A 72,089-nucleotide genomic window follows, 5' to 3' on the forward strand; every position below is an offset into this window, starting at 1 on the left:
CGCATGTAATACAAGCTCAAGTAGAATTGACAACTCGATAAACCGATAAGGAATCAACGGTACCTGAGAACGCCTAAGGGCGAGTTCTTCGGAGTCATCGGACTCGTTGCCCAAAAAGTCTAACCCGGCATCACTGTCCATGGCGGAGTCTCCATAGCCATAGCCGTCGCCATCGCTGTAGAAGTCCTCGTCGACCGACTCTATGTCGTTGGCGTCGTGCATATCATCATCTGACTCCATTGAATGCAGAAATCGAAACTCAAAACCCTAGCTCAGCTCAATCAAGCTCAATGGTCGGTTATAGCTTAACAAATCGGGGCAATGATTCAAGCGATCGATTGCTTCAATCACAAAAGGAATAAAAATTCGACAAAACAAGCAACTGCAGATAGATACACATTATGTATTATGTACATGAATAATCCAGCGTTGGGGTAAAGGAAAATGGTAGATGTAACGTCTTCAGAATAGTGGTGTCGTCTACAAGAGGAGTGAAAATTTGCGGGATTTAGGTTCGTGTTTGGAAACTCGAAAAATAGAAATCATTTTTTGAACTTTTAATTTGAGAGATGGTAAAAAATTGAAGTTAATAAAAAATGATTTCCGGTTAAAGAAAAAATAATTTGGTTTTCTGGAAAATCACTTTCCCATTTTTTGACGAAGTTATTTTTCGAATTCAACAGCTTCTTCTTTTTGATTTTTTCGTGACCTTCTTCCTTGGTTTTCTTTCGAGAATGCTTCCTCGACTTTCTTCTGTCATCCTCCGCTTTCTACCTTGACTGGTTTTCGCCGTAAACCAAAACAAACCAAACTGGTTTTCATCAAAAACCAATAGAAATCATATTGGTTTTCGCCAGAAACTAGTCTGGACGAAAACAAGTCTGGTTTCCGACGATGGAAACCAGTAGAAACCAATACTTTTTAAAAATATTTTGTTTGTTATTTGGAAAAAAAATAGATGGGCAAAACGAAGCTATTGTCAAATCTTTTTTAGTTAACAACAATTAAAATTTTAATTATACAATTCTGCTAAGAATATATTATTCTACTTATTTTCTAGAAAAATGAACCAAACATACAAAGACAATATTCTATGATGCAACCAAACATGAGAAATGAAAATATTTTGTGGAAAATGACTCATTTTTTCAGAAAATATTTTTCAATAGTCATGTTCTTGATTTCCAAATATGGTTTCCAAATGCACCCTAAATAGAGAAAGTGATGGGACTACATTATGATGATAAAGAGGAAATTTCAATTTTGGTCATATGACTATAGGGGTCTTGTTAATTTCAGTCCCTGACTTTTAAAAGTGTCAATTTAGTACCTTAACTATGCAATTTTTGTCAATTTTGGTCACTTCGGTCAAATTGCCGGCCAAATTTCGCCAAAAAATTTTAATTGTTAAAATAATGAGGGTATTCTGGTCATTTCACGTCTCTTTTCTTCTTCCCAGGTGAGTCCATCCCTTCCTATCCCGTTTCTAGCGAATGCAATGAACTAAAATGGTGCGGAAAGGAGGCTTGATGGTGTTAAAGATAGGGTTTACAGGGAGAAAGAACGCCGGAAACGGGAGAGAAAGGGATAGACTCGTCGGAGAAGAAGAAAAGAGGCTTGAAATGACCAAAATACCCTCATTATTTTAACTATTAAAAATTTTCAGCGAAATTTGGTCAGCAATTTTACCGGAGTGACCAAAATTGACAAAAATTACATAGTTAAGGTACTAAATTGGCACTTTTGAAAGTCAGGGGCTGAAATTAACAAGACTTCTATAGTCATATGACCAAAATTGAAATTTCCTTTGATGATAGAGAAAAGTGGTTGTTGAGTTAGTATTTCTTAAAATGAAGGGGCTTGTCTAGCTTAGACTAGACATTTGAAGGTAGTTCCTCCATAGCTCTGTCCATACATACTGGTCTCACTAGAGTTTGAACATGTGACATCCAATTTGGAAGAGTTATGTCGTTTGACAACAAGGTTTTTGGTTTAAAATCTAATTTAATAACATCTTTAATTATCATAAGAAGATGTTTTGGTACTTTTCAATCAATAAAATTTCTGAGAAAATATTTTCATTGAATGTATTTAATAAGTATAACGTTGTCGGGAAAAATTAATCTTAACTATAATAAAGCTATATGGTTTGGGAAATAATTAATGTTACAATTATTATGTTATTATAAATATAAATAAAAATAGAAAACATAAAAATATTTTAAATTGTTTAATATAATAATATTTTTGAGCTTCCATTGGTCAAGTATTTATTATTTTTATAGAACACAAAATTACAATTAAAATTAAAATTTTAATTTTGTATGGTTAATATAATCTCTAATTGCATTCAAAAAAAATATAATCTCTAATTATGTACATATTCAAATAAACTTATAAGAGAATTTACATAATTACCTTGATTTATTCTTAATTGTATTTCATCTATATTATATTTTTCACAATACGAATAATAACTAAGATTTTATTATTATGAGGAAGAGGGATACCCTACATATACACACTACTTGCCTCAATTGAGGTTCAAACCTATCACCTCCCACTTAGGGGAGCAACCAAGTACCAATAGACAACAAGCCACTTGATGAATAATAACTAAGATAATTACATTTAGAAAGCAAATTTCAAATTTTGTAGGAGTAAATTTAAACTCTAATTGAACACATTTTTTTATATAATTATATAATACATTCTTTACGCACATGTCATTCCATAAACCCACATGTCATTCTATAAGCCCAAGACCACTTTTTGTGGAGATAATTCAAATGAATTTTTTTTTTCTTTTAAAAGTCCTAAGTTTAGAAATCCAGAAAAACATTAAAGACCCATACGATATATACATTTATATATTTAAATTTTTATTTATGGCTCAAATGTTTTTTTTTTTTTTAATTCTGAAGTTCAATAATTGACCCACGGCCCCGCAGCATTTGTTTTCTTCATCCATTCTCCCTTCTGCCATTTCTTTGAAGCATTTGAGAAGATAGAAAAGTACACTCCACAATCTCTACATGTAGAATGTGGTTCCTTAATGTCTGGCTCCATTTTTTCTACCACTTTCCATGATCCTTCTCTTTTGTTTTATATTATTATATTAAACAATTTAAAATATTTTTATTTTTTCTATTTTTTAATTTATATTTTTAATAACATAATTTTTTCTCGTGCATCGCGCGGGTGAATTACTAGTTATTATATATAACATGACAAGAATTAAGTATGAAAATTATGTTGGTTGTATAAGTAATTTAGTATTTATTTTTATCTTAGATATATTTATACTTTTTTCATTTGGTGTGTGTGAAAATTATATTTGTGTATATATGTATGTATATATATATGTCGGTGTAAAAAAGTAATTTTGTATTTAGAATTATTATTGCATTTCTATTTCTTAACCTAACTAAACACTAGAATATGTCAAGTAACATGTAGTTCAATGGCACCCTACCTCTGGCTCTTTCAAATGGGATGCCACAAGTTTGAACCCTAGTGGGGCATAATACTCAAAAAAAAAAAAAAAAAAAAAAAAAAAAAAAAAAAAAAGAAAGAAAGAAGAAGAAGAAAAAGCGCTAGAATACAATTGTTGCAATCCATTTTCCATTCTTATTCTATTCATTGTCTATTCTATCCCCAATAGAATATGATTATTATTCCTTCTAAATTCATTCCATTAACCAAACGTGTTTCCACAGTTTTTTTTTTTTTTTTGAAAAATTTTCAAATTAGTAATCGAACTACACTCGAAAATGTAATTGGGTCATTCGACTAAAAAAAAGGCAATTGGGTTCTTGAACCATCCAAAATTATACAATTCGATCAAAATTTACATGTTCCTCCGGTTATCGTTGACATGACAATTATCATATTAAAAATTATTTTAAAATTTATTTTACTAATTTTAAATAAAATAAAATTAAAAAAAAAAAAAACAAAACAAAAACCCACCCCCTCCTCTCGTCTCCGAGATGGAGATTAAGAGATGTCTCATATGAGATCTCAAGAAAGGCCTTTGACAATGGCTTCTTCATCAATACCTCGTGTAATAACCCATTTATGCAAATGATATATGCGCACGCGGTCCTTCAGGTCTAGTGGAAGCTGTTGGTGTTGCATCCTCTCTTCTGCATCAGTCTTCTTCACCCTCCATTATTCTAGTCGATCTTTGAGTGGATGACTAGAGGTATGTCTGGTATAGTGAAAAAGAAAACAAGAAATGCTTCAACTCTTTTGTTCTTGGTAACAAGGTTGTGCTCTCTTGTTCTTGGTGACAAGGATTTTTATTTTTTCAATTGTGTGTTCATTGACTTTTTTTTATTCCAGCCTATCTTTCCTCTATTGACCTTTAATTTGGTTCCCCTTTCTCTATATTGTCTCATGGTGGTTTCAAGTTCCTTCACAAAACAACAAGTCGATCCTTCAACTCTAGCTACTTCATACTCCTCTCTTACCACTGCTGATGATGATGAGAAGGGTTTGGTTATTGACAATAAGGACACCCGATAACCATCTGAAGATTTTAAGTTTATACTAGTAAGAAAGCTTTTAATCGAAAAGTCCATTAAGGCTCCGTTTGGAAAGCAAGAAAATGACTTTTGGAAAATATTTTCTGAAAAATGGGTAATTTTCCAGAAAACATTATCTTTTCCTGTGTTTAGCTACAACACGAAAAACTGTCTTTGTGTGTTTGGTTCATTTTTTTTAGAAAATGAGAAGGAAAATTAAAAGAATTGAATACTTCAAAATTTTAATTGTTTGAAACTTTTGATAAAATTCTTTTGTGAATAACACTCTATTAATATATACATTTACATTTACATTTACACACACACACACATATATATATATATATGTGTGTGTGTGTGTGTGTATGTATATATATCTGTGTGTGTGTGTGTGTGTGTATATATATATATATATATATATATATATATATGTGTGTGTGTGTGTGTGTGTGTGTTATATATATATATATATATATATATATATATATATATATATATATATATATATATATATATATATAATATTAACATTTAAAAAAGTTAAAAAATGTAATTTTTTTTAAAATTTTTAAATACAACAAAAAAAATTAATATTATTTGTAGGTTTTACTTACTTTTTTGAACTTTGAATTAAAAAAAAAGCTCGCGGAGCAGCCCACATGACCCGCCATCTCGCATGGGGCGAGCTATGGTTGCATGAATCCTAACCAGAGAGTTCGGTAGGCCGACTCGCAAAAGCCCGCAAAAAATTAGGCCCGAAAAATTTTGCATGTGCGTATCTTGAAAAATAACTTTCCCCCAAAAAAAGGAAGTTATTTTCTCCCAAAACATACCTATTTTTCTTTGACTAAGACATTATTTTCCATTGACCTCATTTTTCCCCCTCTTGTCAAACACTGGAAACTCAAAAACAGAAATCATTTTCCGGGTTTACAAACACACCCTAAGTTCAATTTCTATTTTCTTCAAAGAAACTATGGCGGTAGTCTGACGTCCATGCAAAGGGATGATGGTGAGAGAAATTGACTCAAAACTTATTTTTATTCCAATTTTATCATGAGGTTACTTCCTATAAAAATTAAATTGGGCTTTCACGGCATGTTTGTGGTAGACAACATGGCAATTTATATCCTACACCACGGCGCGCGTTGCACTATGCGCCCAGATGCAAAACGACGTTTTAATTTTTTTTTAAAAAAAAAATTTCCCGCCCCAGTGAATGGCAGTAGTTTTTCCTTAAAAAAAAAAACCCGCTGTTCAAGAATGTACATAATGTTATACTAGAATACACATAATTGTATACCTGAATGTACATAATTATATAACAAAATATACATACTCTTTTTAAAAGATAATACACATAATCTAACATAATACATAATAAACATAAACTTTTAACATAATATATACACATCAACTATTAACATAATACACACAAATTTTCTGATTCGGATATACATAATTGTATAAAAAGAACGTACATAATTGTATAAAAAATGTACATAACTGTATGAACCAATACACATAACTGTACGAACAAATACACATAACTGTGTGAACAAATACACATAACTGTGTGAACAAATACACATAATCCCAGCAACTTCCTACCGCGCCTCCCAAAACGACGTCATTTTGGGAGGCGCGCGGCGCACAGTGTTATGTGCGCCGTGGTGTAGGGTATAACGATTGAGACAACATGGGCAATCGTTATACCCTATACCACGGCGCGCGTAGCACTGTGCGCCGCGCGCCTCTCAAAATGACATTGTCTTGGGAGGCGCGGTAGGAAGTTGCTGTGATTATGTGTATTTGTTCACACAATTGTGTGTATTTGTTCACACAATTGTGTGTATTTGTTCATACAGTTATGTACATTTTTTATACAATTATGTACATCCGAATCAGAAAATTTGTGTGTATTATGTTAAGAGTTGATGTGTATTATGTTAAAAATTTATGTTTATTATGTATTATGTTAGATTATGTGTATTATCTTTTAAAAAGAGTATGTACATTTTGTTATATAATTATGTACATTCATGTATACAATTATGTGTATTATAGTATAACATTATGTACATTTTTGTACAGCGGTTTTTTTTTTTAAAAAATTACTGCCATTCACTGGGGCGGGAAATTTCAAAAAAAAAAAAAAAAATTAAAACGACGTCGTTTTGCATCTGGGCGCACAGTGCAACGCGCGCCGTGGTGTAGGATATAAATTGCCCAACATGGGCCATAGTGGTAGGCTAGCTATTTTTTGCAAAATGGGGACCCAAGTGGAAATCAACAATCATGCAAATGCTTTTGTGTAATAACTCGAAATTTTTCCTCAAAATTCTTATTTTATCAAATTTCAAAATAAAAATTTGTTTTTACTCCCACGGTGATTTTGCCGAATATGTATATAAATAAAATGTTTTAAACTCTTATTCCAAAATGATTTACTACAAACTATTTATATAATTATTTATGATTTTAAAAGCCATATTTAAATAATATAATTATTTTCCAACACCTTGACCCAAAAGTCTATCTGAGACGAAATTGTCAAAAATCGTTTATATGTGTATCAAAACTCCTAAGTCCAAATGATTTTGTTTGAACCCAATGATATTTATGACCCAATTTCCTAACCCAAACTTTGGTCCAAATTACAAATTTTACATAATCCCCAAATCTGAGTTGTGTGACCTAAAACCCTAGCTATAAATTCAACACTTTCTTTATTAAATTGTAGCTAGAATGTATAAGAAATGAAGGACTAAAATTCATAACTTTTGGTATCATCAAAATTTAAATACAAAAATGTTGTTAACATAATTCAATTGTAGCTAATAGCAAATACATAAATGATTGGGCCTCTTATTCAGAATGTGAGAGTGATTAGGCTTCCCATTTCTAATATAATAAGGATGACAAATTTTTAAGTGGACCATCGTCCACACAGTGTTAGTGAGATCATAAACAAAAGTACATTATTTATATACAAAATATACCTTATAAAAATAATGTATTTTCAGTACTCAAATAATGTACTTTTCCTAAATACAAGGTACATTTTTAATATATTAAAAGTAAATTATTTGTGTGTTAAATTTACATTATTTGATAGTATACAAAATAATGTACTTTCAGTATTCAAATGGTGTATTTTATGTACACAAATGGAGCACCTATCCTCCTTCATCCTTATTTCAAAGTTGGCGAAGAGATTAGATTACATGTGTCATATCAAGTCAATAAAAACATTCCACTTCATCAATTTAGAAGGGTAACATGTCTATTACAGGTATCAATGATGTCAAATGTCTTTTTTTTTTTTTTTTTTTTTTTTTTTTTTTTTTTTTTTTAATGTTTTATGATTTATTACAGGTATCAATGATGTCAATTGAAGTTTTATGTATTTCAATATACAAATTGCATTGTTCTAATAAAAATTTTAAGAGCCTATTTCACCCTTATTCAGTTTTTTTAGAGTATTGTTTGATTGAGTGGATAGTATGTGTAAAAGCAAATTAAATTAATTATAATTACCTAGCCTTTGTAGCATAGTGGTAGTGCGTTCGCTTCGTAAGCGAAAGGTCGTGAGTTCAATCCTCACCAGAGGCTTTTTTTACCAAGATAGCGATTACACTATCTCATTATTATACTTGAATAAGGTATAAAAAATTAATTTCAAACTAATACAAATATGATAGCTACCTTTCTTTAAAATTTCACTCACATTTCATCGATTTGTATAATTTAATGTCCATGCTAAATTTTATATCTGAATTTAAAAGGGGGGGGGGGGGGGGGGGGTGGGGAGCAAGTAACCTTTCTTCAAATAAATAACTGTTTGCTCAGAGAATGTCTCAAGCAGTCATTTCGAATGGTCAACTAGGTTAACGGTTTGAACCTTAGACCTCTCGGATACAAATGATTTACTTTACCACTCGTCCCTTTTTACTATTCGAAAGGTTGGTCCTTCCTTATTTTGACCTTTGCAACCTTTTGGTTTTGATGTCTTCTACTCTTCGAATCTTCAGTCTTCTCCAGCGAAGGAGAAGGCCACCGCCATTGGTTGCCTTCTCCTTCGCTAGAGAAGCCAGCGATTTGGGTCGCCGGTTTCCCAGCGAAGGAGAAGGCAACCATTGCCTTCTCCTTCGCTGGAGAAGGGTGTCGCCGGCGACCAATTAAAAAAAAAAAACGCAAGTGGGGCTTGCGTTTTTTATTTGACCACTTCTGACATCAAACGCAAGTCCCAAACTCGTTTTTCATATTTTTGTCCACAAAAATGGACATTCACATTTTGGGAAATAAGTAATTCTATCTTCACATTTCAGTCTTTTTCGTGAAAGGATCAATGAGCGTTAGATCTCTCGGTTGAAGAGAGGACCTTCTTGAGAAGAGGGAAGCCCATCGATCTAGCACGTCCTGCCATTTCCATATCAGAGATCTCTTCTTTGCTCTAAGCTGAATCGTTCGCCGGCGCGAGAGAGAGAATCCGGAGACAAAAGGGAAGGGTTTGAGAACGAAGCCCAAAGAATGCTGCAGTTTACCCTATAGACCACCACTATTACTCTCGCTCTGTCTAAAATGAATTACTCCGTAATAAATAAATATATATACGTACCATTCCACAGTCGACGACTTTCTTGGGGCGGCGGCCTTACAGCGGCGACCTTGCGGCGTGGATTGGTAGCGGCGGCGGCGGGGTTGGAGACTGGTGGCGGAGGCGACAGCACTGGAGACCGGCGACGATGGAGCTTGCGAGAAGCGATGGAGGAAGCGACGTCGCTGGAGACGACCGGCGATGGAGGAGTGCGAGACGACGGGAGATGGAGAGCGGCGGCGGTGGCTATGGAGACAACGAACGACGGGAAGATTGGAGAGAGGCGGCGGCGGAAGACGAAGTGTATTGGTTTGAAGTGGGTGAAGACGACGGGAAGGGTTTTGATCTGAAAACAAAAAGTAATCGCGTCCAAAGTTTGAAACTTTGGACGCGTTTATCAAAGCCCGTATACATTGGGCGTCCAAAGTTACTTAACTTTGGACGCCCAGTGTTTTATTTTTTTTTTAAAAAAGAATTTAATTATATAGTGGCATTTTAATTATAAAAACGCCACCGCCTCCCACATTACGCGTCCAAAGTTTAAACAAACTTTGGACGCAAATTATTCAATTTTATTGATGTTTTTTGTACTAGTGTATCAACCACTTTCTACTACATAAAAAATTGTAGCTAATAGTGAATACATAAATGACTGGGCCTCTTATTTATAATGTGATAGGGATTGGGCTTCCCATTTCTAATGGAATAAGAATGGCAAATTTTTATGTGGACCATGATCCACATAGTGTTGTGTAGACCATAAAAAATTATATTTTTAATATATTAAAAGTACATTATTTGCATACAACATATAAATTATACGAAATAATGTACCTTCAGTACTCTAATATTGTACTTTCCCTAAATATAAGGTACATTTTTAATATACTAAAAGTACATTATTTGTGTATTGAATGTAGAGTTAATACCTTCAATGGTCCTCAGAGTATTAGGGTATTACCAGGTCTGATCCTCCGAGTTTAAAACGACAACGAGACATCCTCCGAGTTTTAAAAAATAACCACCCATGGTCCTCCGTTAGGATTGATGTCAAATGGGCGTTAAGTGTGAGGGCAAACCGGTCATTTCTCGTATGAGTTAATACCTCCAATGGTCCTCCGACTTTAAAATGACCACTAGACGTCCTACTAGTTTAAAAAAATTACCACCAGTGGTCCTCAGTTAGATTTGTTGTCAAAGGGGCGTTAAGTCTGAGAACAAAGTTGTCTTTTCACCTATATTTCTTCCTCCTTCATTCACAGCAATGGTATGTCTACAACATTCCCCCCCCCCCCCCCCCCCCCCCTCCACAGATGCTTCTTCAAATCCTCCACCATTGCCTTCACGTCCAATTTCCCGGTCACTGTCACTAGATCATTTTCTATATCTACTTTCAACACTTTTTCTTAATCAAGCATACCACATTCATGGAGTAAAAGGAAAAGTGGGGTACATGTATAGAAAAACTTTGTGCCCAAGAATCAGCATAGAGAACTACCCTGGAACATGAAATAATGGAGGAAAGGTCATCCAAATACTCCATCTTTGAGGAGAGAGAGAAGAGTTAATGGTATAATCCGCAGGTGGTTCACCAATCTTCAGGACTGCCCGTTTTCTAAAACCCACGGCTTTCGCCATTGATGGCAGAAAGAGGCCAAAGCTTCCTTCGTTGCCATTCTCGCCGAAGTAGAGTGGCCTCTTGAGGTAGAATTCTGTGGGTGGAGGGATCCGCAAAACTTGTGAGGAAGAAATATAGGTGAAATGATAGCTTTGCCCTCAGACTTAACACCCCTTTGACAGCAAACCGAACAGAGGACCACGGGTGGTAATTTTTTTAAACTAGTAGGACGTCTAGTGGTCATTTTAAAGTCGGGGGACCAAACCTGGTAATACTAGGGGTGACCACGGTTCCGGTTCAAACCGGAACCGTCACTGTGCTAACTGGAACCAAACCGGAACCGTCCGTACGGTTCCGGTTCCGGTTAAGGTTCCTATAATATTGGAACCGGAACCGTCGGTTCCGGTTCCAAACCGAAAAAATAAAAAAAAAATGCAAAATTATTAAATTTTGCATTTTTAAAATTATTAAAATTTTTTTAGTTTAAGTGAAATAAATTACTTAATTTTGCTATGAATAAATTAATATAAAGACCTTATGGGAGTAATGACCAGAGAGTATTGAAACTGATAAAGGTAATTCTTAGTCTATTAATGTTTAGAAAAATAAAGGAAACAAATGACAATGAAAAATTTATTGTCTTTTGTTTCCTTTGTTATCCTAATCATTAATGGCCTAAGAATTGCCTTTATTAGTTTCAATGCTCTCTGGTCGCTATTCTCATAAGGTCTTTGTATTAAAACATAGCAAAGTTAAACATTTTATTCCACTTAAACTTACAACTTACAACTGTCATCTTTAAAAAAAAAAAAAATTTACTCAAACTCAAGGCCTAACAATACTTAAAAACTTACAATTTACAAAAAAAAAAAAAAAAAAAAAAAAAAAAAAAAAATACCGGTTCCGGAACCGGAACCGGAACCTTAATATAAGGTTCCGGTTCCGGTTCCGGTTCGACCAAATACGGAACCGGAACCGGAACCGTGGTCATGTCTAGGTAATACCCTAATACTCGGAGGACCATTGGAGGTATTAACTCTTTCTTGTAGTAGAAATGACAGGTTTGCCCTCACACTTAACGTCCATTTGACACCAAACTTAACGGAGGACCACAGGAGATTATTTTTTTGAACTCGGAGGACGTCTCGTGGTCGTTTTAAACTCGGAGGACCACACCGGGTAATACCCTAATACTCGGAGGACTATTGGAAGTATTAACTCATTGAATGTACATTATTTGATAGTATATAAAATTATGTACTTTCAGTACTCAAATATTATACTATATGTACACAAATAAAGGACTTTTTATTTATGGTCTAATCGGTTTTGTGGACCATGGTCCATAGAATACTTTTATGAGGACTAAGGTCTACACACACTGTGTGGACCATAAAAAGTTCATATTTAATATACTAAAACTACATTCTTTGTGGACTGAATGTACATTATTTGTTAGTATAAAACATTATGTACTTTCAATACTCAAATAATGTATTTTATGTACACAAATAATATATATATTTTTTATTTGTAGTCGACACAGTTGAGTGGTTCATGGACCGCCGAATAGTGATCCAAGAATTAATTGAGTCTAGAGGATGATTGAAAATATGGTCAAGATTTGGGGCACCTAGGTTATAAGAAAAGAATATTAAGGGCGTGAATCAAATTGAGAAGCAAAGTTAAGAGGGTTGGAGTGCAAAGGCTGGAGGTATATATGGGTATAAACTATAAAGTATATAGAGGTAGAATTTTTTTGATAAAAGGCAGGGATGCTTAGTATTTAGGGTACATAAGGCATAGGGGCACAAAGTCAGGGGACCAAAGTGCAAAATATTTGGTGGAATTGTGGAAGGGACAACATGTACTACTGGGCGTCGCTAACTTTGAAGGGAAAGCATCGACAATCGACAGGGCACAATAAGTCCTTTGGGCATGAGAGGGAAAGGGGGGGCGAGCTATTGTGTGGGACATGTGTGTAGTTAGTACGCTTGGAGCATAAACCACACGTGTGTGGTTGAGTAGGCTAGAATGTAAAAGAAATGAAGGACTAATTAAAATTTCTAACTTTTGGTATCATCAAAATTTAAATATAAAAATGTTTCTAACATAATTCAATTGTAGCTAATAGCAAATACATAAATGATTGGGCTTCTTATTCAGAATGTAAGAGGGATTTGGCTTCCCATTTCTAATATAATAAGGACGTCAAATTTTTAAGCGGACCATCGTCCACACAGTGTTGGTGAAATCATAAAAAAAAAAGTACATTATTGGTATACAAAATATACCTTATAAAAATAATATATTTTCAATACTCAAATAATGTACTTTTCTTGAATACAAGGTACATTTTTAATATACTAAAAGTAAATTATTATTTGTGTGTTAAATGTACATTATTTGATAGTATACAAAATAATGTACTTTCAGTATTCAAATGGTGTAGTTTATGTACACAAATGGAGCACCTATCCTCCTTCATCCTTATTTCAAAGTTGGGGAACAGATTAGATTACATGTGTCATGTCAAGTCAATAAAAACATTCCACTTCATCAATTTTGAAGGGTAACATGTCTATTACAGGTATCAATGATGTCAATTGTCCTTTTTTTTCTTTTTAATGTTTTATGATTTATTAATTTGAAGTTTTATGTATTTAAATATACAAATTGCATTGTTCTAATACAAATTTTAAGAGCCTATTTTTCACCTTTATTCATTTTTTTTTAGAGTATTGTTTGATTGAGTGGATAGTATGTGCAAAGTAAATTAAATTAATTTTAATTACTTAGCCTCTGTAGCATAGTGGTAGTGCGTTCGCTTCGTAAGCGAAAGGTCGTGAGTTCAATCCTCTCCAGAGGCTTTTTCTTACCAAGATAGCGATTACATTATCTCATTATTATACTTGAATAAGGTATAAAAAAATTAATTTCAAACTAATACAAATATGATAGCTAACCTTTCTTTAAATAAATATCCTTTAAAATTTCACTCACATTTCATCGATTTGTATAATTTAATGTCCATGCTAAATTTTATATATGAATTTAAAAGAGGGGGGGGGGGGGGGAGGGGGGCAAGTAACCTTTCTTCAAATAAATATCCTTTAAAATTTCACTCACATTTCATCGATTTGTATAATTTAATGTCCATGCTAAATTTTATATATGATTTTTTTTAAAGGGGGGTGTGGGGAGGGGGGGGGGGGGGGGGGGGCAAGTAACCACTATGTTCTAAGTTTGACTCTTAGTGGGACCAGCCTATTGGTCTTTTTGGTTTGACCCAGTCAGCTATGACTCCTATGAACAATCTAGGTTGGTTTAGCTCTTTGTAATCCTTTGTAGGTTAAGATCACAAGGCAAGATTTACTCAATGCACGCCCTCAAATAGTGGCTGCGAGTTTCCTTCCGTACAAGAAACAAAAGAAAAAAAAAAACAAAAAATGCATGATTTTTACGAGATCATGATGTTAAAGGTACTGAAAAGAAATAAAAATATGGTGTTTGGTTGATAAAGCGCTCTGATCTAATATTCTAATTGTGGGTTAAAGTCATTTATGGTATATTATTAAGCACCACAAATTGATTATTTGTTATTTTGTTATTATTATTATTATTTTTTTTTTGGGTGTAACACCCCACTTTTCTAACTCTTAATTATAACTCTAAACAGTCAATAACATAAACTAAGCAGCGGAAAGCTAAAAGATAACTAGTGGGAGTGTCACCGCCACAACCACCACTCCGTGGTGATTGCACATGCTAAAGGGTTAAAACTAGAAATAACGTAAAAGTCGGGCATCCATCATAAAACTAAAAACATATGGGGGAAATACGTCACCCCAAATAGTCTACACCAATCCTCAAAACATAAAGTCAAAAGTCTAAAACTCATACATAACATCAGTCAACTAGAGTTTAGATATCTCTATCTACGAGACTAATCTAACTCGACTTCTTCACACTGCTGGGCCCACCTGAAAGGGGTTTTGCAAGCAACACATAGACAAAATAGGAAAAACACCCGTTAGCACGAAGCTAAGTATAACCATACTCAACCCTGTAAAGCATTCTAGCATTTACTTAGAAAACATTTGATTTCCTTATCAGCAATAAGCTCATCTCAAATCATCTTTAGATTTATCACATTCTTTCTAGATGCTTGCACCCTATAATAATATCTGGCATGCCCATATATGTATAAGACTGTTCACATAGATTCGTCAACATATAGGCTTCTCAATTAACTTAACAAGCAATCCATGCTTACAGATAGGATCATGCCAATAGATCATATAACAGGTATTCTTATACTTTCACATTCTTAACACATAACTTGATAAGTAGAGTTTCTAGTACAACAAGATAATCATGCTCAAAGGAATATCTTAAGTCATACTTCTCGTTATAAAATCTTACACGATACTCTACTCGCATGCAATCACGTATCATACTCTAATCATAATTCTTATGCAATCTCACATGCAATACTATATACATTCTCATATGCAATCTCGTGCAATTATATACTCATACTCATATGCAAACTCATGCAACAATATAATCATATTCTCATGCAATCTAGTGCAATAATATACTCATACTCATATGCATTCTCGTGCAACAATTTTAATCATACTCTTATGCAATCTAGTGCAATAATATACTCATACTCATATGCATTCTCGTGCAACAATTTAATCATGCTCTTTCACTCTTTTATAAAATAGAGTACTTTCTGTGGAGGTCTCTTTGTTACTTTCTCGAGTCTCTCTTGACTCTCTTTCTTTCTCTTGAGTCTTTATTGATTCTCTTTGTTGAGTCTCTGTTGACTCTCTTTCTTTCTCTTATACTCGTAGACGGCTTAGGGTTACACAGAAGTGTGAATTACCCCATCGGAAACGGCATAATTCCGACCCAATATCTCTTACCGTCTACGGAACCAATCTCGTGGTTCAAACTCTGTGGAATCAGGTATCGAACTATTAGTGTGCACACCCCCTACCAGGATTCCAAGCCTGGCGGGTAGTTTCCAACCTCGTAATGTGGGAATACGCCGCGTTACATATACTGGGACCGCAACGTCCATAAATATCTCTCAAGAGAACATAGTCCAAACGGTATCCTCCAAAACCTCACCGATATAGATAATACATAAATATATCTCTCATGCATCAATCTCATGCATGCAACAACTCTACTACTTCTCAATGCATCAAAGAATGATATACCACATGCTTATGGTTTTTGAAAGTATTCTTGGGCTCACGTTGGCCCCTTATGCATTTTTGAAATATGACACATGTGAAATGCCAAATGCTCTATATCATGCTTCTAAATAATGTATAAACTAACATGGAGTACTCAAGAATATAATCTCATGCTTGGTTTGCAACATAGCAAATTCTATACATTCTAGTAACAACATATGCTTCATTTCTCATGGATCGAATATCTCAAACTAGTCATGCTTTCTTAATAAATCAAATTCTTAAATGATCATGCTTCTATACTCAATAAAAACATCATTTGATCACATAATCAAATATTTCTCATACATAGTGATCTAAGCAAATATATACTCTGTGTAGCAATTCTTCACAAATTCCTTCATAACATACTCGTTTTTAATCCAAATTCAACGAAGTTAAAGTCAAAACGTGCGTCGAGACAATCCCGAAGAGCCGAGCCACAAGGGCCCGTAACACTCGGTCCGAAACGACACGTAGCTGAGCCACAAGGGCCCGGCCACTGCACAAAAATCCTTCTCAGAACAAACTCAGGGACCTGGGGCGGGACTCCTCATGGTCCGCCCCATGAGCCGCGTTAAATCACCGGGACTAGGCAATAGCCCTCCCCTAGGGCCGTGCCCTAGTCCCGTGCCACTACGGCTCTAGCCAGCGGCCCTCCTGATGGGCCGCGGCTAGGGCCGTCCCTCTGATCTGGTGCACACTGTATGTGTTGTGCATCAGATGGTATTTCACCTGCAAAAACTAATCCAAACAAGTCCAAAACAATCTCAACAACTCACAAACAAATACTAAATCACTTCTAAGCATGAACACATCAAAAACACATAGTTTCTACTCATTTTTACTCATAACTAAGGCTTCACAGAGCCAAATTTAAAGAGGAATCCATGGGGTTATACCTCTTGTAGTCTATTCTTCTTGCTTGAATTTCAGCCCCACTTCACTCAAGGATCTCTACTTCTTTCACCACCTAAACATCTCAAACAACCACACAAGGCCTAAGTCTTAAACCTTAAGAAGAGATGATATAGCAGAGAAACTTAGAGAACGAGGAAATGAATGGAGAAAGAAGCTTACTACTATGGTGTTGGCAGCCAAGGAAGAGATCAGGAGAAAATGAGGCCAACACTATTCTATTTATAAGGGTTCAAAACCTTATGATGATTCACAATGATTGGTTGAGGGCAAAGGGGTAATTTCATAAGCTAAAAGATGAATCAGGATGAGATTTTTGGGTGTCTAGTGGTCCACCATGCAACATGAACCATAGGCTAGAAATGCTATCTTTAAATACTTTGGGGTTGGAAGTGAATTTTCTCAAAAGCTATTTGGATGAACACTTGTTTAAAATCCTTTTTGAATTCTCCCGGTCTCACTCAGATAAATTTCTCGATTTAAATATTGGTACGCGAAGTACCCGAAAACTTAGGAATTTTCTAATAGAATCCATTTTTGGTGTCGAATTAATTTAAAATGCGACGAAAAATATTTTATTAAAACACCGATTGATCGCAAAAATTTTTAATGGAGTGAAAAAGCTATTTTGAGATTTCTTAATACCGGATTTATAAAATGAAATTTTGGGTTGTTACGGGGGGAGGGGGGGGGGGGGGGGGAAGAAGGGGGGTCACGTTTCACTTTTACACTATTTTTGGTTATCTGTCAACAAACCTGTTTAAATGACGATAAATATAAGAACATTTCAATTTTTTTAATACAAAATGAGTTAACCAGCTATATTTTCATTTGTTTTTTTTTTTTTTTGAAAAAAAAATTCCTAATTCACGGCTAGAGTCTCCTATCTTCTTTAGGAGTGTGCATCGGTCAGATACGGACGGATTGAATTTTCCATCCGTTTATCCGATCGGATTTTGATTTTTTTTTCCCGATCCTTAATTTTTTAAGGACATATCCTATCGGGTTCCGGTTATCCAATGTCAGATTTTGAATTGTAATCAGATATTATTAAGTAAAATATAAAATAATTTTTTATAAATTTTTTTAAAGAAAAAAGTTAGTAAAAAGTTAAAACCTTAGCCAAAAGATAACTTTACAAAAACTACAATAACTAATAAACTAATAATAAATTATAAACTCCTTTCAAAAAGAAATAATAAATTTATAAATAAGTAATAAAACTATTCAACTACTTTGACTACTTCTAAGTAAACAAAATAAAACTAATTAGCAAAACATACAAGTTACAAACTTAGTAACATAGAACCATAGGAAAACATACAAGTTACAAACTTACAACTTACAAATTAATAAATAATAATTACATATTTTCAATGATAGCAAACACTAGTTATACACAAAAACAAGTTTAACTTCAAATTCCAAGTTAAACTGTAAGTTTCAGGCTTTCAGCAATCAGCGGCAGTTAAGTTAGCACTCATCAGCAATCCACCAGTTCTACACCTCTATACTCAACAGTTAACACTAATATAATCTTCTTCCTGTTAATATAAAAACTTAAAACAATATTAGTCTTTAGACATGTAACAAAATAAACGCTAAACAGGAAACAACTATGTAAAAACTAACAATATTAGGCATTTAGGCTTTAGGCATTAGGCTCAGAACACATTTTTCCATATCAAGTAAGAATGTGGACAAATTACTCAGTGTTAATTAACACATTAACAACATACCAACTCCATTCCATTTATTCTGACAAAGGTGAAAGCTTCATCACAACCAGCCAATAAAATAAATGCATTAAAACTAAACAAAGAGCAAGGAAGAGGTATACCAGAATTCCAGGATAGCATAATTGCATAAATGGTCAAATGGGACATCACTCACATTAGTTGGGCTCAACTTGTGACAACCCAAAATTTTATTTTATAAATTCGATTTTAAGAAATTCTAAAATAGCCATTTTTCACTCCATAAAAATTTTTGAGATAAATTTGGTGTTTGAATAAATTATTTTGGGTTACATTTTAAATGAATTCAGCATCGGAACTTATTTTAATTCAAAAATCCAAAATTTTCGGGTACATTGCGTGCCAAGTTTTGAACTGAGAATTCTATCTGAGTGAAACCGGGAGAAATCTGAGAAGCTTAAAATAAGTGTTCATCTAGAAATCTTTGGGAAAATTCCATTTTGACCCCAAACTATTTTAATTCTTGATTCTAGCCTTCGGTTCATGAAGTATGGTGAACCACAAGCTTACAACACTTGTCTGATTCCATTTTCTAGCCTAACTATTTACCATTTTGCCATCAACCAATTATAAGAGAATTTCCTAGGGTTTTGCACTCTATAAAAGCCACCCTATCTCTCCATTGTTTTTTGATCTCATTTCCCCTTGCATCTCCAAGCCAAGTCTGATAGAAGAAAACATTCACAGTAAGCTATTCTCCATCCATCATCCCTTCATTTTGCTTCTTGAGTTATTTTCCTTTAGCTTTCCAATCTCTGAGATACTTAGGCCTAGCTTTTGTGGTTGCTTTGAGGTGCCTAGGTGGTGAATGGATTGGTGTATAAGTAGAGTGGAGGCTGAGATCCACACAAGGAAGAAGAACAAGAGAAGAAGTCTACAAAGGTATAACCCCATGGACTCCCATCTTGATTTTTGGCTCTGTGAAGCCTTTGTTTTATAGGTAAAAATGAGTAGAAATGCTAGAATGTTGTGAGTTTGAGCTATTAGATGATTTGTTGGTGTTGTATGATGATTTGTTGATGTCTTGGAGGTGGAGACATACCTGGTTTGGCCTTACAGATGAAGAAGAAGCCACTGGAGCACCTCACAGTGTGCACTAGTGGAAGTCACGGACCTAGCCAACGGCCCACGAGGAAAGCTGTTGGCTAGAGCCGTGGCTGAACAGCCCTAGGCCGCCGCTGGACGGCTCCAGGCGGCCAGCGGCGGGCCTCTCCTAGCCCCGCCGCTAGGACCGTTGTAGGCTTCCTGTGCAGTGCCCGGGCCCTTGTGGCTCGGCTAGTGTCGTTTCGGACCGGGTGTCATGGGCCCTTGTGGCTCGGTACCTTGGGGTTGTCATGACGCACGCTTGGCCTTTGATTTCGTTAGATTTGGTTAAGTTTTGAGCTAGTTATGAATGTTTTTGTATAAGAAAATGTTGCAGAAGTATGTTCAATAAATGAGATTAAGTGTTTACCAGGCTTTGATCCTTTATATGTTGAGCATGATATTACTGACTTTTTAAATAGAAAAACATGAACCCTATGTGCTAAATTTTGCTAGAAGAAGCATGACTAAAATGTCTAGTATGTTTATTTGAGTTGTCTGCCCTTGTTTTAGAATCACCATGTTGTACTGAGCATGATTTCCTTGAGTATCGTTATATTGTGAATGAGGTTACCTCGAGCATTTTTGAGTTCCAATGGCATGTTAAATACTTGCTAAGTGTTAGTTGAGGAGATTTGTCAAGTTATGACTTACAAGCATGATTTATTGAATTATTGAGATTTCACAGTGATATATAGAATTGAAGCATGTTGTACGGTAAATTGCATTCCAAGCATATCATGTTTTAAAAGTGCATAAGTGGTCAACGTAAGCCTAAGTATTATTTTCCAAAACTCATGAGCATGTGGAAAGTCTTTATCTTGTTGCATTGAGAACAAATTGCACTTTTGGTCCTGTGAGTATTAGGGTACTGACAATTTGAGTACGTGACTTTCAAAACTCCCAATTTAAACCTTTAACTATGCAATTTTTGGCAGATTTGGTCCTCCGGGCCAAATTGCCGGCCAATTTTGGCCGGAAAAATTAAAACTATTTTTAATTATTTAATTATGAGGGCAAATTGGTCATTTTAGAGTCTTCTTCTTCATTCACCCCCTTCTTCTTCGTTCTTCTTCTTCTTCATCCTTGCACTGGGAGCCAAATTAATCTCCGATCCTCCTCTTGGCTGGATATAATGAAGAAGCAAGGTTGTGAAGTTGAAGCATTGGGCATCAGCTACTCAATCTCTACTCACCAAAAACACCATCGCCGCCGCCATTTCAAGCTCTTCAGCAGAGATGTCTGAGATGAAGAAGAGAAATTACCGGGCGGCGGCGGGGGAGTTCGTGCTGTGTTGAAGGATGTGAGCTGCCACGCGAAGCCGTGGGAGATTCTTGCCATTGTCGGCCCCATCCGGCTGAGGCTGCCAGCACCGGAGCTGGGATCACGGGTGACTCAGTTGATCGAAGAACTCGGGTTGAGTCACGTTGCAGGAGCTCGGGTTGGCGACACGGACAGGATCCGAGGGGATTTCCGGCGGTGAGAGGCGGCGCGTGTCCATTGGCGTGGAGGTTTGAATGTGGCGCTTCTAGAAAAGGCTTCAAAGTCACCGGGAATGGCAGGCAAAAGGCTTCAAAGTCACCGGCTCCGTTTGCGACCTGTCGTCCAGGGAACAGAGGTTACTCAATCAAAACATGAAAACAAAGCAACTAACACGATAATGTCGACCGTTATAGACCATACGAAGTTAAGGATAGCAGTGGCGGTAGTGGACGACGGAGACGGCGGAGGCATGGCGATTATAGGCGAGGGAGCGGCGGTGGCGGCGGCACTGGACACCGGAGAAGCGACGGAAACAGGGGACGACTCAGCTCCCAGTGCAAGGATGAAGAAGAAGAAGAACGAAGAAGAAGAGGAACGAAGAAGAAGGGGGTGAATGAAGAAGAATACTCTAAAATGACCAATTTGCCCTCATAATTAAATAATTAAAAATAGTTTTAATTTTTCCAGCCAAAATTGGCCGGCAATTTGGCCCGGAGGACCAAATCTGTCAAAAATTGCATAGTTAAAGGTTTAAATTGGGAGTTTTGAAAGTCACGTACTCAAATTTTCAGTACCCTAATACTCACAGGACCAAAAGTGCAATTTGTTCTTGCATTGAGAAGTTGTTGAGATGTGACATGCATAAGTTTGGTGCATGATATATATATATATATATATATATATATATATATATATATATATATATATATATATATATATATATATATATATATATCAGTCAGTGAGGTTTTGGAGGACCCGTTGGGACTATGTCTTTTCGGAGTAAAAGAGAAAGTAACGGACATTGCGATCCGACAGATTTATCATGTAACGCGGTGCATTCCCATGTTACAAGGTTGGAGACTGCCCGCCAGGCTTGGAATCCTGGTTAGGGGGTGTGCACACTAAAAGTACGATACCTGATTCCACAGAGAAAGCAAGAAAGAAAGAAAGATAAAGAACCAAGAGAGTGGTTCTGTGGGCGAGTTGAGTATGTGGCCGGCTAGATTGCCGAGCCGGATAGGTCCATTCACGATTCGTGAAGACCTACCTCCCCACGAGTTAGAGGTTCCGTAGTTACGGATGTGGCGGATGCACGAGTTGCACCGTACGCTAGGGCTTCGCTGCGGCGGAGTACCTGCCTCGCACAAGAAGAGAAATGAGAAGTATGAGAAAGTTTGAGCAAGAAAAATATCGAGTCAAGAGACTCAAGAGAAAGAAAGTGAGTCATCGTGACTCTAAGAAACCTCCACAGAAAAGTATTCTATTTTATAAACGAGTGCATGAGTATACTTATAGTATTGCACGAGATTGCATAATGAGAATGTTTGCACGAGATTGCATAATGAGAATGTTTGCACGAGATTGCATAATGAGAATGTTTGCACGAGATTGCATAATGAGAATGTTTGCACGAGATTGCATAATGAGATTGTTTGCACGAGATTGCATTTGAGTATAGTATTGCACTAGTTTGCATATGAGAATGACTAACCGAGATTGTATATTGAGCATGATTGCTTTAGTTGCATTTTGATGTCTTACATATCTAGTTTGCATGATGAGAACTTGAAAGCATGAAGATAATTTCGTATTGGTTGTTAGTATGAGATTGATTGATAGCATGAGTTCGTTATGATCATATTTCTTATGAGAAATATGTGTTGGAGTATTTATGTTGATGAGTTTTATATATTTGAAGCATGCATGTTGATATTATAGGTTGCAAGCATATAGAAAGTCTGTGATGTATCTTAAAGTTGTCCGAGTGTTGAGATTGCTTGATTAGAGTTTGTGAACAAATGTTTTTCCAAAGTATATACTGTAGTACTTTACAGGATTGAGTGTGGTTATACTTAGCTTCGTGCTAACGGGTGTTTTCCTACTTGTTTACTTGTTGTTGTGCAAAACCCCTTTCAGGTGGGCCCAGCGTTTGAGAGTTGATCGAGTTAGACTATTTTAGAAGATCTAATAGTCTAGACTCTTTTTATTATTATGATGTTTATTTGATGGATTTTAGACTTTTCTACCTATGTTGATGATAGACATCGGGGTGTTTTTCCCCCAAGTGACTTTAAACTAAGTAATTTAAATGTTAGTTTGATTTAATGTTTTAATTAGTTCCATCCTTAGCCTGTGCAATCATCGTGGAGAGGTGGTTGTGGCGGTGACATCCCCACTAGTTTGTTATTTAAGTTTGTTTATCCGCTGCTTAGTTTATCTTGATTTTGGTTTTAGAACTGTAATTAAGTTTAAGAAAAGTGGGGTGTTACACAACTCATCTAAAGGAAGCAACATTTCAATAATAGAAAGTTGCCAAGCCACTTAGTGGCTAAACACCACTTACAGTACAAAAGACCAAAAGCAAACAACAACATAACAGAATAGTAGAATACCATAAAGAAATGAAAACAGTGTAAACAAATATTAAATACATTACAAGGATTGTTGGCAACATTGATGGTATAGTAGACAAGGTTGCAAACGACGTTAGGCGCTTCCTAGGCGCCGATTTTTTATTTTTTATTTTAATTTTTTTTAATTTTTTTAATTTTAAAAAAAATTAAAATTAAAAATTGTGAAATTCACTAATAAAACATAAGGTTCCTCTAGTTTTTTCTTACAAATTATTTACATAAGTGGTTGTAAAATCATTTTGAATATTGTTGAAACCATCTAAATACAAAAAAAAAAAATTAAAATTAAAATAAGAGCAAAAGAAGCATTTTGAAAAAAAAAAAATTGTCCAAAACGGACAACCGAGTCAAAAGTTATGCCTTCCCGAACTTTTAACACTTTAAAACTAAAAAAAAAAAAAATTAAATTAAAAAACGGCCGAACTGGCCTGCTCAGCGGTCTAGGCGGCCGCCTAGACCGCCTAGCCGGTCGGCCGCGGAGGAGGCCGATTCCGGCTTTCCCCGCGGCGACCGCCTAGCGCCTACGCGCGATTTTTGCAACCATGATAGTAGATGAAGCTCGAGTGTGGAACTATGCAAAATAGAATAAGAAATTAATAATAAGGAAATAAAGAATTAAGAAACTAACTAAGGCAAAAAAAATAAAAAAGAAAATAAAGATTTACCTTTCTCTAATCTTTCAACCTCATTTAGGTTCTTCTCAATTGTGATTGGCTAATTTGGTGTCCTCAACCAATCTTGTGTACACATCAGGACTTTCACTATTCTAGGAGTCAAGGAACTCCTAAATGCATCAAGCACAATAATTTATTTTTAATGACCTAGCCTCTGTAGCATAGTGGTAGTGCGTTCGCTTCGTAAGCGAAAGGTCGTGAGTTCGATCCTCACTAGAGGCTTTTACTAAGTTAGTGACTACACTATCTCATTATTATACTTGTATAAAAATTTGTAAAACAATATAACTATATGTGCATGTGTTGAACCTTAACAGAAGAAGAACCCCAAGATAACACTTTATTCTTAAAAAATCCCAAAGTTGTATTATTAGAAAGTTGTATTATTAGAAGAAGCATAGTTGTATTATTAGAAGAAGCATTGTCGCATAGTTGTATTATTAGAAGAAGCATTGTCCACTGTTACAGTGAACACATTTTTAGTTCTCCACTCTAATAAACAACTCTCTAGGGATTTTGCAATGTACTCCCCCTATGAGACGAAACTGGGACAAAGGAAATCATTTTTTTCTAAGCCTTCCACTTGTCATCTATAAAACGTGCAGTAATGCACATATAATCGATTCTGTGGACAGAAGTCCATGTATCAGTGGTTAGACTGACCCTTTGAGAGTTACCCTAAACAACTTCTTAAGGTTTAGCATCTCATCTAGGAAAATTTGGTAGATGTCTCTAGAAATGGTCCACCTAGAAGGGATATGAAACTTAGGACAAGCAACAAGAATAAACCTCTTGAACCCATGGCCCTCTACAAATCTAAAAGGGAGCTCATCTATGATTATCATCTCACACAGGGCCCTCATAATGGCATCTTGATTAAAGACCCATGTCCCCGAAACCCCCCTCAGGAGCCTCTATTCTAGTCCCAGAAGTGGAAACAGTGTTGAATGTGAGTAGAGACTGCCTTGTATCCTTTGAAATGGGGATTTTTAAGACAGCCCAACATATGATTTCTCAAAGATGATGTGTCATGTTTTTTAGATTCACAGGCAAACAGTTTCGCACAGTAAAGGCATTTTCCTTTAATAACTTTCCTCTCAAAATCTAGGATCTTTTCAAAGTGATCCTAGACTTTGGATCTAGATTCAATTTCCTTCCTCTTCTTAGCAACAAGAATAGTAGGAGTGACCATAGGCTGTTGAGCATTTGTCTCAATGCTTGGGGTTAGTACTCCTTGTTCATCTACTATTGAGGATGGAAGAGGTCCAGGTCCACTGATGTTTTGATTGCTCTCAATCTATAAGGATGTGCAACTAGACATCAGCATAATAGTAAAAGGCTTCTATACATAACTACTATTTGCGCCCGTGCGATGCACGGAATGAATTTGTTGTAATATATTAAGAATATTCGGATCGATATATAATTATTTAAATTAGAACATCAAATATTATATAATGCAATTGAAGCAATAGTTTGGATCATTTATATGTTTTTATGTTATCATTGCTTGAATTTAAGCAAATAATTGCTCAAATTAATAGCTAATGTGTAGATGTACGCATGCGGTGCTGTAATTTAGGAGATTTTATTTACCATTGTTCAGTATTTTTATAAATTAGGCAAATGTGCTCGTTCTATAGCAACTCAGTTATAAGAATGAATTGATATCCTAATTCATTTGCATGGAAAATATATTTTTTGTCTAGATATATAGCAATTTTGCCATTTAAAAAATATAATATCACCGATTGTATTTACACATTATTGAAACCTCTTTGTAGACAACATTGGTGGTAGCAACACAATATTGTCCATTTTCGCATAGAGCTAACACCTTCAGCCCATCAGGATGGGTGACCCGGGTGAAAATATATAATGGTAGAATATCAATCAATTAGTGATCCTTTTATATTTTTAGTCAATTAGTAATATCAGATTCATTTTCAGTCAATTATTCTTTTTTTTATTATTATTATTTTCAATCAAGTAATCAATTAGAATATTAGATTCAGTGATATTTTTATCTAATTTCCATTTCATTTTTTTTTTCAGCTAGTCATTCAATTTTTAATTGATGATGTAGAATATTTTTATTGAAATATTTCCGTTCTATTTTTTATTTACCGTTACTATTGTTTAAAATATGCATTTACTATTGATGATGTAGAATATTATTATTGAAATATTTTCTTCGAATTTTTAATTTCCGTTCCATTTTTAATTAAAATGCAATGATCTGAGTATTTTTTTTTCATTTTAGTCAATTATGTATCATTTTTTATTTGCAATCAATTATTAATAATCATTTCCTTTTATATTTTCGAGTAAATACTCAAAATGGTCCCTCGACTATAGCTAAATTCATAAATTGGTCCTCAACTTTCAATTTTAACCAATTAAGTCCTTAACTTTGCAATTTTGACACGATTTGGTCCTCCATCTATTTGACCGTTTGTTGATCGTGATCGACGATCTCCAGAAGAACCTTCAGCTCTCGTCGGAGCACGTGGAGGCCTCCAGGATGACGTTGCACCTGTTCGGAAACACGTCACCTTCTTCGCTCTGGTACGAACTCAACTACATTGAATCCAAAGGGAGGATGAAGAAAGGCGACCGGGTTTGGTAAATTGCTTTCGACAATTGATTCAAATGTAACAGTGCGGTCTGGAAATGCAACTAGAACCTTAAAAAACCGACGATGGACCATGAAATTACATATATATCCTCAAAAATCACAGTCAACAAATGGTCAAATAGACAGAGGACCAAATTGTGTTAAAATTACAAAGTTAAGGACTTAATTGGTTGAAATTAAAAGTCGAGGACCAATTTGTGAATTTAGCTATAGTCGAGGGACCATTTTGGGTATTTACTCTATATTTTCAATCAATTAGTAATATTAGATTCATTTTCAGGCAATTACTTTTTTTTCCAGTCAATTACTATTTTTTTTTCAATCAATTAGTCAATTAGAATATGAGATGCAGTGATATTTTTACCTAAATTTTGAACCATTTTTAATTAATGATGTAGAATATTTTTATTGAAATATTTCCGTTCCATTTTAATTTTCATTCCATTTTTAGTTTACCTTTACTATTGTTTAAAATATGCCTTTACTGTTTTTTTTTTTCATTTTTAATTTTTAGTCGATTATTAATATTCATTTCTTTTTCCAATTTACATAATTTTTTTTCCATTTTAAATTGATGATGATGTAGAGTATTATTGTGAAATATTTATGTTCCTTTCTTAATTTACATTTACTATTTACTATTGTTTGGACGGGAAAGCAAGTAAATAGAATTTTGTTTTTAATTATAGTATAAATATAGATATAGATTTATTGAATTACTAGTTTTTTACGCGCATTGCACGATTCGAATAATGCCCAATATTTTTTTTTTAAAAATAACTACTTTAAAGTATATCAAGACAAGATTATATTGGAATTGTTCATGCATATATAATTGAATGTTAAATTTGCGTATTTAAATAGGCAATTCTAAGATTACAAATGCAAGATAATATAGTCAAGGTTGATTATAATTGTCAAATTTTATTTATTTTTTGGTAGAGGATTATAATTGTCAATAAAATAATTGTATAGGTATGGTTGAAACCAAATACGGGACATAAGGGAGAACAAATAAAAATTAGGGCATAAAAAATTAAATATATACTAATATTGAAGAGCTAATTGCTGATTGCCAAACAAGGACATTGCGAGATATAGTTTCCTACTTCAATTTGTTGTGTGATTTGAATACTCTTGTTGTCAATAAATCCCCCAAATAGTTAGTATGATTGACTTAATTATATATTTTTTATTTTTTATTTTTTTAAAACAATTATTGTTATTGTTATTGTTATTGTTATTGTTATTGTTGTTGTTATTGTTATTGTTATTGTTATTGTTGTTGTTGTTGTTGTTGTTATTGTTATTGTTATTGTTATTGTTATTGTTATTGTTATTGTTATTGTTATTGTTATTGTTATTGTTATTGTTATTGTTATTGTTATTGTTATTGTTATTTCTGTTATTTAATTTATAGATAATGAATAATTCTTTTTGAATAAAGACATTGTAGACACATAATTCTAAATTAAAGAATGCATATGTATTATTTTTTGTTGTAGCTATTAAATTATTACGGAGTATTTAATTTAATAAGAGTAAAATAGAGTACTAATTATGCCAACTTTGATTGGGATGAGGTTCGAACCTAAGACCTTTCTTATTGAAATCAATTAGTAAATTAACGGTGAACTAACATAAATTAACGGAAAAAAATAATATTTAATCGGGTGGGACGGGTTTTGCACAATCCTAACCTTCTTCAATTGTAATCAGTTCCTCCATAGTAGAGTCTCACCACCTGAGGCTCAATAATAATGGAATGACACATATAAATCTAAGACAAAAAAAAAAAAAAACTAAGAAACTGAATATAATAGACTAAAATAAGCTTTCAAAATAAAAATGGACTAAAATGCCTTCATTTTTAAAGTCATTTAAATAGGTTTATTAACGAAGGACAAAAAATGGCCATGCCACAAGGAATATTCGGAAAAAAAAAATATTACAAGTAAAATGTGACTTGTAAATCTAAGAAAAAAAAAATAGAATTAACTCTTTATTTTAAGCACATTGCCATCTTATGATCTTACACAAAGTTCTGCAATTATACAATTAAATATCATAAGGTGGTTTTCAAAAAAAAAAAAAAAAAATCATAAGGTGTATGTGGCTAAATATGACATAACTTACATATTAACGATTGCACGGATGTATACAATGTAAAAGTTACTTAACCATGTTTTCTATCAAAAGATTTTTTGTAAGAACAAACGCGAGAAGTGGTTCACATTGGTAATACAAGTTATATCCATTCATTTGGAAAACAAAAATTACGAATCAAGTGCCGCTATTCTCAACTTGATGCATAGGCTCCATTCGGGAGAACGATGAGATTAGATCGGTGTCATTGAGATTGAACTGATCACTCCCGCCAAACCCGACACCTCCAATTGAAATTTTTGCTATTGGAGTGATTCACCATTCCAACATCTCAAACTGCAATTCATCCAAAAGCCTTATAGAGAAATTGAAGTGGTCCACTGCTACAAGTCTACAACCGCTCTTTCAAGCACACCGTTACGAGAGCCGCATACACAGACAAATTTCAGCCCTAATTAAGCTTCACAATAATCTATCTAGCTTGATGAAGTTGATGAAGTGTTCAGTATAATTCCTGATGCAAACAAGAATATATCTGTTTTCATTTTCCATTCCAGCATTAATAATGGTTTCATTCTGGTGCAGTGGTAAAAGTTAATTTGCAAATTTAGTAATTTGTATTTAGTAAAACTGGGAAAATATAAATGGGAGCGGTAAAAGCAATGAAGTAATTACTGCATGTTTTATACCTCTAACATGTACTATGCGCATGGGCAAAGCCGTCTTGTATGCTGATGTGAGCCACTGCAAGAAAGCACAGCTTGCGAAGTAGTATACAAGCATGCCCCAGAATTCTGACCCAAAAAAAAACAAAAAGGGAAAATGAATAAAAATGGTGAAAATTATATATCATTAAAAAAAATAAAATAAAAAATAATTTTAAAAAAATCTTGATGTTGACATTTTTCTTGAGACTCACAAGATGAAGATAACTTACCATTCTTTGCCACATCAGGGAGTAAAACTAGGGAGTCTATGTAGTAGAACTCGTTTAGAAAAAGCAATAAAATTCAGAACACATACAAAAAAATGTATAAAAACATAGCATTTGTGCTTTGAAAGTCTACTGACAGAAGTTCAATGGATTTTTCAGAACATACGTCAATAATGTTCGCATGTTCCAGAACTCTAGAGTCCATCAGGCATCAACTATATAGGAGAACAAACAAATTGTGCACATAGACTCGAAAGGGTAGCCAATTCATATGCAAATAACCTTTGCCAGAGCTTTGCACATAGCTAAAATCTAATTTGTGAATTTGTCTATATGTGGGTGTAGGGATGGGTTAAGTCTTGTATCATTACAATGAATATTACACTTCATGGACACCTTTGGGCAACTGAATGATGGCACATGTTTACAACAAAGAAAATTTCCACATGAAATGCTAAACAGATTCATGAAACAGAAAATGGCTACACCCCATATTAGAATGACACGTGGACAATAAATAACTATAATAGCTCTGATATGACACTGAAACCAAATGAGGAGTTCTTCAGAAAGTGAGACAAATGTATTGTGGTAACCTTTTATTGCTGTAATCATACATGTGCAAAATACAAAGGCGAGGAAACTGCCCAATCAGTGGGATCCTAAATGTAAGAAATTTCTAAAATTTATCACAACACGTTGCATGAGCTATCATCTGAAAGTTGATTGATTGGACTTTTGTTCCCACAAGCCTCAGTTAAACACAAACAGTCAAATTATTACATAATTGAGGGCACAAAAGTCCAACTAACCCTAATAATAATAATAATAAATAATAATAGTAATAATAGTAACAATAATAAATTCTATTTTACTCGCTTTCAAAAAGTATATTTTACTCCAACTACATTGGCATTCTCAAAATTAGTCTTTGATTTTAAAATTGTCTAAATGCAATCCTCCAACTTTTGTAACTTGTTCACTGAAGGTGTACTCAAACCAATTAAGATTACTTGTTATTCATTTGTCATACTGTATATCTTAAAGCTACTAATTAATTTTGAAAACAACTAATTGTTGACCATTTAGTGTAATTACTAACAAACACTACAAAATCCTTGAAGAATGATTTGTCCTCCATTCACTACTGTTTTTATTTTATTTTATTTTTAATTTTCGTTATTAATGTTGATTGTTGCATGCAATTACTACATTGCATTTTAGCACCCAAATTTTATTAACCAAGATAGATATTTTATTAGCCAATAAAATTTTCTTAAACCTTTTCTAACTCATAAATTATACATTGCAGTATATCATTGCATGTTGGTTCTCAAATTTTCTAGTGAGTTGATGGATGATAACCATACATCAAGGATTTTGGAGACTTTTGTGATGGTAGTAATTACAATAATATTGCAAGACTCTGTAAGATTTTGGAGATTTCATAAATGGTCAACAATTAGTTGTACTCAAATTTAGTTATTAGCTTTAAAATAATAAGACAAATGAATAACAAGTAATTTTAATAGCTTAATTGGTGAGAGTAGCTTCAATGAACAAAAGGTCTTTAGTTCAACTTTAAATGAAAACAAACAAATTTGGCTTATAATTTTTTTCTACAGAGATGGTAATTAATTAAATAATATTTGAAAATTTTAAAAATTAAAATATCAGAGCTTAACCTTAAAAACCAATGAAAGGACCAAAATAGATACTATCACCAAAGTTAGAAAAAATTCAATTGGGCATTTAAAGTTGAGGACTAATTTTGAGAATGATTACATAATTGAAAGACCAAAAGTGAACTTTTCTTTAGTAATAAATAACAAGAACAATAATAATAGTTAGAAGGGGATTAACTGATGATATTGCTGATGGTTTAAGGTGGTGCCAAAATAGATACTATCACCAAAGTTAGAAAAAACTCAATTGGGCATTTAAAGTTGAGGACTAATTTTGAGAATGATTACATAATTGAAAAACCAAAAGTGAACTTTTCTTTATTAATAAACAACAAGAACAATAATAATACTTAGAAGGGGATTAAGTGATGAAATTAATGATGGTTTAAGGTTGTGCCAATGAGCTCTAGGGTCACCTAACACGAGATCAAGGGGTCAATCCCTATCAAGAACACTCCTATGTGAAGCATTATAATCTCACCATTTGTGGTACAACTTAATCCCAGTTATTTGGGTTTGAAATAATTATTTATTGCATTTGAAGATAATCATTGAAGATGTAATTAGGTGTATGCATTAGTCTGTATGATCAACTGTTGTAATCATCATATTGAACCTTTAAAAAAAAACCCCAAAAAAAAAAAAAAAAAAAAAAAAAAAAAAAAACAACAACAAAAAAAACAAAAATACAAAAAAAACAACAACAAACAAACAAAGGTTGTGTATGCATGGGAGTCACTTTTTGTCCTTTATGGCTTTATGTTTCATATTCCAACCACATCAAATTTATGACCAAAGATACATAATCTGCATTTCTATAGTACTTGCACAAATGAGAAATAACACCAGATTTCTAGCACAGTAATAATTTTATGAAGCAGATAATCTTTTTTAAAGTTGAGGCTATGTTTTCCTCAATGAAGTAAAAGTGTGTGTGGCATGGGTTATGGGTATTATCTAGTTGCTTGTAAATCTCTCTGAAGAAAACATATTTTGTCTGATCAGATATGGAGCATATAATTTGCAACATAATAAAGAGAGATCCAGAATATATAGCACAAAAGGAGTACTATACCAGGTCTACAGGGGCATCATCAACTACTTCAGCAGGTTGGTCTGCTCCAATACTGGCCAAGCATCCACCTTTACAGCCCAAGTATTTCTGTATCCTGTTCATGGGAAACAAAGTCAAGTTTAAGCCAATATTTAATGATGTCAAGATAAAGGAGAAAAAAAAAATCAAATTCAAAATGAGTCTGCATCAAAATAGATTATGTTCGTTCTGTAATAGCTAATTCAAAGAGCTTTTGTGCATAACCAAAATGAGATGGAGAGCATGTTATAATCCATATCCATATTCCATATAGACTCTTGCAATGACCACGGAAAAGCAAATAAAAATAAAAAATAAAAATAAAAATAAAAATAAAAAAATCCCAAAGATCTTATATGATCCCTATTTTAACTTAATCATTTATTGTTGACTCGATAATTTAAAAAGAAGTGTCCAAGTTTTCTTTACAGCCATTCTAGCTTTCTGAGAGAGGTTTCTCGGATTAGAAAACTGACATAAGTCCCATGGAGAAAAGGAAAAATATGATTAAAAATTAAACACAAACAATCAACTGTAAATAAATAAAAGAAAATACTTTGTAACCCCCACATATAATAGTCATTTCCAAAGAAGCAGGGACATTAGATCTTCCCAGTAGAATCTAGACAGTATCACACATTGTTGAGGAAGGACTTCAGAAATAAGTATTTGTATCTAAAAGGAATTGGACAAATTAAACTAGTCCAATGGGTTCAATAGCTTCACTTCTTCAGGTCAAGCAAGGTGGGAGCCAGAGGATGGGTGGCAGGGGGGAGAGATAAAGACAGAGTAAGAGGAACAAATTATGATTGTATGCATATTAAACTTACATTTCACATTGATTAAGCAGCGGTAGTTTGTTGGGTACACAAGATTCACCACTTGATTTGCATACCAAATCACATGATTCCCCTTGTCTTTCTCCCAGCACCATGCAGAATAATGAACAATATCTTAGAATCAGCTCAATTCTAACCACAGAAGAATTATAAATTAAATTTCCAACCTTCCAATGATGATGTTAATCCCAGCCAATCTTGATTCCATGGGCTTCTCAGAAGACCCTATTATATACATATTTAAAACAAAAACAAAAAAAGGTTACATAACCTCATAGGAACAATCATAGCTAATTCAAATATATATGATATATCTAATCCCTGCTGAGCATACTAAGATTTTATGCATAAACAGTTTGAGAACCTTTCGCTTTGGAACATTACACATTGACACTTTATTGTTTCAGGATATTTTATTTTTGGTCCTTATTGTTTCAAGTTTCTGATGGTCCTTATCCACACTTTTTAAAATTGACCAATGAACACCACCCCCATTGTTCACCAAGTTTCATGCCATTAGTTCCTCCATCATTCACACCACAATATATTAATCGTTGACACATATATCACCCTTGTGTGGCTTCAATACCCATTTCTGGTCACAATTATTTGCTATTTTTCCCTTCCCCAGTATGTATAGCCTAATCCAATAGAAAAAGTAAAGGATCTAAAATTTGGGCCGACCTTGGCCTAATTCAATAGAACCATAATCAAACAGACTTATATTATCCAATGCCATTTATTCAACTCAAGTCTAACAAAGCTCAATGGCTGATCCAATTGTGACCCACAACCAACCTGGCATCTTTTCTTTTTCTTTGCAGTCTCGTGCCGTCACTTAAAACTCTAGGCAATGCCAGTGAAAACCTCTACAGATCAGGACAGTGCTAGGCTAGGCAAGGGGTATATGGAACTTTGTATTGTGTCAGCTAGTCATTTTGAAAGCATTGATGGTTGGCAGGGACAATGGTTTTGCATTGTCATCAGAATAGTTATGACTGTGGCTCAAGTCTAGCTTGAAAACCACCTTATGATTTAAATGCCCAATTGACTGTGGCTCAAGTTCCCCAATTTAAATCCTCATATCTATACACATATGCACATATGTATACGTAATTACGTATTCCTCTATGTTTTTATCACAATATTCTCAACCTTACCTCAGATATATACACATATGCACATACATATTCATCTTTGCTGATTACTAATGATGATAACCAAAATAAATAACAGATGAGTAACACTTTCCCCAACCTTGATACCAATTAGCATAGGCACCAATGTGATTATCAATTTTAACCAGCCTACTTAGCAAAAAAAACAGAACATATATAGGCTAGAATAGGATGCTTCACACTTTCAGAGTTCTTTGAAATACCATACTATGGGAGTCTTCATGCCACCTTATTATAAAGAGAATACAGAAAATATTATACTTTTAACCAGCAAGAAAAGTTAAAGTACTAACCTGAAGAATTTGATGGTATGGAGAAACAATGGTGAAATTCACTGTGGTAAGCATTTTCATGGACCTAAAAGGTTAAACATATATTAAATATTTAAGCTTAGTGACAGCACCCCTAGCAGTTCTTTGTCATTCAGTCATTCACTCTTCTCTCTGAATTTATAACATTTTTTTCAAAACAAACATTGTACAAATTTAACCAAATTGAAGACAATAAATAATAAGATAAGGAAAATGGGCCAAATAATACCCCTAAGTTGTCGTGCAATTGAGCTCCCTAACCGGGGAAAAAAAAAATCAATTGAGTCCAAATGTTATTTATGGTTACTGCTGATGTGACTGACACTGTGACACGTGGTGTTAGACAGCCAAGACGTTGAAACGAAGGTAGCAATGGCTACCTTTGTCTCCAGTCATAGCTGGACACAAAACAGCCATGGCTGTGTTTTAGTTTTTAGCAGACAGCCACAACTGTCTCCTTGAAGAAAGTCAATGGCTGTTCGTTAAAAGAATGCAAAAATAAATAAATAAATAACAAATATACACTTGGATCCACATACGCGTCAGAATGTCACATGTTAGCCACAGCAGCGGTAACCTGTTGAATAAGTAATATTTGGACAGAATTGCGCCTTTTTTGCCAATTTAAAAGGGTTAGAAGGAGCTTTTTAAAATTAGAGAGTTTAGTTTCACTGTTAGTTGACTTAGGGAGCTTATTTAACTGTGTTTCCTAAAGTAAAATAAAATAAATAAGTCTTGCATATCTGCAAGAAGACACTGATGTCAAATGATGATGCCAAAGCAAGGCTGAAATTAAATGAGTCTTCAGTAGGCTATGGTCCAAGGATTAGAATATTCGTTTTGGGACACCAAATTATGTAGTTCTAAACAATATGATGGCCATCCAAGTCAATTAGAAAATGTTTATGTAGCTATGTAAGCCAAATTTGCCCCTTTTCTCTAAAATTTAAATGACTTATAACAATCAGCCATTCAAAGTATAAGGTAAGAAATGCATCCTGCTCCTTTAGTTTGGCTAGAACCTAGAAAATGAACTTGACAGCAAATGGTTCTAGCACACTAGCACCCATATGAATCTTTTGACTTTAAGTGGTAAACAAGAAAAAGATACTCACCACACTCTCTGAATTATGACGACATCTGCCTGCACAAAACTCAAAAATACTTGAATACGTTCCTGTCAAATAATGAGCAACATTTATCAACCTTGCAGAAAGCATGTAAAGATACAACATCTATGTGTAAACCCCAATCAAAATGTGTGGAGCCAGAAGCACAGCCCTATATATACATGCTAGAAGACATCTAAGAAGGAAACAAAATAAATTATTTCCTTATGACTACTTACTCAAATCGTAATAAACCTCCATGCTACCTAATATACATTCCATAACAGAACATATTAAAAAATTAAAAAACGAAAATAAATCATTAAATTGTGTTGAATATCAGGAAAGTTGTCTTAGTTTCCTATTCTTATTAGTAGTTTCATATTCCTATTAAAACTAATTTAGTATCTAGTTTAGTATATATAGAGGTCCATAGAAGTATAGAGGATACACACAGGGAGATACAATCTATTGTAATCTTTCATAATATAATATATTCTCTCTATTCTCTTTGTCTTGATTCTCATATATTTTGCTTCCGCCTAACTGGCGGGTGGTGGTTATTCTCCACCCGCCAGGCCTGTCAATCCTTAATTTCAACAAATTGCATTGGGAAATAATTTGTTGATAATCTCCCTCTTACATATTTTTCTTCTTCTAAGTAAGGTTTTGCAGGATCTGTTATAATAGTTAGAAGTAAAACCCTGCAGAGACACTGATATTATTAATTATTAAATATATACATTAATCTGATAAATTAAAACACTAAGGCCAAGTGCATAAAAAACAAAAGTCTATTATCAGAACTTTACCTGAACATCATTACTTAATGCTAATCTGTAGTAAGTAGTAACTATGAAGAGCATACAAATATCATCATACAGAACTACAGATAAGAAAATAAACACACACACACACATATATATGTATGTACGTATGTATGTATGTATTGCGGTGAATGAGAATTCAATTAGATTCAGGGAAGATGGCTTATTTCATAGCCAAGTATGAAGTATAAACTTCAGTAATTTACTTTTTGTGGTGAAGTTTAAATCATAGGTTCTCTACATAGGCACATAGCGTCATAGCCATAAAATAATATTATTGCAAAGAAAAATAAACAAATCTATCAGCTTCTAAAGAGGAACTTCTACTATGTCTAGACAACTTCATACTAAATATATCGTCAATACTAATTTCTTGAATAGTTGTATCCAGAAATAAATGAATACAAATTTATATAAACACTTGTAACTCCTACAGAGGAAAGTTTTCATATATATAGGCACTTGTTAGTTTTTTATACACATCTTGTAATACTCCGTAATAAGAAATAAATTAGGTGTATATACTCGCTAGATCATTTGATGAAAGAATCAGCTTATACAGCTCAACTACACATAAAAATAATGACAACACCGTATCCACTAGCTTTAGCAATGTCACCAATATATATTTAATATGGGTCATTCCAGTCCATGTGCCAGTAACCAACTCAAACTACCCATTTCAAACAGGTTATATTTCATTTTGTGTGTTGGTTCTATCTCGTTTCGGTCCTATCTCGTTTTGGTGTTGTCTCTCCTTTGTTTAGGTGATGTCTCTCCTTTTTGATGCTCAATGTTTGGAGCATGCTTCCCTTTTGTTAGTAAAGAAATTGTGTCCTCCAGTTTGGAGTTTGTCTTCTTTACCTTGTGTGTTCAAGCTTGTTCAGTCTACTTTGTGTTCACCCGGAGTTGTGGTATTGGTGGTGTTCAAAGCTTTCGTTGGAGGGGGAGTATGAGTATCCAATCTCAAGCTTGTTCAGTCCGCTTTGTGTTCACCCGTTGTTCGTGGGATTCGTGGCGTTCGAAGCTTTCGTTTCAGGGGGAATATCCAATCTCAAGCTTGTTCGGTCACTTTGTGTTCACCCGTTGTTTGTGGGATTGGTGGCGTTCAAAGCTTTCGTTTCAAAGGAGTGTCCTAAATGGACTTGAGTTATTTGTTATTTAGTTATTTTGGGTTAGCACTCATTTGTGTAACAAGTTGGGCATTATTAAAATATATGCTCCAACTTGAGGGGGAGTGTTATGGAATATATATTTGATATATAGAATCTCTATATATTAGGCAATTTTAGGGATTTAGGTAGGTAGGACATATGGAAACTTGTTTCCTATTCGTAGTCTTCTAGCACTTATTTATAGGGCTTTGTATTATCTTTTCTATATGACAGTTTGAGACAATATACGACAGCACATTAGAAACTCTCTATTTCCTTTCGTAACACTAGGAAAAAAAAATCCATACAAGGGCAAAAAAGAAAATAACATGAATTGAGGCCATACCACACCAATGGCACTAACAAGGGTCAGTTACCCCTTTAGTAGTTCAGAAATCAACTTAACTGAATTGCATCTTCATGGCACATGACTGATCAAAAAAGCTACCATCTAAATGAACACATTTTTTGCTTTCCAATGACCAGTCATTTTTAATAAAGTTTCAAAATTTTAAAATAAATCATGCAGTTAGAAAACAACTCTGGTAGGAGTGTCTCAGATTTAGGCTTTCCTTACATTACTTAAAGTCATTTTTAATAAAGTTTCAAAATTTTAAAATAAATCATGCAGTTAGAAAACAACTCTGGTAGGTAGTGCCTCAGATTTAGGCTTTCCATACATTACTTTAAAAGTTTACTATTTCAAGTGCAACACAATTAGAGACCTACCAGCTGTTATAGGCTTTGCAATCTTCACCTTTAGTGCTAGTTCCTTTGGTGTCTGCAGCACATTTAGCAACATAAGTTGTAAAACGTATAAGCGGCAAATCTTTACCAAAACATAGAGAAAAGAAAACCTAGTGCAATTTATTACCCTAGATGGATTCAGGCAGCATGCAACACAAAATTCATACGAGTTGCAGCATTGTGAGAGCAGATTGCAGCCACTACATGAGGGAAATAAAATAAGAAATATTAGATCTTTTTCTCTTTTTAAACATATTTGTATGCTCAAAATGAAGTAGTGACTTAATGAAAAAAGTGTTCCACATCATAAACTTGAGACAACTCACTGGCAAGAGAACTGTTCTCCTTTGCCACGACAGCAGCGAGACTGTGGATCAACTGACAGAGCATCACAGACTTGACCTACAATTATTAAACACTGGCTATAAGAAGTGCCATGCAGTTAGCAGAACAGAACATGGAAAATTTTTTGCATTATGTAATAACACTAGGGATACAAAATAAATTTCCCACCACTATAAATGAAACCCAATGGGGCAAAAAGTTATAGCAATATTCTAATAAGTATGCAATGAGACATCAGTGACAACCAAATATTGACATATAATTTTTGTACATAGAGATATGTTGAACAGCAACAATGATTGAAGGAAGCTCCCTCTTTTTGAACTTCTTTATTTTCTAGAGGCACTTCGATAATAATTACTTAAACTGAATAGGAATAATAATTGAATACCAGAGATTTTTACATTCTCTGAAGCTCCCTAGCTTTCCTCAAAGTGGAAAGCAAATGATTTGAAGAGGTAAAATTAAGAAATTCTTATCATCAATCAAGAATTTGTTAGTATGAACCGTCAATTTAAGGATTTGATGGAGCTTCAACAAGTCATGAGATTGAAGTTCTTGCTAAGCAGAATTAAAAATAAATAAATAAAAGGAGAATTGAAGGCCGAAAATCAATGAGATGTCTCACTAGACTCCACTAGAAGTTCCATATCTACTTTTCAGTTATAATTCTGATTAAGTGATGACATTATTAGTATCCCACAAAATAAAGTGAGAAATGGATTCAGGTTTTCTTAAGATGAAAAGTCCTGTCAAAAAGTGTTTTTAAGAATTAGGATGACTGCAAGTTTGATATTTTACCCTTTGTTTGAGGTTGAAGAACCTCTGATTCCTATATTGAGAAGCATAATACACAAGTTGTTTAATGGTGACTTTATGCTTAGAACTTCGAATTCCTTACTCTTTAATTCTCCCTCTCTCCATAAAACAACATCAGAAGCCCTTTGAGGTTCCTCCGAGGCATGTTGTCACTCTTAGGCCACCAATTGCTTGCGCCAAACCTCAATCCTCCTATCAATGTCAAAGCTAGTGCTCAGCGGCGATCTATTCAAGAGGTGGACCATGGATGAAGACTGGGTGGTTGAGAAGCTTTGCACTCACCACAAATCTCTCAATTTCCTCGCCCATGTACACCCGAATGAAGGTGGCCCTCCGACACTCCTATGGCATTGGATCTAAGTTTTATCATCTGAAAATATTTGAATCTCCGAGCGAGCGAGAGAGAAAAAATGAAAGGGAGATGGTGCAAGGTGAACGCTGCTTGTTGAGATCAGAGTTGAGCACCAGTGATAGCTCCGTTATTTTTAATGGCTCAGTTAAGGTTTGGGTTAATTTAGCCACTTTGGTGATAATTGAGGGGCAAAAAGTAGTGACAATAATAATTGACGGACAAAAGGTGTTATATCACTATAATTCAACATCCAAGGGTGAGTCATTTTCCCAATTATAAAACAATAATGAAGGGTACAGATGATGGTGGCGCAAATGAGAGTTCAAATGATGACAGTACCATTACCATGGAAAATCTTCAAGTTATGACATAAAGGCAGCAAAGTTGAAGATAATAGGCAATTAAAATGTTTTTTTTTTGTCCAGGATGAATTTATTAACAAGAGTTTGAGGTTAGAGGCTCCTATCTTATTCTTCAGCAATCTCAGCTAAGAAGCAGACGTAACATATTAATTCAAGAATCCCAGTTGAGAAGCCGCAGATGTACACACTTGAAAACAAGAGGTCCGTTTATGCTCAATCTTAGTTTAATTGAGTAACATTGAATATGTGTACTATGAACTACATATATCGGTAGATTTCCTGATCAATACCACTAAAATTTTTGGCAGTCTAGAAGCTCTATGGCAGGCTATAGATTATTTAGTTTCCTGTTTTTCTTTTCAGTATTTTAGAATCTTGCTTGTTTTAGGATTGTTAAGCTTAGAAATCCATAGTCATCAAACAGAATGTTTGCTAAGTCATGGTGAGCCTAACTCTATATAAGCTAATAACCAGTTGATTTTATATTACTGATCATTGAAGAGTCATTAAAAGAGAGTTTACTTGGTTTTTTTCTATCTGTGCAGAGACTCCAAGGGTATCCTTTTCTTTTCTTGCTCCCTTTCTTGTTATATCTTACATGAGTTACATCAGGCAATTCTCCTATCCTACTGAAAATTTCCTGAGAATAGTAAATAGTTAACTTCTACTATTTAATAAACAACACAAAGCATAAGCTATTAACTTCCCACCAAGCAAATACTAAAGCTACAGATGCAATAAAAATGTTCCAATGGCAATCATGGGCTGTGGCATGGGTGATAGGTGATGGGTCATCGAGGCACTTGAGAAAGAGACAAATGATGGGATACAACACTTCTTCGTAAGGAGGTGATGAGGCAACAAGATTACAAGAGGCTCAGAATTGGAAAGTATTTGACCCAATAGATGCTATTTAAACTCTAATTTTTTGTTCCATTTGACTGCACTCCAGCAAAAGAATATTTTTTATTAAAAAAATCACTTTTTTTGTCACTCGAGTCTCGATTCGGACCAAACAAACCGATGAGGAATTAATTGGACACTTCATTGCTTTAAGCCTTTAATGAGGCGATCACTTTTGATACATTTGGACATCCTACTTAAAGTCAAGATCTAATACCATTCAACCACAAGGTTTTTGGCACAAATTACCCCACATTATGATAAAAAGTACTTTCATGCACAAAATTGCAAAGATAGTCCAAGGTTTAGAATAGAAACACTACCTTTATCATCAGCTATCAAGTATCTTCCTTGTACTGTCGTTCTACAAATATAATTGTCTTGCAGGCTCACATCCTTCCTACAAAGCAACAAAAACAATCATGTATATATATGTGTCAATATTTTCTCAACTTTTTGTGTTTATGATCGAATATGATTTTCCTCCGAGATCCACAAGGACTTTACATTAAAAACTAACGATTATGGTTCTTGTTAAGCATAAACTTCAATAAAATAACAATGCAAATCCAAAACAATCCACAATCTACTGTAATTTTATATGAATCGTCAAAAATCAGAAAGATAGAATTTTAACTATGGTTCTTGTTCAGTATAAATTTCAATAAAGTAAGATTACAAGAATTCAATAAAATTGAAAATGTAATGCTAAAGAAATTAGTTAACATTAATCAACCAACCGATGCGTTCTTTTCCAATTACCTGATAGCTATAACTGAGGACGAGAATTGAAGTGCAACGACGAGTTGAAACCACCACAAAGATTTCAGGAGTAATGACGTTTTCGGCATTTCAGTATTTGAATTTCGAGATCTCTGTTTTGCTTGATCGATTTTCGATTCTTGAAGGGTTGGTTTGCCCCTTGACTCCTAAGGGCAGTAACCAAGTGCTCAAGAGGTATGGACGACAATGACACCGTTCGGACAAATCCTTACATAGGCAAATTTAATTTTAGACCCCGACTATAGTCCAAAACGGGTGTCGGTTCTTTTAATGAAAAGAAACAACACTTGTTCTGTGTGTAATTAGTTTTGTTCTAATGTAGTAAATACGATCGAGTACGGCTACAAATACGATGTTATGATCGGTTTCGGGTCGAATCTCTCTCCTAGTCTGTTTGTTGGTTTAAGTTATTGGGTTCGAATCTGGAGTTCGTTCATCGCTCAGGTGCTCGTAGGCGGTCAGTCTCGCCCGCTGAGGGACTTGACTGATTTGGAGTTTATTCGTTCCTCGGGGGCACGCAGACGGTCAGCCTCGCCTGCTGAGGGACTTGGCTGATTGGAGTTCGTTCGTCTCTCGGGGGCTCACAGGCGGTCAGCCTCGTCCACAGAGGGACTTGGCCGATTTGGAGTTCGTTCGTCTCTCAGGGGCTCGTAGGCGGTCAGCCTCGCCCACTACGGGACTTGCAGGCAGTCAGCTTCGAGCAAAGAAATACTTAGCATAATTTGAGGAAAAGCGAGAAAGGAGCAAAAAGGCAGTTCATTTCCAAAAAGGCCCCGAAGGGCAGTCAGGTTACATCCTAGTCTGAGCAGAGCAACAAAAAGAAAGGAAAACAAAATTTAAGCAAAATGGGAGAACGGGGTGTGGGCTGCATCTCTAGTCGGCCCCCTCCGTTCGTCCAAAGTAGGCGTCCCCGGGAGCAGCAACACGTGGATCTCATTGGCATCTCAGCAACTGATCGGCCAGCTCGGTCTCATCTTCCCCGTCTAGGTCCAACAGTGCCGGTTCTTGGGCCCCTGCCAGAGTATTGGGATCATCGGCTAAGCCAACTTGGCCGCCTACCCCTCCGGCCGCCTGATGGTCCAAGTCGACCACCCCCTATTCACATACGGGGGTAGCAGGGTTCGTGATATCGTCAAACAGGGCAGCCAGGAGTCCGTAACGATGCGGGCTGAAGTCGTTATACCTCCCCCTTAGAATGGTGTAGATCTCCTTTGTGATGTCCGCCATCCCGAGCTGGTAGTCTTCCGTCCCAACCTCGGCTAGATGAGCTTGACTAGTCCCATAAGCTAGCCACTCCCTGGCAATACCCTCGGCATTGGCCCTCCAATACTCCGCCAGCTGGTCGTTCCTTCTCTACTCGGCCTCCAGAGCAGAGGTAGCCTAGCCAAACTTCAAGTTGAGATCGTCCACTTGGGTGGCGTGGTTGTCCCGGATAGCGTGCAGGTCCTTGAGCTCGGTCATCATGATATTCTGGCGGTGGCGGAGGGCGAGCTGGCACATCAGGTCCTGCGAACATGATAAGATATCAGAGAAAAAGCTAAGTGCGGAAGGCAGGCAGTCGGGAAAAAAGGGTCCGGACGAACTTGGAGTAAGTACGATGTCGGGCTTACTAAGAAATGGTCCAACAAAAGGCTACTAACAAGCAAGGGTGCGTGTTCATAAAAGGGGAGGTGACGAATAAGTACAAAACGATTTGGGAAATTGAGCAAGGGAAAATGAGAAGTTGGGTAGTGTATTTTGCTCATATGCATTAGTTTATGTTGAGGGGATTTGGGAGGAGTGATTTGTAGTGTCTCTTTGGTCTAATTTCTAGCACTAGGCGTGATACCTAGTCTTCTAGGCCAAAACAATTGTCCTAGGCATTTAACTGAACACATTGCCTACGTCCCTCTCGGATCGAATGGCAGGGAATGTGGACAACAAAGACTTCGAGTAGTTATGATCTCTCATCAACTACTCTCTCTCAAACACCCTCACTCATTGTGGCCATTAAGGAATGAGGAGCAACAAAGGTGTTGTCCACAACAAGAGCATTACACACAAATCACAAATCAAATCCCTAGGCAATTTAGGATCCTAATGCATAATCACAAAATACACTTCCAACTTCCAAGGATCTTAGCCACACATAATCAATTTAAGAGATGCAAAAGGATAATTCAAGCTAGCACAATCCATTCAATTAAAGCACAAATCTAGAAATTAAATGAGATGGAAGAGATTGTTACCAACAATGGATCTCCAATTACATCTATCCTCTTCAATTTGGTGTGGAATTCTTCCAAAATCTCTAGTAGATCTAAAACCCTAGGTAATCTAAAGTATTTCTCTCTCTAAAATTGAAAGCAAAAGTTGTTCTCTCCTCCAAATGAGAAGGCTTCTCGCCCAAAACACTCCAAGCGACTATTCGGCCTCCCCGTTACGCCGTCCTCATGCCGTGATAGCGGCGTGAATGATTTCACGCTGCTAGTCACGGCGTGGGAAATCTTACGATGGTCGTCACAACGTGGGAGGTCTCATGCTGGTCGTCACAGCGTGACACCTGCATGATTGGGTCTCCTAATGCCTTCTTCACCAGAATTGACTGTCCAAACATCCTAGTTAGCCTTTGTGGTCTTTACGAAAGTTGTAGCTCCTCGAATTGCCTTTCTCATGCAACTTGAATCACCTCAATTGGACATTCCTAGCTCTGGTTATGCTAAGATTGCTGAAATATCCTGGAATTGTCAATATTTTGCATTTTCTCTACAAATATAACCGAAATGAGTCTTTGTTCCTATCTTTAATCAAAACAAGCTATTATAAGCATTTAATAGACTCAAAGAACTCTATTTATAGCAAAATATGACTTCTAAGTCCCCATAAAAGTGACACATTTTAACACTTATCAGCCGACTTACACCATGCAATCAATGGCTCTCCCGGCTAGTACTTCCAAAAACATTGACCGAATTTTTAGAAACTTTCTCTGGGGTCATTCAGAAAGCTCTAGAAAAATCCAGACAGTAAGCTGGGCGGACATATGCAGGCGACTTGGGTGGGCTCGGGCTTAGGCCAGCGAAGGAGTTCAACATGGCTTTATTGACCAAACTCGCTTGGCAAGTGCAGACATGCCCGGACAAGCTCTAGGTTAAAGCGCTTCGCAAAAAGTACGTCAAGCACGAAAATTTCCTTAACCTCCCACCCCAACCTAATGCCTCTCTAGGTTGGAAAGGTATCCTGAAAGGTAAGATGATTTTGGCTAATGGTGTGAAATAGAAAGTGGGAGCTGGGGATTCAATCAAGCTCTGGGAAGATTGGTGGGTCGGTGACGCACCTCTGAAAGGCCTAACTGACGTTCCCATTCCGCCTGACTTAAAGGATGCGAGAGTTAACCACTTAATTATGGAAGACAAGACCTAGGACCTTTCTTCAGTTCAAGACCTGCTTTCGAGTCACATTGTAGATAGCATCCGTGCTATCCCCCTTGCCTTCACGGATGCCAATCAAGATGCTCTCACTTGGCCATACTCAGGTAAGGGTCTCTTCACCGTTAAATCTGGATACAACTTCATTTCAGGTTACGATGGAGAGGAGGATGAACATGTCTGGATTTAGCATGTCAAGTGTGCCGATAAAATTAAACCGTTCTTGTGGAAGATTATGATGAACAGCTATCTTACGAACTTGGAAAGAGCTAGGACAGGTTTGGCAGTGGATGGAACTTGTCCACGATGCGGTGACCCGGAGGAATCCCTTGACCATATTTTTAGGTGGTGCACCTTTGCTGTCAGCTTCTGGAACGAGTGCTACGCACCACCTTCTTTTAATGCAGCATCATTCACGCCCCTTTCTCATTGGATCAAAAGCAGTTGTAACTTGATGGGTAATGGCTCTAGAAAGGGAAGTTGCACTACTACAGGAAACGGATTTAACGTCACCATTATAACGTCAGTTTTTAGAAAATCCGACGTTAAATATTTAAAATTATTTTTTATTTTTTAAAAAATACATATGACATCGGTTATTTGGTATACCCGACGTCAAAAAGTATTTAAATAAAAAAATCGAAATTAAAAAACAATACGACGTCGGCTAATTAATTAGCCGACGTCGTAACTCGAATAAATAAATAAATAAATAAATATGAGATACGACGTCGACTAATTAAATAGCCGACGCCGTAACTCAAATAAAAAAATAAATAAATATGGTATATGGCGTCGGCGACGTATACAGCCAACGCCGTATACTCGAATAAAAAAAATAAATTAAATAGGCGATACGACGTCAGCTAATTATTTAGCTGACGCCGTATCTCAAATAAAAATAAATAAATAAATATAGTATACGGCCTTGGCTACGTATATAGCCGACGCCGTATACTCATCATTTAAATCCGACCTGTACCCTAATCGAAGACAGATCAGACGAAACAAAAACTTCACGCCTCGCCATCATCCTCAGCCTTCAATACTCTCCGCACGCCAACGTGAAGCCAACGTCGCCACCGTCGAACTGCAGCTGTCGACGTCGACACAACCGCCACTGTCGCACGTCGACGCCGCCGCAACAGTCGCTGCCTCACAACGCCGTCGCTCCCTCACAAGCCGCCACTGCCATCGAGCCGGTCGCCAAACGGGTACGTGTATATATATATATATATATATATATATATATATATATACACACACACACACACACACACACACACACACACACACACATATATATATATATATATATATATATATATATATATATATATATATATTATAAATTAAAAATCGTTTATATATATATTTAATTAATCTTTTATATATTTTGAATTTTGAATTTTATAAATTATTATTGTGTATATTTCGAAATTTTAAGAATAATTGTGTATATATTTTTAATTTTATAAGTTATTGGGTAAATTATGAATTGTTGTGTATATATGTGGAATTTTATGAAATATTATTTATATATTATTGTGTATATTTTAAAATTTTAGGAATAATTTTGTATATATTTTTAATTTTATAAGTTATTGGGTAAATTATGAATTGTTGTGTGTATATGTTGAATTTTATGAAATATTGTTTACATATTATTATGTATATTTCGAAATTTTAAGAATAATTGTGTATATATTTTTAATTTTATAAGTTATTGGGTAAATTATGAATTGTTGTGTGTATATGTTGAATTTTATGAAATATTGTTTACATATTATTATGTATATTTTGAAATTTTAGGAATAATTGTGTATATATTTTTAATTTTATAAGTTATTGGGTAAATTATGAATTGTTGTGTGTATATGTGGAATTTTATGAAATATTGTTTATATATTTTTAATTTTTAGAAATTGTTATCTATAAATGAGATGGAGGGAGTAGTAGTTTAGTTATTTAGGTGAAGAAAGATTGAGCTAAAGAATTTGACAAAATTTTTTTTGAGATGACTTATAAATTTTAGTTTTATCTAATTTGAGCTAAATAATTATGAGATGGCTTATAAATTGCCTTAGAACCTAATTACTAAATAAAATGGAAAAGATAAGCCCTTTGTGAAATAAAAATGGAATTGTGTTGATGCTGCTGTTGATGCACGTCTTGATGCTGCTGTTGCACTAGCGCTAGAAAAACAAAATCAGCAAAATATTGCTCAGCAGGAGGAATTGAGTCAACGATTAACTGATCAATTTGAGGCACGCATGGCTCAGATGATGCTACAATTTAGTTCTCTGCAGACTCCTGTTCACCAATCTGTACAATCAAAGCAGGGGAATGACGTATGTGTGGATGCTGAGCTACCATCTCGAAGTGACAAAGCTAGTTCCCCGAACCCTTTTATTAATTTACCGGCTGTAAGTATTCGTTTATAGTTAATCTTATTATTATTTTTCAATAAAATTTTATATGAATCTTAATTAAAAATTAATGCAGTTAGGGGCACGATGTCAATTGTTCTTAGAATATCCAATTAGACGGCCAGTGGCATATGGGATAACTTACAATGGCGGACAGGTTCATGGGGTTGTACTGGATATAAATCATGTGAAGGTGAGCGTAAATGAAGTTAGTGATCCAAGTGCACATGTACCAATCCCCACCAGTGAGGTTCAACTTGTAGGTGATGCAATTCAACACTTTATTGCTTGGCCAAAGAAGCTGGTCGAGTTATGTACTGAAGCTGATGCGGTATGTACACTGAAAATATTTCTATTTTAAAATAGTAAGTAATTTACTTTTTAAAATAATAATTCTTACTTGTATTATAATTCACAGTCAAAAGAAAAGACCAAATTGACTTTTCAATCGGGTGTGCAATCCGTACATCAACAATTCACTATAGCTGATCCAGATTCTTTGACTGATGGATGCAAAAAGGCATTTCAATAGCTCGCCGTTTTGAACACCATCTTGTGGTCCATGTGGCTCGTGGTATTATGGGCAACATTGACTATGACTTGTACCTTGCAAGTGATGAGATAATGTGTTTCTTAAAAATGGAGACCATCGATGTTTCTCTAGTTCAGTTCTTTATGAGGTAATAAGTTCTTTAGTATTATTTATTCATAATAGTTTTATATTTATATAGTTGGTAATCTATATATAATTGGTTGTGTTTGTGAATAGGGGTATTTACATTAGTTTTGAGTTGGCATCAAAAAACACGTATGGCTTCCTAGATCCATATTGGATTCAACCAGAAATGAATAATATGGAGGACAGGAAATCGTATATAAATGTCACCATGCAGTCTGGGAAGAAATTTGTATACTTAGCCCCATATATTCTCAAGTAAGTATTAATTACGTTTTAAATAAAAATACTTATATATAATATATTTTTATTATATATTATATTCACTTAAAATTAATAAATATTTATTTGTAGTGAGCATTGGATGTTGATGGCGATTTGTCCTGGACTAAATGAAATTTTTTGGTTTGATTCACTTGGTCATGGGCCGCGTGAAGACATTAAACATATAATGGAAACGTATGTAAATTTATATAATTAATTAATAGTTATCATTAAACAAGTGATGCCAAGTATTTATATATATTTTATGTCTTATATTAATAGGTGTATGACTGCAACAAACATGATGAGTGAAAAGAAACAAAATCGTTCACCAAAATGGACTATATGTTCGGTAAGTACTTCATTCACTTTGTAAAACATGCAAACTTATTGTTTTTTATTAATTTATTTTAATTTTATTGTAATTCAAATGTAGTGTGCTATACAAAAAGGAACCACTGAATGTGGTTATTATGTGATGAAGTTCATGTTGGAAATTGTTTCCAACAACCTAAGCAAAGGAATGGATAAGGCACGTAATTTAATAATATATCTTTTTTCTTCAAATGTTTAAAAATACTTGCTTATTTATACTTTTTTTTTTTTTTTTGAATTTTGTAGGCTTTGGAAAGACAAGGAAGATTGCCCTACAACAAACAAGAGATTGATGAAGTTAGAGACAAATGGTCTAAGTTTCTTATTGATGAATGGGTTAATAAAACGCTTCTTAGTTCATACTTTACGTTTAAAATTAGTTTATGTTTATTGGCTTGATGTTTAGTAGTTTTGTTGAATTGTGTTACTTATATTAGTTTTATGTTTAGTAGCTTGAATTTGTTTAATGAATTGTGTTCTTTATATTAGTTTCATGTTTAATAGTTTGAATTATTTTAATGAATTAGTTGATGTTGAATGTTAAATTGCTAGCTGCGCAAGATCTGAAAATTGATACAGGTTGGGGTAGAAACCATAAAACAAATATAATATATATAAAAAAAAACATTCGACGTCGGCTTTTTCCTAAAAGCTGACGTCGTATGTTAATTATTTAAAAAAATAAATAATAAATACTATACGACATCGGCTTTTACCTAAAAGCCGACGTCGTATGTTAATTATTTTTTTAAAAAAAATAAATAAATACTATACGACGTCGGCTTTACCCTAAAAGCCGACGTCGTATCATTTACTTACTACGTCTCTAAAGTCGACGTTGAAAGATAATCGAAGTTAAATGGGGTATTTTAACCGACGTTAAAGCCATTTTCTGTAGTAGTGTTGATACTGGAATATCCGTATATGCTCTGGAACATATGGAAAGCAAGAAATGATTTTGTATTTAACCATAATTGTGTGCAGGCAAAGAACGTGGTGACTCATGCATGCATTGAGGCGAAAGAGGTGGAGCGGTTTCTTATAAACCATCGAGGGATCATGCTTGGGCGGTAACTCTGGATTGGTTGGTCTTCGCAGAATCAAGGTTGGCTCAAACTCAACATAGATGGTGCTCGGAAAGCAACTTTGGGCTTAGCTAGTGCTGGAGGCGTCATTCGAGATCATACAGGTGCTTGGTTAGTGGGCTTCTCAACAAAAATCGGGATTTCTTCGAGCTTTATAGCGGAGCTATGGGGGCTTCGGTAAGGTCTCCTCATCGCAACCAACAAAGGCGTGGCACGGCTGGTGGCAGAGGTGGACTCCGAGGATGTGGTTAGCGCAATCAAGGGTGATACTGTTTCTCGTCTTGAAGCCAGCATTTTTCTTTCTGATTGCAAGAACCTCATGAGTTGGTTCAGCTCGTGTGTCCTCAACCACACCCTCCGTGAAGGGAACCGTTGTGCAGACTTTATGGCCAATCTGGGTCAAAACGGAAGTTGGGGATCCACGGTGTTTGCGCATCCCCCGATGACATGAGAAACATTCTTGAGATAGAGATGCTCGTGGCATCATAACTAGAAGAATCTCCTAATCCTTTCTGGGACCTTCGTTCCCTCCCTTTCACCCAAAAAAAAAAAAAAAATTCCTGATAAAACAAAAAGTCACATTGGATAACGCTAAAAGTCATTATTATGCTATTATGTCGCTCAATTGGTTTACATTAAATTTGTTTCACTTATTTTATATTTTTTATGTTAATTATATGTTAATGAAATTAAATATTAAATATTATTATATATTAAATTTGCATAAGTAATTACATTGGTAAACAATGAAAATGATTATGGCTTATATAAAAGTTATCGCGGTAATTATAAAATCCTTATAATTTTGTTTTTGTTTTTTTTTTTTAATTTTAAATTTTATAAAACACATCCTTAAATTCTTGGTGGCCCAAAAGAAAAGAATAAAAAAGAAAAAACATCCTTCAAAGCTTGGCGGCCTAAAAAATGAAAAAGAAAAAAAAAACTCAAACACTAACCAAACGGCTTACTAAAATGTTTGTACTTTATTCTAGAGTAAGATAAGATCAATCTTACCAAAATCCAAGGTAAAATCAATAAGGGGGTGTTTAGTTCACGGAATCTTTGATTACCTCAGGTAATAGGATTACTTGCGAGTAAGTAGAGATTTTGGGAATATAAGATTATCTTATGTGTTTGGTTAAAGTTGTAGGAATGTAACATTAACTTTTTTGGTTGAATGTTATATTTTAGGTTATATTACATCAGTTACTGAAAATAATAAAATAACAAAGCAAGAAAGCACAAATAATTTGAAAAAAAAAAAAAAAAGACAAATCTTAAAAATTGGTAGAAGAATAATAGTTCATACACACAAATATATGAAAAACACATAACAAATTAAGCATTAGATTACAAGAAAAACAAAATAAACGCACCTTTGAAGACCTTCAATGACGAGCAAAAATGGAGAAGAGATACATACGACAGTAGATATGGAGTTTCGCGTGGAATACTGAATGCTCAACCCGCAAGGTCTCTGTAATGAATAAAAGAGAAATAAATGAGGAAAATTTTGGAATATTGAAAAGTAATATCACATTACCTTGTTGGAAAAATTAGCTTAAAATGGCATATTAAGTGGCTATTTTGTGGTACAATTATCAGTGGGGTCCACTTCCGATTTGGGTCGGGTCAAAGTGGATTCGGATTCTTCGTAGTAAGACGAAGAGATTGATATATTGTACGCTCAAAACGGATAATGGGTGAATGAGATATTGATTCTCAAAGTAGACCCATTTGAGTTGGGAAATGAAGGGAAAATAGTGGACTTTGTCCCACATTGGTTTGGAAACAAGATTTGCCCCCCTTATATACATGAGCTCTTCTGAAGCTTGTAGAATTGTATAGCATAGAGGCTCTCACGCGCGGGAAGGGGGGGGTGCAAATCAAAATCCAACTAGAGGAGATCGAAAAGGCTTGATTCAAGCCCGAGCTCGCGTGCGCCGGCGGGCTAAGTTATGCCAAACTTCGGTATCATTTTACAGAACCGAGAGCACCTACTCTCGTGCTACAAAGAGTACGAGAGGTTGTGGTGCACCGAGAGCACAACTCCCATGCATCTGTGACCACGAGAGGTGCACTCTCGGGTTGCACCACAGCACGCACGAGAGATGTACTCTCGTGTTGCTGGTCCTTGTGCTCTCGTGTGAACCTGCACCCCAACGGTCTGAAACCCGAAAGTTCAGCCTGTTGTACAGATTAAACTCATCTGTTACGGAATTAATACTATTTTAATTCCAATTTTAAATCTGAGTATAATCCTACTTAGTGGGTGACCGTTACAGGTGTTATACAATTGGTTTAATACCAATTAATGGCCATGTTGAATGCTATCCCTTCCAACAGCCCTATATAAAGAGAGGTAGAGCAGTAGCATTTTAAAGAGTACACGAAACTAAGGAATTCCAGTACAGTTTTGCTTCAAAACTTCTGATTCTACTCTCTTCTTTACCCAGCACTGTTCTTGTTCTTGCTTTGTTTGCGGGTTCCTTGTTTAGGTGCTTAAACAAGGAATCGTAGCACGTTTTATCCTGGGAAACCTAGGCTACAACGCTCCTAGCACTTGTGGGAGGTAGCAAATAAGGTTTTAAGGAAAAGAACTTTGTGTTCGAAGTCGTGCTAAACCTATACTCAAACACTCCAGCTTTTCCTTCCCAGTTTTCTGTTTTTCCCATTTAAGAATAATTTTTCTGTAGAATTATTATTTTGGGATTTTTCAACCATATTACCCAACATACCGAACCAAAACTTGGTAATCAGATTACCTCAAATATACTCTCATTTCCTACGTAGCAGTAATCTTGCATTACTTACCCTCTCAGATTACCTAAACCAAACATGGTAATCTAAGATTACCTTTCTCATATTACCTTAGTAATTTGAGATAACTTGAACCAAACGCCCCATAAGAGTTAACACCACAAATGATCCTCTAACTATTGGGGTAGTATTCCTTTTAGTTCTCGACTTTCATTTTTGACCACAAATAGTCCTCCGTTAGTCTTTATGTTAAGTGAGTGTTAAATTTAAGGGTATTATCGTCAAATCAAAGAAAAAAAATAAAATAGTTAACAACAAGTTCATTTGAGCTACTTTTCTTGATGTTGCAATTCAGAAATGCGATGGGAATGAGCTTGCTCTAAGCACAATAATAGGGTAAAAAATTGACAGATACGCTCATATATCTTCATCAATATTCAATAACATATATTCTATAATAACACAGAGGAGAGGAATTATGAAAGACTCTAACCACATTCGATCATGTATATTATATTATTAAGGATCGTCGAAATAAGCAATAATACTATTTCCACATAAAATACCATTTGTGGGGATTTTCATTGAGATACCTGAACAGGGCATTAGTTCCTTCTTGCGTTCTTGAATCGATTGGAGTGGAATGATGAATTGATTTCTTCGCCTCTTTGATAATAAATTTGACAAAAAATCCAAATTCTCAGCTGGAATAGGTAGAATAGCCGGATATACGAGATTAGAATGATCAGTACATATGATTCGATTAGACTCTAACCACATTCGATCATATATATTATATTATAGGTATGTATATTTTGGTAAAATATTAATAAATGTTTTAATAGAAAGAGGTGAAGGTGGTTGTTGGGATCGGGGTTGGAATCTAATTAGAGGGAAATAAATAAATTTTATAATTTTATATAGGGTGATGCTGCGTAAAAGAGTAACTTTCTTAGCATTCATAGCATTTTCGAATTACAACATCAAGAAAGGTAGTTCAAATGGACTTGTTAATTATTTTATTTGGTCTTTGATTTGACGATAATATCCGTAAATTTAACTCCCACTTAACAGAAAAACTAACGGAGGACTATCTAACTCTATAATAAAGCAAGAAGTTTTTGGCAAAATTTTTTCCTGCCCATTTGATACTACGCCGTTTTGAGAAGATATCATAGATAGAATATCCGGTTATTTATACGCGTGTCTAATGACATTACACATTGGGAATCTGCCTAGCCATTTTGATAGAGAAAACTCTTCGTATTCTAAAGCAATTCAATTCTACCCAGCCTACAGTCCTTTCTTCCCAAGCAGTTCGTTTAATGTAGAACTCTTGGTAGTTTAAACTACATCATTATCATCATCGGATAACAAAAGACTAACTAAAGAGATGCTCACAGTGAAAAAAAAAAGAAAAAGAAATTTATACAGAGAATACGCAGAGTTTAAATTTGCATTTTAAACATTCAATGAAATTGTCTATTTCCCATAAAGTGGCTGCTGTTCATAAACTTGAAATCTGCCACTCTTCAAACTCTATAAATAACCGCCTTCTTGGTGCAAATATTCCTTCCGAAAATCAGATTAGTGTCCTAGCATTTGAAATCACTTTTGGTTGAACAAAATGCCTTCAATGCTCATAGCTGTGAAAGACATCAAACCTCAACACCAGTTCAGGGCAATCCGGGTTAGAGCAGTACGGGTATACGAAGTTTCAGAGAAAAGGGGAGAGGGCCAAACCAGTAAGAGTATGGAAGTGTTACTGCATGATGAAGAGGTACTGGTATTTTTTTTAATGCATCATATTACTGCTATCTACTAATTTAATCCTATTTCAAAATCCTACTAATTTCTATTTTTGTGATTGGTAGGGAGACTACATTCATGCCACCATTCAAAAAAAAGATGTGGTCAAATATAGAGAAATATTAAAAGAGGGGAAATTGTTCAAAATTAAAAATTTATGGCTGCCACAAATTACTATGTGTACAAGATTACACAACATGAGTATATGATCAAATTCAACTATAAAATAGAAGTGAAGGAGATAAATTCTATAGGCTTTCCTTTTAAAATGTTTCGCTTAAAGTGTTTCATTTCTTTAAAAGACCCTGCCGATGTTAATGACAAGGAACTTATTGGTACTATCTCTGCATTTGTAAAATTTTTAATATCTTACTAAACTGAACTGCTAACATCTTACTGTAATTCTTTCTAACTTGGCAGATGTTATTGGTCGTGTCATTGAGATCTATAATCCTGTGGATAAGATTATAGGTGGAAAGACAACACGACTTATTGACTTTCAAATTGAAGACAATGCGTAAGTTTTAAATAAATTTACTTTGCTTCAATTATCTCAATTACTGTATTTAGTCTTTAATACAGTAGTTTTTTTTTTTTTTTGTACTGATTTGATGACAGTGAGAACACCCTGACATGTACGCTGTGGAATGAACATGTTCCTTCTCTTATGTCGTATTACAATAGTGATTCGAAGGAACCACTTATTGTAGTCATTCAGTGTTGTCGGGCTAAGTTGGTTAGTGGTGAGTTTCTCTATCCTGTTGAGTCTAATGTCTATTACTCATTTCAATTACCTAATATATCTATGGTTTTTTTTTTTAGGTGAGGTTAGAATCACCAGCTCATACGATGCTACCAAGCTTTGGTTCAATGAGGATTTTGAGGAATTCCTAGAGTTCAATAGTTCTATTGGAGAAGAGGTTAATAGTTCTGCATCTGTGCAGCCCTCTCAAAAGGAAGTGGATGACACTATTGTCAATTCAGTAACTACTAAAAGGTCACTTTTGGATGAGTTTCTTCATCCAAAAGTCACAAGAAGTTGAAGGAATCCAACATCAAGAAGGAAAAAATGTAGCATGATTTGGTCTTAAGAAATTTTGTTATCATGATCTAGACAATTTAGTATTATGTATTTTGTTAATCCTGTGTGATCCTACTTATGACAGTGTTGTTCTAATATTTTCTAAGGTTGGATAATTGTTTTGCTAATATTGTATAACTGTTAATCACAATTTTATATTAACTACTGTGACTAACTGCTAATAGGTCATATTGCTATGTGTAATTCATGGAAGTGAGGCTTTTTTTTTTTCAGGTTAATAAGGTACAAATAGCAACTAGATGGAATAGAGAATATGGAAATTTCGGTGGCTATTTTTTTTACCACTGTAATGTTTTTACCACTGTGAATAACTACTACTATGTGATATTGCTTAGAACATGTCTTGCAGTTTCCTTACATTTTATTTCAGGTAATTTTCACACAAGGATGATCATGGAACAAGGCATTAGAATGAAGACACGTGGTACAAATATTGGCAAGGAACGAACAAACAATGTTAAGAAGGAAGGAAGACACCATAATCTTATGCATACTATGTATATGTAGTTTTGAAAAGGTTAATTGCCTAAATAATAGACTTCTCATATGATAACTGTGTATGTGCACATAAAACCATGTCAAAACCTAAAGAAACAAGGCAAATAGGCAATTTAGTCATAAATATTTTATGACTTTATTCAAGTATTGGCATCAGAAAATATTTTCATCACATGCCATTTTCTAGAAAAAAAAATGTTAGTATATAAATAATTGAATAGTATATAAAGAACACTAAGACATTTCTACTTACATTTAACCCAAGAGATCAGACACATACCAATCACTGTCTTATGCATACTATGTATATGTAGTTTTGTAAAGGTTAATTGCCAAAATAATAGACTTCTCATATGATAACTGTGTAACATGTACCTACCCCCAACTTATAAGTTCAATATAAGAAGAAAAAAAAAAAAAACTTCCTAAGTATAAAAACTAAGTACATCTAGCCTGGAAAATACATCTACCTAAGTAAGATAAATATGCTAGGTTTCAACTATCTCACATATGAAAGCTATTTTTACAATTAGGATACTAACCTTAAAAAACTTTTCAATCTCAATTTGTACCAGTCCAAATCAGATTATGTCCATGTTGATTTCCCTGTAAAAAATTAAATGTACAGAACACATTAGCCATCAAAATAAGTACAAAACCAATCTCTGGAAGTAATATAATTGGAAATATATTGCACTAAGATAATAAATCTACTCACCGTTACTACATAACATCCATTATTTCTTTAGAATACCCAGAATAATTTGACTATTAAAACTACATTATTGAAAACCTGTTTACAGAATACAAGTTTAGATAAAAGGACAAATAAAGTCATTGATAAAAAAATATATATTGAATTAATAGGTTAAGCTGTTGAAGTACATAATTATGAACACATATAGTAAACCAAATGTATGATGCCAATTTCAGACTTGGAAGTGAATGCAGCCCAACAAATTAAAATAAGCATTGCTAAGCAAATTTAAGAACTAAAGACAACCAAATTAGGCACAATACAATTAACTCAAACACATTGAATCTCATTTAAGTAAAAAAAAAAAAAAAAAAGGGATCCCAAAGCAATTAATTTAGATTGCTTAGAGGAATTTTGAAAGTCATCTTATGAGTTTTTTAAAAATTTAAAATTGTAAACCGAAATATATAAGGAAAGTCTAACAAACTCCATCAAATTAAGTACAAAACCAATCTCTTGAGCTAAAGTAATTGAAAGTATATTACACTAAGAGGTTAGTAAAAAGTTCTTAGGAAATCAAGTTTTGTAAAATGTGGAACATTCACAGGAGAACATTAGGTACTAAAGAAAACTGAATCTTCTAAAAAATCAGATTAAGTAAAAAAGTCTAATTTGCATACCAAAACAATGAAATTTTTGTAAAATTAATTACATACAGCCAGTAGTCTACTACTGCCAATAGGATTAAGTAAAAAAGATTGCATCCCAAAGCAATTAATTTAGATTACTTAGAAGAATTTTACAAATTTAATACACTGTGATTTGTGAATGAATCACTATTTAAAATACTGATCACAATCTCAAGCAATAAAGCCAACCAAATATATCATGCAAAATTATGAGAATTGGAAGTGAATGCAACCCAACAAATTAAACTAAGCATTGAATCCCATATAAATGATTTAAAATTTATATTCATCCCACGATCAGGAAACAACACTCAGTAACAAACTTAAGCTGTAAAGTCATCTTAAGTTGCAGAACAAATTGAAATAAAGTCTAACAAGGAAAGAATCAAGTAAATACATATATTTTGCACTAACATACATAATACAAATACAAGAAATAACAGTGTTTTGAAGGAAAAGTTCCTAATTAACATTGTGTGGAAAACAATACATTTTATTGATGTATTTAATAAAAGTGGTCAGCAGCTATCATTACAGCTAAAAAAACCCTTCAGTTCCACTGCCAATCTCAAAACCCAAAAACATTTAAATAGTCTACAATGAGCACAAGTACTTACAATTATTCTACTCAATTCAAATATGCTAAAACCAGTTTGAAAAATCTATAGCTAAGCCAAAGAAAGCATTGAATGATACTTTTTAATCTCTAACATTCCACAGTGCAATGAAGAAAATTACAAAGTCAACCATTATAGGTATCAAAAGGAAACAAAATTCAAAAAATAAAGGTAAATTCGAAAACTAATCTCTTATACTTCATATCAGCCTTCGTTGTCTTCTACATGCTTGCTTAGGGATTATTGTCTGCTCTCAAAATCCTCAATTATTGCCCTCTCAAAAAACATGGAAAAAACACATTAGAGGTTAGAAATTTTGTGAATAATATTAGTATTCGAGCATTTAAAACATGGACATTAGCCATTAAACAAACATTTTCCTTGGGGTTTCTAAATTAACACTATAAGGACATATATTTCTAACGCAATACTAGGTTAATCATCAAAATCAGGAATGAAATCTGTATAAATTTTAGAAATAAATATGCAGACCTTAGATCTATGAAAATACAAACAACACCTACTCAAGATCGATGTGCATGCATATTTTTAAAAAACTCATAAGAATAAATCGAGAGAAATATAACTAATTTCAAATAGCTATGATGTTTGGAGATGATGAGTACATTGAGACCTAAAAACCCCTAAATTAAATGAACAAATTAAGTTAATACTAACCTGTAACTAGGAACTTAGCTTCAATTTAGTAAGATTTCCACCTCAAACTGAGAGACATAGCAGCGAGAATGTCAAGAAATGAATTGAAGGAGATTAAGATGAAGTCGTGATAGACGGAGGATAAGGAACTAGACCCTTATTCCTAATCTGTTCTATGGTGTAATAGCAAGAGATGAAGCCGAGACAGAGATAGGATAATGGTCTAGATCCATGCTTCTTCATGTATTCTAGATTGAGAGAGAGAGGGTAGGAAGTACGAGAGAAATGAAATGGCTGAGATCTGTTGAGACAGAGAAAGGAAAAGGGTCTAGTCCCTTCGTCCCCATCTCTTCTCTTTATTTTCTAAAATAAATAAACATTATATATATATATATATATATATATATATATATATATATATATATATATTGTAATTCTTATTTTTTTGGAATAATATATATTGTAATGCTAAGCACTGTATTGTAATCCTACCCCTATTAAATATATATATTATGTTAATTTATATAATAAATATAGATAAAATATTTAAATATATATTGAACTATAGTGCTAGATGTTGTATATAATATATAAACTTTAGCTATAAGGATCTTTTATTACATGTACTTTGATTACAAAAATACTGTACTTTTAATATATTAAAAATGTTCCTGATATTCATGGTCCACACAATTGTGTGTACCATGGTCCACCACATAATTTGTCTTATAATGTTAGCTTTATTTTTAGCAATTACAAATTTAGGTTGTACAATAGTCAAATTAATTATGTTATGTGTACTAAATTGATAAGATTGTTACTTATGTTATTTTATTTTTAATTATAATGTTATATTGTATATCACAAAGAATTTAGAAAATTCATCATCAACAAATAATGATGCTCAAGGTACAGAGCAAAGTACTGCAAGTATTCGTACACGATGTTCTATTGGAGGGTGTTTGACTCAGAATATTACACCAATGAGTAACATCACTAACGGTAAAACGCCTACAATTTAGTGATATACATTCCATGTGTCTTTAAATATCCTTATAGTTGTAATATTTAAAAAAATGTTTGTCAAATTCCTTTTTTGTATTACAGTTGACTAAGATATCTGTACTGTAAAACATTATGTATGTTTACAGTAGGTTCTTGCAAGATACACATAGGGTCAAGCAATTGCAAGCATTTTATTTTTGGAGAGTTTCAAAAACCAATATAAATCATAACAACATCTTGCTTAACTGGTAACTTTCTATACTCATATGTTATATAATTTTGAATATTATCAAGTAAAATATAATTGTTTCTTTTATTATTGTGTTCAATATAGGTTGCAGTGCACAAGATAAAGTAGCAATGCGTCAACCGTTACATAACTCTCCAATTGAAGAATATCATGTCGTAAAAAGAAACTTGCTATCAGCGTTTGAAGAGGAATCTATCCCTTTACTTATCGAAGCACCCAATAATGGCATAACAGGTAATAATATGAACTGTGTTAGGTACAAACGAATGCTATCAAAGTAAGATTAAAGACCTTGCCCAATTAATATTAACATTAACTTTAGTCAATTCAGATTTTAGTATAGCGATTGACGTTGGACGGCAAAACTCTGATATTGCAACATCCTCTGGGTTTGCACATGGTATGTATCAAAGTTTCATACCTAATATGGTTGTCAGCATTTTATGGACGCCTATTAAAAATTCCTTTTTTTTTGCAGAGGAGTATTGTGATTTGGGTGATGCAACCAATATTTGTGGCCATTGTGGGGCGTTGTTTTGGTTCGAAGAAAGGAAGAAAAACTATTCCACTAAAGGTTCTCCGATGTTTTGGTTGTGCTGCAACAATGGGAAGATTAAATTGCCGGCGATTACGTTGCCACCAAAAGGTATATATGATCTATTTTTCATCAATGACGAATTATCAAGAAAATTTCTCCAAAATATCAGAAGCTACAACAACATGTTCTGCTTCACATCAATGGGCGGTAAAATAGACACGAGCATGAACAAGGGCAGCGCACCACCTGTTTTCCGATTAAGTGGACAAAACTATCACCTAATGGGCAGTCTCCTTCCAGAAGAAGGCAAACCACCACATTTTGCCCAGTTGTACATATACGACACGACAAATGAAAAGAACAACCGTATAAATGCTGTCAGGTAAACAAGCTGCGATTAGTACAATAAACCTACGAATTTTTATTGAGATACTTATCAGTGCATATTTTTCATTCTTTTAGGGGTAGTGGTGAGCAAGATGACATTCATGTAGAAATAGTGAATGTCATTCAGAGGGAGCTAGATAAGAATAATGTTTTGGTTAAGTCATTTCGGATGGCTATGTCTGAGCTTGATAGTAATCCATGCGCTGAAGTCAAAATAAAGTTGTTGGGAAAATGCACTAAAGATGCAAGGACATATAATCTACCGCAAGTGTCTGAAGTAGCAGCTTTAATAGTTGGAGATCTTGATATCAGTATTGGTGAGCGTGATATTGTGGTTCAAGCTAAGGGTGGGCAATTGCAGAGAATCAGTGAATTAAATCCTTCATACTTGCCACTGCAATACCCGTTGTTGTTTCCATATGGTGAAGATGGTTATCGGGAAGACATTGCATTCCCCAACGTACTCGACAACTGTTCCGCTGGTGGTAGACATAGGATTAGCCCCAGGGAGTTTTTTTCCTATCGCATACAGTCTAGAAATTCTGTTCAAAGTACCATTCTATTTGCAAAGCGGTTGTTCCAACAGTTCGTTGTTGATGGATACACAATGGTTGAGTCAGGAAGGCTCATTTATATCAGGACACACCAAAAAAGCCTAAGGTGTGAAACATATAGTGGGTTGACCGACGCTTTAACAAGGGGTGAAGTAAACCCCGCAGCACAAGGTCGAAGAATAATACTACCTTCAAGTTTTACAGGCGGTGCTCGATACATGATACAAAATTACCAGGATGCCATGACAATATGTAGATGGATTGGATACCCAGATTTATTTATAACGTTTACATGCAACCCAAAGTGGCCAGAGGTCCAACGTTTTTTAAAAGATCGAAGGTTGAAAGCAGAAGACCGACCTGACATAATTTGCCGTTTATTCAAGATGAAGTTGGATTCCTTGATAGCTGATTGTCGAAAGAATAAACTTTTTGGCTCTGTGGCTGGAGGTAATCTTTTTGTTTAGTCTTACATCAATTTCTTTACAATTAGCATAAATTCCCATCCCTTTATTTGGTTATTGCTATTATGTTGTAGTTATATATACAATTGAGTTCCAAAAGCGAGGTCTTCCGCATGCTCATATATTACTTTTTTTGGAGAAAAATAAAGAAGTTAGTCAAGTGGTTACTCTAGACAAAATCATTTTCGCTGAGATACCAGATGAAAATACAGATGTAGAATATTACAAAGCTGTAGAGGAATTTATGATGCATGGTCCATGTGGAAAAGCAAGGAGCAATTCTCCATGTATGGTAAATGCACGATGCTAAAAACATTTTCCTAAGAGATTTGTTGAGTGTTCTACATTTGATGATGATGGTTATCCGGTATATAGACGGAGAGACAACGACAATATAGTTACAAAGAACGGGATCGTGTTGGACAACAGATATGTGGTACCTCACAATAGACATTTATTACTTAAGTACAAGGCTCATATAAATGTCGAGTGGTGCAACCAGTCACGCTCAATCAAGTACATGTTAAAGTATGTTAATAAGGGTCATGATCGGGTAACAACTGAATTCTACAAAACAAGCAATGATGAAGAGAATGGAAAAGTCATAAATGAGATTAATATGTACTATGACTGTAGGTACATATCCCCATGTGAAGCGGTTTGGCGTTTGTTTGGTTTTGATATACAGCTTAGGGCTCCTTCAGTGGAAAGGTTAAGCTTTCACCTTCCTAATCAACAGAGTGTGGTGTTTGCAGATGATGATGCTGTTGAGAACATTGTTAATAGACCCACTATAGCACAGAACATGTTCTTGGAATGATTTGAGGCTAATAAGACATTCCCAGAGGCAAGAGAGCTTACTTATGTTGAGATGCCAACAAGATTCGTTTGGAAAAAAGACCTTAGAAAATGGCAGCCACGGAAAAAAAGGGTTCTCAATCGGAAGGATCTTTTATGTCCCGCCTGCTACTGGAGAAATCTTTTATTTGAGGTGTTTGTTGAATAAAATACGTGGCACTACAAGTTATGTAGATATCAGGACTGTAAACGGTGTCCACTATGCCTCATTTCGAGATGCGTGTTATGCAAGAGGTTTAGTTGATGATGATAACGAATATGTTGATGTAATAGATGAAGCCAGTCATTGGGAGTCAGGAGATCAGTTGAGGAGATTATGTGTTACATTGCTAATGAGCAGTTGCATGGGTAAACCGGAAACAGTTTGGAATGCTGTGTGGCTACAATTGTCTGATGATGCACAATTCCAGGTCCGCAAACAATTGCACAATAGAGGTACGCAATTCCCATTCTACATATTATTTTTGTTATATTGCTAACAAAATATCAAGTGAACTTTAACGTAGTTATCTTAATTAGTATATTTTTTTATATAAACTTATGCAAATTTTGTGTTGATCGAATCTCACAAGATGAACTTTGCTTTAGTGGAGATTGAAAAGCTGTTATCTATTCATGGTAAGAGTTTGAAGGACTATCCTGAAATGCCTACGGCAAATTTTGCGGCCTTAAATGTTATATCAAACATGCTTATACAAGAAGAATTATCATATGACTGTGTGGATCAGGAGAAAGAAAACCAGGAATTGGTAAGGCAGTTAACAGAAGAGCAAAAGGTCATATACAATGAGGTGTTAACCGATATTGGTCGCCAAACTGGCGGGTTATTCTTCGTTTATGGTTATGGAGGGACTGGTAAGACGTTTTTGTGGCGAGCATTGTCCTCCGCTTTAAGGTCTCAGAGGGAAATAGTGTTAAATGTTGCATCTAGCGGCATAGCTTCACTTTTATTACTAGGTGGAGGAACTGCACATTATCGGTTTGCCATACAGATATCTATTAATGAAGATTCCACTTGCAACATAAGTCACGGCAGTCCATTAGCAGAGCTTATTGTGCAAAGCAAGTTGATAATATGGGATGAAGCTCCAATGATGCACAAATTTTGTTTTGAAGCCCTAGACCGAACTATGAGGGATTTGTTGCGCTTCAACAATCCAAGGAGTTATGAAATGACATTTGGTGGTAAAACAGTTGTTTTTGGTGGCGATTTCACGCAGATTCTACCAGTAATTCCGAAGGGTATCAGACAGGATATTGTCTGAGCGAGCATTAGTTCCTCATATCTTTGGAAATCCTGCAAAGTATTTAGGCTAACTAAGAATCTACGCCTAAGAAGTGTACAATCAGAAATCAATGGTAAAGAGATCGAGGAGTTTGCAAAATGGATAAGTAATATAGGTGACGGAACTATTGGTAATTCAAGTGATGGTGAGTCAGATATTACAGTTCCAGAACATTTATTGCTGAAGTGCGAGGATGATCCTTTGCTACAATTGTTGATAGCACCTTCCCTCATTTTAGACTAGGGATTGACGATCTGTCATATCTTAATGATAGTGCTATTTTGGCTCCAACATTAGATGTGGTAGATAGCATTAACCAATACATGAATGATCGTAATCCGGCTGAGGGTAAGACTTACTTGAGTTGTAATTCTGTTTGTAAGTCAGATTCAAATGTTGATATGTTAGCAGATTTGCACACTCCCGAATTCTTGAATGGCTTGAGATGTTCTGGAGTACCAAATCATGCTTTGACATTGAAAGTTGGGTCAACTGTTATGCTCTTGAGAAATATTGATCACACACTAGGATTCTGCAACGATACAAGGTTGATTGTTACTAGGTTAGCTGATCACGTGTTGGAAGGCAAGATCATGTGCGGTACAAATGCAGGAACAAGAGTATTAATTCCTAAAATGTCACTTACACCGTCAGATCCAAGATTGCCTTTCAAATTTCAACGGAAGCAATTCCTGTTGATGCTATCCTATGCCATGACAATCAACAAATGTCAAGGACAAACACTTTCTAAAGTGGGATTGCTGTTGAAAAGACATGTCTTTAACCATGGCCAATTGTATGTAGCTGTTTCAAGAGTTAGTAACCCAAGGAGTTTGAAAATTTTGATTTGTGGAGAAAATGTACCATATCTTAGTATGACTAAAAATGTTGTGTACAACGAAGTCTTCAACATGTGTAATAACATTCCACAATTTATCATTTCAAATTTAGTAAGCTTTTAAATTGTATATTTCTTCTTTTTATTATATTATACGGAATATTCTATGTACTATATAGGTAGCCGTGCATCGCATGTGTTCAACAAAGAAGTCATCAACAATGTATAATAAAATTACTAAATTCATCATTTCAATTTTATTAAGTTTTGAAAATGTATATTTTTTTTTCATCTTATTATATTATACTGAATATAATACAAATTATATATATAGCCGTGCATCGCACGGGTGCAACTACTAGTTTGTGATAAAAAATAAAAGTCGGGTATATGTTTTGGTCGAATTGAAAAAAACTAAAAGGAGTACTACCCTAATAGTCGGATGACTATTTATGGTATTAACTCAAGGGTGCATTTGCCGGTGATGCAGGATTTATTGGGTGGATCCCAAAATTGCATGCATGAAAAAGTGGATACAAGGGAGGGAAAAGCGTAAGATTGGAGTCCGAATTTGTGAATATCAAGACTCGGAGGGTTAGCATCCGATTTTTTGATTATCAATACTCGGAGGGTTAGCATCCGATTTTTTGATTAAATTGCGGAATTTAATTTCGCAACAACCGCCCCACCCACCGCCCCAAACCCCAATGCATTTTGAATAAATTGCCGATTTTAATTTCCCAACAACCGCCCCAAACCCCAATGCATGGTGTTGGTCAAACCCCAAGCTTTGTCAGACACCTTCCCTTCTCAATGAAACTTTATCTTAAATCTTGAACAACTTTATTGGACTTTTCCCCCATGATGTTACAATGCATGCATGCTTTTTCGGATGTATGAGTATAAAATGTATGCTCCACAATTGCATTTGTTCTACTGATTCGGATTCATAGCCATACAAAGCTGTTCTCTCTCCACATATTTGTTTGTTCTACTGATTGGGATTCATAGCCATTTCACAAAGTTGTTCTCTCTCAACATATTTGTGTTATTCAAAGGTTCTTCCCAAGCCACTTCTCAAGCATTTAGATTGGATCAGCACTGCATCTTCCCAAATATCTTCTCAAACATCTTCCCAAATATCTTCTCAAATATCTTCCCAAACATCTACAGTTTGCAATATTGAGGTAAAAAAAAAATTATATTTGAGTTGTTTTACACTGCGTAGGAAAAAAAAGGTTTATATTTGAGGTAAAAAAAAATTATATTGAGGAATATTATTTTAGTCGGTTCATATTTTATACACCGCATTATTTATTATTTTTTTATGTTGTTTTATTGTAGATTATATCCCCGTTTATAATTATATTGTTTTAGTAAAATGGGAAATTTACTGAATGGGAAATATATATATTTTAAATGCCGTTTATAAATATTTTTTTATGTTTAAATGCAGTTATTATTTTTTTATTTGTTAAGTCCGAATTTATTTTTTTGATTTGCCTCCATTTTAAGTAGTATATTGAGTATATTATTATAATTTAAACCGGAGTGATGAAGTCCGAACCAAAAAATAAAAAATAAAAAAAATTAGGAGTGTATAAGTATATATCTTCAATGTCATAGAAATATGTAAAAAAAAAATGTAAGCGTAGGTAAAATCTCAAAAAATATTTAATTTATGTACTTCATCAATGAATATTGGTACAAACTGAACCGAATGTGATGTGAGAAAAAAAAAAAGTATTATATTTGAGGTAAAAAAAAGGTTTATATTGAACTGCCTGAGGAATTGCGAAGGCAAAAAAAAAAAAAAATCGAGTTTTTGGGCCTATTTAATAAAGTCCCATTTAGAATTGTAAACCTCGGATCATTATGGTCCGAGTCTTACAAATTTTTAAAAAAATTTGTAATTCGGAGCATTTTGGTCCGATTTAAAAAAAATTCGGACCAAAGTGCTCCGAGTTTTGCCTTTCAGTTAAATAATTCCGTGTTGTTATTATTTATTTTGTTAGTATTTAACGAAATTATTTATTTATGTACTGCCGTGTTGTTAATTGCGTAACTTGTTGTTCGAAGTTGTCTACTAGCTCTATTACATTGTAGTATCTGTTCATATACTTTCTCAACCTACTGAAACACAAAGAGCCAATAACGCCTCCACTGAGGCTCGAACTTACAACCTTCCAAATAGAAGTCCAACCCGGATACCATTAGACCACATAGTCTTGGTTTGTTATAATGTTCTTAATTTGTAAGTATTATGAATTGTTTTGATACATGAATGGCTAACAATAGGCGAGTGCATCCCGGGCCACTACAAGAGGGTTCGTTACCATTTCAAACCCGTCCCCGTAGTAGGGCAATTTGGACGGATCCAACGTATGACTTTCAACTTAAAGCCGTTAAATACGATATGTTGACTAGGTGTGCAGCCGTGAATGATGATAGAGTCAAAGCGTGGCTGCGAGTCGCTGGTTTGTACGGTGTTTCTCAGTTGCCCAAAATTCAGTTGGATCATGGGCTTATTACTGCCCTTCTAGAGCGATGGAGGCCGGAGGTCCACGCTTTCCACTTGCCCTTCGGTGAGGTTGGAATAACTCTTCAAGATGTTGAAGTGTTATTCGGCCTTAAGGTCGACGGACTTTTGGTGACGGGTGAGGATACAATCGGCACCCCGGCAGAAGTAAAGTTAATGTGCAATGAGCTGTTGGGATTTGAGCCAGCCGATAGGTTCCTATCCACCACCATGATTAATGGGACAGCTGTCCCGGACGTTCAGGATCTTCATGCGGACAGCACAGACGAAGAAGTGTTGTTGGCAGCCCGCCGTTTTATTTATTATTTATTAAACGGTTTTTTATTTCCCGACGCAACCAAAGGGAAATATAAATTGTACTTGCTCCCATACGTTAGTAATCTGTATATTTGTGGTGAATATTCTTGGGGTTCGGCTGTTCTGGGATGTCTTTACAGGGCGTTGTATAGAGCTTCCGAAGCCGACAAACGTACAGCGTATGGGTGTCTTCTTCTAGTCCAGATTTGGGCATGGGAGCGGCTACCTATGTTTTAGCCGCAAGGCGTATTACCGCGCAACCAAATCGCTGACTACCCTATTGCATACGGGTAACGATCTCTAAATTGGCTGCATCAATGTTTTAATATTGAAGTAGTAGTATTTATTTACTTTGACATTGTTGTAGGTGGGTTTGTCGGCATTCTTGGTTATCAGTGCCTACGCACACTGTCGTAGCCTATCGCGATCAATTAGATCGCGTAGCTGAACATAGAGTAAGTAATTTTATGAATATGAATACCTTTACATGGAATATTATTTTGGTCAGTTCATAATTTATATTTTCTATGCAGTTTAATTTCACCCCTTACGATGACTATCTCGATGCCTTGCCCCCATATTGCACAGCGGGGAGGATTTTGTGGACTGCTCGTGTTCCGCTTATTTTTTACCACGTGGTGGAATATCACCACCCTGACCGGTTCTGCAGGCAATTCAATGGTTTGCAGGTTGTGCCAGCAGATGTGGTGTACGACCAACGGTTGCACGATATGGACCAACGGGGTAGGTCTCGGACTAATTAGTCACTAAAACACGCAGAGCATGTGGCCCGTTGGAATGCTCGGTATGATTTGGTTATCCACATGCAAAGAACTGATCGACCGCAGGTTGTGGATGGGTACCACACATGGTACTACATGCACGGTCGACAGCTTATTGGTAACCCTTCGCATTATAGTAACCAGGGATTCGTGCAGTGTGCCGCATCGCTGAATGATGCGGTTAGTATATTACTAATGTTTTGCAATAATTGGAATAGATTTAGATTTGTTATTATTTTATTCGTAATAATTCCTAACGCATTTTGTTTAAATTAGATGCATGCTTTCAACCGGTTGAGGTTAGATTCCCATCAGGTCTTCGACAATCCGGAAGCCGATCGCGATGCATTCATTAGGGATGTTGAGCAGCGGAGTACTGATATGATGATCAATACTGAGTACGAGTTCCTATTGCACGTGGCGCCGCAGCAATACTTTGGGGCCCCGATGCCGGATGAACCATTTGGCCCTCGGCGTGCAGATGGTCGTCGAGACAGACCCAACATGTGTGGTGGTCCAGCAATTGGTGGTCGAGCTAGGCGCGCCGCGAATCAACAATTACAGGCGCAATTGGTTGCAGCTGCAGCTGCTCAACAACAGGCGGATGCGGAGGCGCAGGAAGAGGATGATGATGAGGAGGCGGAGGAGGAGGATGAGGAGGATGAGGATGATGAGGAGCATGAGGAGCATGTGCCGGTTGATTACGATGCCTTTCCGAATGTTGTTAGGGATCGTTCACCTCAACGTGATAGATTCGATTACGGTCAGAGTAGTGCCGGCCAATACTCTGGGTTTGCGCAATTTGCGTCAGGATCACAATATGGTGGATTCGGCGCCGCCGGCGCTAGTGGGTATGGCTTAGGTGAAGCCACATATAACACCCCACGTAGTGCGATGATTGATATGACCCAGGATGGTTTGTCGTTTCAGTTGTGCGATGCTCTACCGCATAATCAATATCAACCTTCCCGTCCTTCATTCAATGCCTATCCTATGGAGCACCCAATTACTAATCTACAATTGGGAAACCCAGCATGGGCGCAGTATGGTGGTGAAAACACTTTGGCCTCCACCTCCACTCAACAACCGATTGGGCATGTCCAAGACGAACAGCCAGGTCTACGACGGTCTACACGACAAACGCGACCCACGGTGTGTGGAACCGGAACTCGACACCACAGGTAAATAAATTTGCATAGAAATATATACAATTTTATCAGTTTTTGTGACTAATGAATTTTTTTAAATGATGAATTTTAACGGAGTAAGGAATTTTTGTGGTTTTCCTTTGTAGGCACAGATGAAGTCATCTATAATCACTGCACGAAACATATGAAGCCCAGGATTTTTGTACACTAAGACTTACCCCGCAATTGGACCATAATTGGATTGTTAAAGTATAACAGTTTGAATTTTTTTTGTGATTTTAATTTAATTTGGCATGAATTTGTTTCATATTATTTGTATCATGTATCAAAGCATTATAATATATGCTAAGAGAATGAAATCAATTAAATCAAAAGTAGTTTTAAATCAATTAAATCAAAGCATTACAACCAGAGAACAGCAATTGACCAAAGTCTATTAAATCAAAAGTAGTTTTAAAATAAAATAAAAGTTGTTGGACTACCCCTCCTTGTAGTTTTAGATTAAAAAAAGAAAAGTTATTTTGAGTCATCTAATTGAGGTTGTTAATTGATGGATTTCGCCGTATACATTGTTCCGGATTCGATAATTAACTGACCACGGATAAATCTTTTCCACGTTACAGGTGATAGCAATTGGTAGCATGAGTATAACGTGTTGCTCGACATTGAAGAATACAACACGGTCACAGCCTTGTAACTGTGGGTTGCAACGTGTATTACAAATAAACCAAATGCGATAAAACTTACGCGAAGGGTAATATAATTGCCGCAGACTTTGAAATATGACCAGAGCATATTGTTCTGCATCTTCTTGATTTGTAAAAATCCTTGACTCGGGCACGGGTAAACCCAACATCAGTAGATATCGACCCCAAGTTCGAGTGGGATAACATAAAAAAGTATCACCGACTCTTCGGTCCCAACGTGCGTAGAGAATTTTCCTTCCATGGATGGATATTGCCTGATACTCGATACGTTGATTAAAGAGAGGAGTTATTCCATCGAGTGTCTCAAAATCATCGAACAAATCCATATTTTCTCAAAAAGTAAATAGAATGAGAACTGCAATGTGTTGGTGTGGCGTTAGATATATATAGGCAACTGCAAATGAGAATACAGTAATAACAAAATTATTTAAAATGGATGAATAAAGAAATAAAATGGAAAAAGTCGAAAATAGGTGGGCCGAATTAAAATTTTTTTTTTAAAAAAAAACTCGGACCGTGAGGGGCCGATTTTTACATTAAAATTTTGTTTTTTCAAAATAAAAAACTCGGACCGTGAGGCGCCGATTTTTACATTAATTATTTTTTTGTTTTTTTAATTTTCAAATCAACAATTAATTCCGTAGTAATTTAACAAAAATTTCAATTGCACTAAATAAGAAAGTCAATTAACAATTCGGAAGCATGCATTAAATTGATAAATCGAAAAATCGGTGTCCGATTCATGCATTGAAAATAAATTTCAATTTGTTTAAGATAAAACCATTCTACGGTCCTTCATTTAATCGTGCGTAATCATAAATCTGAAAGGACCACAAATGATTATACAGGCCTT

At 35.0% G+C, this 72,089-nt stretch overlaps 2 protein-coding genes and 3 non-coding genes across 7 annotated transcripts in view; 3 read left to right on the plus strand and 2 right to left on the minus strand.

Moving 5' to 3' along the window:
* The window catches only part of LOC109179647 (probable E3 ubiquitin-protein ligase ARI8), a 22,915-nt gene extending 22,383 nt beyond the window's left edge, over positions 1-532 (minus strand). Inside the window, exon 1 of the mRNA XM_019329138.1 lies at positions 64-532. Within this exon, the coding sequence (XP_019184683.1) occupies positions 64-240 (177 nt within the window). The 5' untranslated portion in view covers positions 241-532. The remainder of the gene's footprint in view (positions 1-63) is intronic.
* A 7,540-nt stretch (positions 533-8,072) lies between these two features.
* On the plus strand, positions 8,073-8,144 carry TRNAT-CGU. Its single transcript has one exon. It is a non-coding gene; the product is annotated as a tRNA-Thr (tRNA).
* Positions 8,145-13,545: 5,401 nt separating this feature from the next.
* Positions 13,546-13,617, plus strand: TRNAT-CGU. Its single transcript has one exon. It is a non-coding gene; the product is annotated as a tRNA-Thr (tRNA).
* A 10,866-nt stretch (positions 13,618-24,483) lies between these two features.
* On the plus strand, positions 24,484-24,555 carry TRNAT-CGU. Its single transcript has one exon. It is a non-coding gene; the product is annotated as a tRNA-Thr (tRNA).
* Positions 24,556-29,085: 4,530 nt separating this feature from the next.
* LOC109179565 lies at positions 29,086-42,732 on the minus strand. 3 transcript variants are annotated; one of them, XM_019329065.1, is made up of 13 exons: positions 42,667-42,732; positions 42,498-42,603; positions 42,059-42,135; positions 39,281-39,356; positions 39,082-39,154; positions 38,937-38,988; positions 36,233-36,294; positions 35,100-35,163; positions 33,796-33,853; positions 33,620-33,706; positions 32,772-32,865; positions 29,767-29,871; positions 29,086-29,591 (listed from the first exon to the last, which is right to left on the minus strand). In XM_019329065.1, exons 2-12 carry the CDS (start codon positions 42,584-42,586, stop codon positions 29,779-29,781), a joined length of 825 nt encoding a protein of 274 aa, XP_019184610.1. In that variant the 5' UTR covers positions 42,587-42,603; positions 42,667-42,732; the 3' UTR covers positions 29,086-29,591; positions 29,767-29,778. The 3 variants fall into 3 exon arrangements, with proteins under 3 accessions (XP_019184610.1, XP_019184611.1, XP_019184609.1); XM_019329066.1 differs by lacking the exon at positions 42,667-42,732 and adding an exon at positions 41,355-41,472 and having other exon boundaries at positions 42,498-42,523; XM_019329064.1 differs by having other exon boundaries at positions 42,498-42,703.
* Between the last annotated feature and the right edge of the window lie 29,357 nt (positions 42,733-72,089).

Source organism: Ipomoea nil, unplaced genomic scaffold (assembly GCF_001879475.1).
Source record: "Ipomoea nil cultivar Tokyo-kokei standard unplaced genomic scaffold, Asagao_1.1 scaffold0937, whole genome shotgun sequence".
Classification (NCBI taxonomy): Eukaryota; Viridiplantae; Streptophyta; class Magnoliopsida; order Solanales; family Convolvulaceae; genus Ipomoea; species Ipomoea nil.

What these genes read in the sequence shown, in the direction of transcription:
- LOC109179565 (XM_019329065.1), bottom strand. Translation starts at nt 42,586, where the DNA reads ATGCCGAAAACGTCATTACTCCTGAAATCTTTGTGGTGGTTTCAACTC. An exon ending in CATACCATCAAATTCTTCAG is followed by an intron (nt 33,854 to 35,099) that starts GTTAGTACTTTA and finishes TGTATATAATAG; the next exon opens with GGTCTTCTGAGAAGCCCATG. An exon ending in ATTAACATCATCATTGGAAG is followed by an intron (nt 33,707 to 33,795) that starts GTTGGAAATTTA and finishes GCTGGGAGAAAG; the next exon opens with ACAAGGGGAATCATGTGATT.